The sequence below is a fragment of the Echinococcus granulosus genome, assembly GCF_000524195.1.
Source record: "Echinococcus granulosus chromosome Unknown EG_S00014, whole genome shotgun sequence".
NCBI lineage: Eukaryota > Metazoa > Platyhelminthes > Cestoda > Cyclophyllidea > Taeniidae > Echinococcus > Echinococcus granulosus.
The window spans coordinates 1132481-1203653 of NW_020170394.1; the positions used below are offsets into that span (position 1 = coordinate 1132481).

A 71173-nucleotide genomic window follows, 5' to 3' on the forward strand; every position below is an offset into this window, starting at 1 on the left:
ATCTAGATGAACTACTGAATAGGTCACAATTTCGATGTCAAGATGAGGCGACCCGTATGAACTACGTACCCACCAATTTGTCCTAGCAATAAAGATGGGTCAAAAGTGGAAGGGGATGGCCGGAGTTTAGGCGCTTGGTTAACTGAAAAGCATTCCATCGGCTCAAAGTCGGCAATTTTCTTCCCAGTGACATCATCGTCGTCAGGGGCGTTGCTGATGGGAGGATTGGAGGCGGGAATGAGAGGCAGGGAGGGACGAGGAACATACGGCACCAGAGCAAGGCAGGCTTTGGGAGTAAATCTAAAAACAAACAGAACATTCAACCTAAGCTAATGATAAGGTTATAAGTTATTACCGTTGATTTTAGGTGAATGCAAATAAGTTAAAAAATGCATATTACAAATTTCACAAAACTAGTCAGAGTTGAGCACTGAAAGGTGTTGATGCATCTAATGGGAAAGGCAGGTGATACTGACGGCGTTTTTTGCTAAGCCGTACATTAAAAGCGTTGGAAATTTAAACCAGCGTGAGGATGACTTTAAGAAAAGGCATCAAAATCATACAGTTTGGCCATCGAATTATCAATATTCTTAAAAAATTCGCAAGCGCTTGGAGGTCATGAAAATAATTCGCACCATAACTAAGCAAAAAACCTAGTTTTATAAGCAGGAACTTAAGCATAGTAGGAATATGCGGAGAGACATTAAAGTGTGTATCGAATGTACAACTAAGAGCAGAATTTAATCCTGGGACATGCCAGAACAAGAACTCAATTGAGCTGTGAACATCAGATTACCATATACAAGGTAATATCCTATCCAAATGAAAAAAATGGCTTTGATTTTCAAATAAAAAATGTATCCATATTAAAGAATTTTTAGCTACCTAATACACTCACCTCAACGTAGCTATTAAACTATATCGTCTGCATGGTACTCTGCATATAAACAAATAATTACTCTTGAGACGGACAATTTTCTGGATTTTTAGTCATGATTGAACGAAAATAGCATTTTGCAAAAAACACATCCAATTATTGTTGAAGATACACTGAAAGTTACCACCAGTCAATTGAATAAACAACAAGCATAGAAGTACACTTTTTGAAGATGGGAATCGAGAAAGCCTCCACCGGTGCTGAGTTGTTGATATCCTCGCCGCAATTCCTCCGGAAGTAGGAGGCTATATTAGATAAGGAGTACTTATTTAAAGTGAAATTACGAATAAAGAAGACAGCTTGCGATTGTTGGAGTTAGTCCAGTCGTTACATAATATTCATCCAAAGAAAGGCGGAGAGGCCAATTTACCAACTATAGTGATGTAAGCATTAAATGGAATTAAGACTATCAAATGACAGCATCGAATGAAAAGCTAGGAAACTACATGACACGAAATCGACACAGAGAACCAAAAAAGATTTTGTGCCACATACGCCTATGCTAAAATAACGTACCCTTTCTCATCATCACATTCATCACCAGATTCATCAGCTGGTTCCTCAATGGACACCATTTCCACTTCATTATACTTGACGTCAGAAGGTGGTGAAATATTTAGATTGGAAAGCCCCCTGGAAATTGCCTCTTCCGACGCGGGTCTCTTGCGGGGAATGTATATTCCTTCGAAAAAACTGGACTGGTCTCTATAAGCAATGATTCAAGGTACTGTCAATAGGTCAATAACGCTCGAGACAAGTAAAATATTGTAACGAAGCATTTTCATTTTATTGATAAGCGTACTCTGTCTCAGCTTGCCTCTGATTAATTCAACCAATTTGTCGTGGAAAAAGTGTGAAATTCAAGTAAAGAAGCTAGAAGAAATGAGTAAACGCTCATTTGGAAATACACAACTTAGGTGTTTAATATAATGACAAACGTAAAGCAGATCAAAAAGGCCCAAAAACGACCTGTTGCCATGTAAAACTATAATATCTTTAAAACTCACAAATGGCGCTTCCTAGAGCATAGGTTTTCATGAGGAACATTCATCGACGAGTTACAAAGTGACGTATTTCCCGAGTCCTTGTTCCCAAAACAACCAGACGTGGATGGCTGCCGAGGGCAATAGAAGCTGAGCCCGGAACTACCCAGAGTACAGTCAAAATCACCAAAATCCCCCATCAACACAGCGCGAGCGGGCAGCAACCAACATCAATACAGTTCGGCAAATCTAACATGCGCTCACAAAACTCTGAACCAATGAACTTTTAGCAAAGAATGAAGAAACACATGAACAAGTGCTAATTTCAAGTTTGACGTAAGTTTTGTAACTATTTAACCAGGAAAACTGTCATTTTGTGTGTACATTTTATCCAAAATACTGCCAAAGGGTATATGGCTTGCTTGGAAGTGAATTTGCATTTTAAAATTGTCAGCTGCAAAATGTTTAATGTAAATGGTTAGGGTTTTCCATATTTTTCTTTGATTTTGCATTTACAGTATGGCGCAACCGACCTTATGATCTCATAGTTGCATAAGCTACCTAATGATAATCAAAATGTGAAACTGGCACTTGACTACCTTATTACATTAGCGAGGTTTAGTGCACCCTAAAACCGCCTTAAAGGTGTTAGCAATCACATCCGCGCAATCAGAAATAAATTTTTAGCCCACAAGAGGCTCAAATATTAAGGTCCGTGTAAATGGGTGATGATTTTTAAGCATAATGGTTGTAAAACTCCATCATGGCGGCCTAAAATTAGGTACTGACCTTGAGCTCCCATGTGCAAGTTTGATAAGGGCTTGCAGATCGTTTTAGCGTGGCAACACCGCCTATGGTGAGGGCTGTGCGTTGGATTACTGGCGTAGTGCTTTCTATCGCGGTATGGCTAGGTGTCTTATACGCCCCATTTAGCCGGTCTAATGCCTTGGATCTTATAATTTTGTATTCACCTGTTGCCATCATTGTCTCCTTCGGACTTTTTTCGTTGTTCTTCATAATATATGGTGTGGTGACGTTCAATGACTGTCCTGGTGAGGCTGAGAAACTGAAGCAACAGATTGACGAAGCTAGAAGGAACCTAAAGAAGGCCGGTTTCGAATTTTAGTCCAAAACTTGGTCCTTTCACCTGTTCTTTGTATTTTGTAACATCTTTCTAACATACAATCCTTCAATGCGCCAAATCCGTTCCGGCTTCTCACTTGGTCAATTTAAAGACGTACTACACCCCTCTCCTAATTTTAATGAAAATGTGCCGCCGACTGAATAAGTCTTCCTCCTGTTTACCGCTCTCCTCCCTTCTCAAGAGTAGATTTCGGTCAGTTCACTTCCCACTTAATGATTGCTCATAAGCTCCCGTGAAGAAAATAAGTAAGTTTCCAGCAAGCCCTCATCGTTTTTATCACGTACAAATTCTCAGTAAGAATAGTGGTTCTAAGTAATAATTTGGGCCTTTAAGAAATTGGACATTTTAGTCAGAATCCAAGGGTCCTAATCCTTTTCTGGATTTCGCGATTTGATCCTCATCATCCGTCGATCCTCTGGAACCTTCTTGCCTCGATAGAAGGTTATCTCCTTCCACCACTGTAGCCCAACTTCCCACCTCAATACGAATAGCTTTTGCATACATTTTAGCTGAAATGATGGAGCATGTCGATCTCTAACGGGTAGTACCTGGTCAATAAATAAATGTACCTATGTTACGTGCTCTTAGGCTAATGCTGTTTGGATTAAGATGTATTACACATCCTCTGGTTAGCTACTTTTATAAAGGGTGCCGGTAACAATATTATGGTTTGGTGCATTTGACGCATAAGACGCACGTGAAGCAGTAATGAGGACGCATTTTCCGTTTGTTCTGATGTTATTTCCGACCAGTTTTGCACTTCAAGCATACGCTAGAAGGTTTGAAATCTAGGTAAGGCCACTCGCTCCATAATTTCCAATATCAACAATAGATGTCTTATTGTTCCTTAAGGCAGGCTTTTTACCTTACGTCCTTCTATTTTTAAAAGGCTCTCCGTAAAATTCATGGTAGAATGCGTTCTATTCATGTGATCGAAGCTCGGGCGGTTGCACTTCGTCATTGGTTTTTTGAGGCACTTTGCGCTACACTCCTGGAATTCACAAATGATCAGCAAACTTCTCTGATTTTAGTCAAGTTTAGGTTTGCTTTCATTTTTATTGGGCGCCCAAATTGGCAGGATCCGACTTCCTCTTGACAGATTTACTGGTTGAGCAACATACTGCAACATGAAACTGACTGCAGCATTCTTTCCGCAACTTTGCCTATTAATATCGTTTTCGTCCACAAGAGCAACGTCCTTTCATTTGCAATCGGAACAGTATGTACAAAAAAGTGGGAATTAGCACTGCGGATACCTCATATGAGTAAGTGATCACCACATTAATTCAGAACATCAATTGTCCCACAAATATAGTAGTTGCTGGATGGGCCTATCTTTTGGGTAATCTGGCAATACGCTCCGTCACTTCGTTCGAGGGGGTGTGAAGAGATGCGTGACGGCACTTCGTGAAGTGGAGCACCAGTTCGTAGGTTCACGACTACGTCCCTCAAATTCTCCTTGCGTGCTTTTAGTCTGGCGCGCCATGTAAACTCTTGGGAAGTTTTCTGCTCGGATAGTTCAGAACCGCTAACAGACCCCAGCTTTAACGACTTTTAATGGTTACGGCGCCAGCATCTTAAGCATGGTGACAAATTGAGTAAAAGGCTGAAACTTTGGCCGAATACCGAATTGCCTTGATTGAGATAGCATCGGCAAGGGTGGAAGACGACGTGAAGCAATGTTATCAATGGAATGCAAGACGTCTTCTTCACCCATGTCACATTGTTTTGCTACAGACCAGATCGGGATTTTTCGTTTTGGGTGCAAAAAGTATCAGCATCTAATTGTTGAAGATTATTTGCATTGAGGGGATATTCTTTATATTTTCAACTGTGTGATTCTAAATACCTTCACACGTGTAGTGCCCTCGGTCTTCATCGAATACGAAATGCAACCACGTATTGTCTTGTCAAAAAAGGAGGACTGTTGGTACAGTGTAAGGCCTTAAGATAAGAAAACTCTCTTCAAATTTCCACAAATTTTGCTGGCAACCTTAAAAACATCTATTGTGTACCCTTTTAAATTGTGCTATTTTAGTACTTTTTTAAGTTTGTTAATAAAATAGAAAACTCATTTAACCATTTCTGCTTTATTGTTTGTATGGCAATGTAGAAATCTTTTGCCCTATTTGTTGTGGTCCAAATAAGGTCAGGCCTGTGGCACTACTCAGCCTGGTATTTTTAGCTTCTACCCACATTGACATTGTCATGGTGTGGTCGCCTGTTTCCGATGCGATTAAGTGGAGAAGAGGTTAGTTTTAGTATTTTTTACTACTTTTAAGTTATATCCAAATTTACTGATCCAACGCTTTCGGAGAATTTTTCTATTTCTTTGGGTGATTGGGTTTATGTTGATCAAATCAGTGACGGTTTAAACCAAACACCGTCTTCCCAATGGTACTATGGTTTCAAATGTGGGTCCTCCACAATGCGTGGAGTGTTTCCCGTCTCCTGCACAGAAGAACCTTTGGGCCTAGACCTTCCGGAAATATATGCTGAGATCATGTCCTTTCTACCCATGGCCCAACAAATGTTCTCGGTGGGATTTTTGCCTTATTTAACCGTCTAGGTTGGTGATAGGCGAGTTTTTCATAAGGCGACTATTTACTTGCAAGAAATGGCTGGGTGTAGCGATAAAATGAGGCACTCTTTTAGTCAAGCTGAGTCGAAAAGGCATAAATGTGACGCTCTCGATTTCCTTTCACTCTGCGAGAGGTATTCTCTGTTTTACCTATTATCCCTAGGTACATTGGTTTTCCACTTCAAATACGCTTGCCAAATCCGTTGAGCTACATAAGTGTTCAATTATACGAGGAGTATATACGGAATGAGAAGGAGTCTAAGGAGAGAGAGGTTTATCATTGTATAGTTTTAAACCCCTTTAGAGACCGCGGGGTGATCTTTTTCACATTTGTGTTGAACTCGGTAGATATCCCTCAAACACGTTGACTCTATTTCTGGCATCTCAGTCTATGCGTTTGCCCGATTCCTCATCAACTGGTAGTGGATCTGACCAAGACTCTCACCTTATAAACGTGCACAATCATCTCATTGAATTTTTGAAAGGAAACAACGATGGCACCAGTTTAAGTTCTTTCTCATCTTCGGGGCTTCAGTTTGGTGATTTTTGTCGGATCTCAGAAAATGCTATAATTGAAGGTAGCCGCCGTGAGCCAAAGACATCGGTCATCTTCTCGGTTAGTTTTTTTATTCTACTCAGAAAACTGTATTTTGCAGGAATTAAAACCTTTTAGTCCTTCGGACACACGAATACTCCTGGTTATCATGGCGGATAGAGTAGGCTCTGTCATTTCTAGAAGAGGAAGAAATGCACAAATGGACATTTGTTTGTCGGTCGGCGAAAACGAAAGGTTTCGGCGACCGATGGCAATCGCCTGCTTGGACATAACGAAGGATCTCTTATCTACACTGCTCCCTTTTCACACTCCGCGCTTCCTTGAGCGGCATCCGAGGAACCCACTGGTCTGCCCATCTAGGGTCGTGACACTTCGAAAGCAAGTTTTTAGTGCTCATTCGACTTTGGTCTGAAACAAATATTTGGTCTGCAACTTTTAATGCATTAACACACTTTTCTTCCCCAACACTGACAACTTATTTGCGTGTCACTTTAGTTCCTCCGAAACCTGTCATTCTGATGTCTTGAATAAGCTTGCAAATGAGACTCGGAGTTCCGTTTTGGACATGTTACCTTCTGCTAGTATCTTCAAATCAACTGAGAGTGCTCCTGTTGGCTCCGTTTTACCCCCTTCTTACCCGGTTTCTCAAACAAACATCAGTAGTGATGCATCAGAAGATTTAGACGTTGAAATAAAAAGTGTGAAAACCTTAGATCTTCAGTCGTACCATGTAAGCGAATATGCTATTACTCTCATCAAGCTTACTCATTTTTTCGGTTTTTTGACTGTGTATTATAAATTTAAGGAAACAAACTGTTTTTTTGCTTTCACTCAATGAGCTCCGTGCATTTTATTGCGACGCCTTTTCGTAGCTTGTACGGCGAGAGTACCCGGGCGCCATCATCGCGCGTCCCTATGGAATTTTAGAAGGTAACCTTAGCAGTACAGAAACGATCCGTAACGACTTTTTTGTCACAATCAAGTCAGCTTCCTTTGACAAGACAGCGACGCGCAAGGAATATAATGTTGAGGTTGAGATCAGCCTGCGAGATCCTCATGGCAGGCCTGTAAGTATTTTTGTCATCCAATTATTTTGTTTTATTCCTTGAACAACGCGTCAGATTCACTGTTTTCCAATCGTAGTTTCGTAGACATGGTTTTTGTTATCGGTATGATCAGTTGTAAAAATATATTTGTTGTGAATCTTGAAGTGGTTTTAAACGGATAACGCAAATGGGCGGTGATCACGATCCAGATTTTGAGTCTTTTTCCTACCACTCATGACCTATCAGACAGTACAAGATGGCAATTTTGCTTTATTTTTAGCTCCCATGGATAGAAAGTACCGGAGATACTCAATACGTATCAAGTATATCTGCTTCCCGGAGCCAACCACGTTGGAACGAACTCATCCGCATCGCCATGCCTTGGTCGACGAACTCCTCCAACATGCAATACGCCGGTGATCACTTTTCACAGTTGGAAAATCTACTTGCTGGCTCCACGGTGGCTGAGGACCACATTGAGCCCGTCATATCGTCCTCCTTATCCTTAAGATCTTCTGGACGCTCTGTGACCTTTTCACAGAGAACTCCGACATCAGCTCACTTGCGCTTTATCGTTAGGCATCGCTCAACAGTTTCAGGTTTGCCATTTGTATTGTACATTTTTGCACCACCTACCCTTGCCATTAAAGTTGCTCTCGCTGTGTGCTTTAACTGATCTTACCGAACTCCAATTTCATTGTCGCTTTTGCCACCGGCGTAGCACTAATACCTGAAGATATAATACCGTTCAGGATTTGTGGTCGTTGCTCCGCAGTCTTTTGCGTCAACACTTCTGTTAGTTACCCTTACCCCTACTTCATCCATTTCATTACTGCGTTAACATATCTATTAACATCATACAAGTAACAATGCCATAGTTTGTTCCACCAATCTGATTTCAATCTCCTAACTGGCAAAGATTCTCTAGCTCCATTTGGGGCTATCAGATCGGGATTGTTCGAATAGGTCTCGTTTCCAGTAGGAACCAAGCTGTTTTTGGAGTTGCCGCTGTTCCATTTTTATCACAGTAAACTTTTTAATAGATCGGCTGTAAATTCGACCATTACACCACGGTGTTAAAGCATTTCAACGTCCGAATCGGTCCAAATAGCTTCATTTGGCAAATATTTTTGCCGGATACATTTTCTGTATGATTTTTCAACCAAGTCTCTTTTACGGAGTGACTGCTTGTTTTATTCATTCAAAAAGTTATGCATCCTCGATTTTGTCTTTATTATTTGATAAGTGCATTCTCCTCGAGATTGGGTTTTGATTACAAGGTTATTTTGGCAGTCACAATGGATCGGGTTTATTTATTTGCACATAAGTATGTACCATATGTGAATTTGGGTCGTCGTCGGTTTGTTGTGTGGTTTTTATTACCCGTAATGGTTTCTTTGCCGAATGTGCCAATTTCGCTCTCGTACACTGCTCTTGTGCGATTAAATCATATACCGAAAAACTATTACACTTAAGTGATGGAATGCTTGTGCTCATACTTCGCTTACTACCTCATTAAATCTGATTCTTGCGATTCAAGCTGAGTGCATCCATGCTATTCACTGTGTTTACCACTTGTCTGTTCACGCTTTGAATTACTGTCCTGCTATTGATAATCAGACCAGTACTTCAACTTATCCACCACTACCAAAATCTTTTAATGGCAAACTTCTTTAATTGATTATTTCCTTCGGATGACTGGACTTTTTCAGCCTTCGCGATGCGAACGGTTGTCGCGATTCCTTATTTTAATCGCTATGACTATGGCATTTCATAAATGGTAACATGCATTTACGCTAATTACTTTTGAGAAATTACTGTTTCCTTATCCATTGTTAGTTAAGCTTTATAATCTAGTGCATACTAATTCCGACCACTTTGTCCTTCATTACCTAATATTTCTATTCCTATCTTCAGTTTTCACTTTCGTTAAGAGCCCGACATTTTACGGCTTTTAGCATCAGCAAACCCAAATGCGTCACGTTAGCAAATTCACGACCTCATTAAGGAAATGAACTTGCTCACTTTTTTGAAAGTGCCTTGGCAATAAGGGTGTAAATGTTGCAGTCTCATGGTGTTCATGTGCCCCTATTATTACCACTGACTTTCTTATTATTACGTAGAAATTCCGGTAGGTTGATTATCTCTTACTCTTCTTATTCCCTCACATCTACAACGATTTTCTGTCTCTGCTAACCTTGTAATATTTAAATCATCCACGTTTTGTCTCACGATCCTCCATTTCGGGATTGGTCTCCTTTTTCCCATTGTTCTTTGCAGATAAATTCTAGAAGAATGTCGTTTTGAGATAGTGTCTGTACCCCTTCATTTCAAAATTATAAAAATACTTTTGATCTGATCAAGCGCTCGATTAACATCCTTAATACTGTAGCACTTTCCTTTGAACGCACTTTCTGGCCAATTTTTTGATCCATTCCTTGCAAGGCGCTCGAGGAGCATGAAAATCCTAAATGAAAGCACTTGCTGTTCCATCCCAGGGACAATATTTGTAGTAAAAAAGATTCTGCAAATTGCCGCCTTCCGTCTACCAACCAATTGTACTTTTTGACGGTCCAAAAGCGAAATAACTCAGGATTTTCACTCAATTTAAAAGTTAGTCGTGTAAGAAACGTCAAATTGGTAACGCTTTTAACTCTATTCATTTAACGAATTTGCTTGTCGCGAACAATTTGTGAAAGCGTTTATTTGTATGCGTGACCACATTACTGATCTATGCTCGTTATAATTTTAATTTCAGTAACCACGCTTGTGATGTTCCGTTTGTTACTCCTCTCATAACGGTTTTCAGGTTGAAAAAAGGGTCCTCAATTAAAACTGCCATTAGGTTTACCGAACTCACCAAGTACTTGCTTGACTCTATTTCTTAGTCCTGGGTTGAAGCATCCAGTGGCTCAAGAACCGAAGGTATTTTGTGGAATATAAGTCATGGTAAAGCACTATACGATTGTGGTAAGTCATGCCATTTGTAAGTTATTTGCCCGTCTACATTGTCGATTCACACCGTAGGTGATAATGAGTGACATGTCTAATTTATCTTGTGCATCCATCGTTAGTGGAACATTCTATTCCAGGTCGGTTACATCACTATTCCCCTCACAACACATGTGCCGCATCTAGGGTTCCATTTTTAATGCTTCATTTGTTATTCATATCAAACGTGAACACATGCTTCGAAAAAATGGAGGTGACCTTGGCTCACACTCGATAATAATAATTATGAGGTCCCATATGCATCCAATTATCTTGTGAGGTAAAGGCTTTGCTTACATTTGCAATGTTCTTCAATAACATATTCTGTTTATTCTCTGCTAAAGTGGTTATTGTTTTACACATTTCAGCTATCAGATTAATTTTGTATACACGGCTATAAATCAAGAGTTGGTCTGACATTTTGCACCCTCTAATCTTTGGTATCGTATTCCGAATTTTTCATGTCGGCTATAGTTTCGTTTTTTATGTTGTTTTATTTCATTTTTAGCCTAATTCGATATTTAATGTGGGTAGTTTTTTAAGAAAAATGGAAATTGTACAAATTGCACAAAAATCTAGAACTGAGAAGTTAATTTATTTCGTACATCAGCTTTTGGCTATAGTCACACGCGTCGGCATATTTTTTTCCATAGGAGGTCATTTGAGTCTGATAATCCTTCGTGTTCCCCTCTATCAGGAGGCCCAACGAAAAGCGGTCGTTTTCGCTGGCTTAGATCTCCTAGTCCATCCTTCGGACGAGATCTTAAACCCCTTTATGATTCTGGTACGAGGCATGCACTGTTACCTGCTCACTCGGCTGTTGCAATATTGCATGGCTTGAACTGCTAATCTGGGTAAAAACCCATGAATGGTACAACGTAGAATCGTAACCACTAGCAATGGCCATTCAATCTGACCTTTTGAATTCCGATGTGCACTATAGTATGTTTATTATCAATTACTGACAGTGCGTCATTAGCCAGGTTGACCGTCCCATGGAAGCCAGATAAACGTTTCAGCGACCTAGTCGCTGCTTGCAGCGACAAACGATCGAAATAATCCATCCAGAATGAATACGAAATGAATTTCGTCTCCGGCGGACCAAGTATCCAATGCAATTCTCTGATATATCAGTTTCTTCTGATTCCTTTTTTTCCAGAATGGCATATACCATATGATACAGGGTTTCACCCTACGAAAATTCCTTATAACGATAGTTTTTAAATAATTGCTGCTCGAAAAGGACTTTCGGCGGTGTTAAATATTTGCATTGTGCATAGTATACTTTCGCATGTCAAAATCACCTAAATTAGTGAGTGGGTTACCTTGACGAGCATGCCCATATCACATCTTCGCTAAAGTTCCAAGGATGGAAAATTGGTTTACTCTTCAAGAAAACATTTCCCTACAGCCGTGATAGGCGGAAGCCTCAACAGGTCTGGTCAGCTTCGATGGCTCCGTTCACCGAGCCCCCACCTCTTTCATCGTCAAGAAGACAAAAAAAACCTGGACTTCGGTAGGCGTCTTCTGTTCCTGCTCGTTTCACTCCTTGTCTTGCTAACTAATGGGCACAATAAGCTGCTTTGCCTGTCCTAACCGATTCGGAAAGTTCTTTATGTTATCTGCCTGAATCGCGCACACTTCCATAGAGGCTCACTGTTTGCTTCGTCATAAGTCCCTCGTTAGTATGTCGTTGCTACCGCCTAACCATGTTTTTTGTCCCTCTTGCGGCGTCTGAAAGCCTCAGGTCCTCATATTCTTCTCATTTAAACCTTTTAGCAAAATTCATGATAAGCTTTGACTAATACTAAAAACATAGCTTTTTTATAATTTTTGTATGGTAAAAATAAAGTAGGAACAAACCAAACCAAATGTAGTTATCATGCCGTTTTTCCCTACATAAAAATTATGTGGCTATCCTGTTACCCAAGTTGTGGAAATCGCCTCTATTGTTTTCGCGCGATTCTTATTGCATGTTTAACTGGTAATGAAGAATCGCTAGCACTGGAGACTTTAAATGCTCTTATCATAATTCACAATTGTGTCGTTTCTAGAGCCGCGGGATAAGGTGCTTGGTGTGGCTTTTCTACCCTTGGGGTCACCAGATGAGCACGCCTTTACCAAAGATGGAGACTACTCGCTTTTTATACACAAGGTGAGTTTGTATGAACTCTCGTTTCGTTATTTGTGAACGGATTTGCTGTATTTTATGCTTTCTTTAACTTCTGTTGCCAGTTCTGTCGGAGTTGGTAGAAATCCGGAGTCATTATGCGTCCGGAACTCAGTCAATACCTGCCTTTTATGTGGATGTGTACTTAGTTTGACCAAGACTGCACATATGTGGCTAAACAACGCCTCTGCTTTTTTATGTGGCTGTGACTTCGGAATATGCTGACGATGTTTACACCACAGCTTGACTATGAACTGGACTGAGACAATGTATTACAATAACGTCGTGAATAAATGAGCTCAAGGTCTGCTCACTGTGAGATTCGAGTTTTCAAATTAGTGGGCTGTCTGCCATTTATCCAGCATCAATTAGATGTTGAAGCAGAACTCAATTTCATCCCATGCTTTATGTTAAAAAATATTCGACTAACTGATGATAAAACTGATTTGATGCTAACGCAATTTTGGGATAAAGAATGGGAATGGGTTTCGATTATGCTAATCCATCTAATTGGTTGAGGGTAAGGGACAGGTAGCTGCTGAGGCAATCTGTGTTTTGGCAGAAACGTTTATTGCCGAACAATCTCATTTTTATGAAATTCTGAATTTACTGACTTTCTGTAGCCCAGTTTGCTCTGTTTGCATTCATCAATATCATGGTAAGGTCAACAATTTATCTGCCATATACTCTACTCCCTTCTTTCCGAAAGTGGCAGGGCTCGTATTTCGAAATAATCTAGGTTCTATTTTACCTTTTAGATTTAATTTTGTAATATTTTTTAATCAATGTATGCCTTGCCTATCCTAAATTAGATGGATGAACACGACATTGCTGAATGCAAGTACCTGAGCAAGGAGGCCATAGCCTTCGTGGGACCTGGCAGTATCAACAGTTCGGGGAGTAGTGGTGGAAACAAGAGTTCTGGCTTGGGAAAAAGTGAAAATGGTCTTGCTCACGGCTCAATGGCTGCCTCTCTCTTAAATTCCATGGCAAACAGTTTTTCTGGTCGGACAAGCAGACAGCCGGATACTCTGAATGTTACCACTTTGCTGGCCAGTAACCAATACACCACTGATGGTGGGTCTTTGTTCACTGCTACAGTACTTGTCTCATTCAAGTGCCAAACTGCTGTGTTATTAACTTCACGTAAAAGTACTTTTCCTGTTCAACTGCAAGCGCGTACCAAATGGGAATTGTAGCAGGCCTCAAGTCTACGGTCGCTATTGATTAGCCTGGTTTGCAGCATCCTCCTGTTATCCAGACTCTCGCAGACTTGTCCATCGCTCGATTCTTCATTAAATTTTCGATGGCTTCTAAACGTGGTTATTGAACTCGTTACTTTAGTTTGATTAATTAATTTATTTCGCCCCTGTAGGTGCAGATCCTTTTACTTAAGGTGAGCTGGCAGCAACGCATATTGCAGAATAATGTATTTTTTTTAACCTGTCCCATCATTCGTTAATGCCCTCTCCAGCACTATCGTTGATCTTACAATCTGGAAATAGTTTTAGGATCCCGTATAGCTCAAGTCTACGCTAAATGCAACACGCGTATTGGGCATTTCTGAAATTATTTCTATCTATAGAATCGGAATCTTTAGTAAACACAATGAAGCAAGCAAGGTAAGACGGGTTACAATGTGATATACCTTGGCATCTCACTTAAGTAATATTTGCATACATTTTAAACGATCTGGCCCCAAATTTTACGGGATTTCGATGTTAATATTGTCATCCATATGAGTGCTTTAATTCCCCATAAATATTTCATCCCTAGACTCGGTTGGAGAATTTTGTTTTTTCTTTGTAGCTGGTGGCGACAGTTGTTGCATGATTCACTTTTTATAAACAGCGTTTGTAGTAGGTCGATATGTCGTGGGCTCTAAGGTACGCAGTCACGTTCACGTCAGCCTCCGTTCGCCACATGAATTACGTTTTGCTCTATCACGCGGCTGCCTGACCGCCGGTCGGGTTTTCTTTGCCTAGTTCTTAACCCAGGCTCCAGCAACGTTGCCCTATTGTCACATGTCAACTAGTTTCATTTTTCGTTTCGGATCCGGACTCTTATGGTGAAAAATAGCGCTTTAGAGTCAGGTTTATTTTGTAACCTATGACAGCCTCTGTTCTTTTATAGTACCAGAAAGTTCTTATCGTGTGCATTGAGGACAGTAAATGTATTGGTGCTTTTCTCTGGCACTCTTCCGATGCATGCGAGTTGTTATTATTTTTGAATTCAACTCTAGATAACGAGTTTTAGCATCGGCCAATCGTCTGGTTTGCAATTTTCTGCGTTGACTGCCCCAAGGAAGAAATTTTATCTGCTTAAGTAATCAGTTGTCGGATTAAGTTCGAGGGCGATGCTACTAATCCCATGACTGTAGAATCGTTGGCCACCCCTGTTTGCAGATCTTTCAGTAATTTTTGTTCATCAGTGTTTTTTAAAGACCTGATTGTTTGCCTCGGTCTTCATTTTTGATAATTGCTTCATTATCGCGGGAATTTAAACATTTAACCTCAGTACATCGTCCTAAGTTACCTTGCTTCACGAGGGGTTCGCGGTCAGCCTTCTTTAATGGATTCTGTCTGTTGAGGCTCGTCTATGCTTCATTTCATACTCCGTGTAGTCGTATTAGTTCCGTCAATGTGTCTTTCGTGTGAATAATGTTACTTTTTTTTTCCCAACTTTAAATAACTCAAGGATCTTGCTTTGTTGCCGGCGCATTCCCTACGTGGATGTGGCAATTTTCGACGTTCATTCATCATGAGGCGATTAATCGTATCCTTTGGTGCGTCTGTCGGCATCCTCTCAGAACTTGTCGTCTTGCAGTGCCACAGTTCCCACATTTCAACACGTCGTGTGAAATTGAATTTCTCGGCATATTCTTTTGAGACTCAAGTCTGCGATGGCGAAGTAACCTATGGTATTGGCTTAGCCACACCATTATCAATCGGTGGATAATCCCAAATATCCTTCGAAGTTATCTCGTTCAATTTTTAAATTCCTTGACGGTTCAGTTTATCTAGCAGTGGCAAAGGCTGCGACTTGCCGGAAGATTGTGTTTAATTGTGGATTTAATATTGGTACCTCAGTTTAAGCCTTAAATTGCATTATCAAAAATGACACTCCTTAAGCAAATAAAAGTCGTTCCTGTCTTTCACCATCTTAAAACCTTTTTCAGCATGAGGATGGTACTGTCAGGAGAATTTTTTCATTGCCTCTTGAAAAGCAGACCGATCGTCTTCTGCAGTTTGATTTGAATTTTATGTGAACTATGGGTACGAGGTTGTAATGGTCATTACTTTTATACAACCGATAATATGACTGCTTAGACACTCCGTGCTGTCAGCTATAATTAATGGATGAGTTAGCTGAACTAATGTATTTGCTTTCTAGGCAAAAATGGAAATTTATAACCTGGAATGTTAAGTAAATTCCCTTGACTGGTTTAGCTTGATAAGTCCAATTATTTCCTGAATATGTTTACTGTTGAAGGTATCGTTGCACTAGCTTACTTCCGATCCCAGAAGTTTACTGCATTGCCACTACATTTTATTTAGCTGGCCATAACTATTCCTTGTTCAGATATACGTTATCAGTTTCCTTACCTTCATTAAGCAGTTATAAAGTATTCCCTCCCATGTACCCGAGGGAACAGTTCTCTTTAAATTGGCGTGTAGCATTATATGTATAAGAACAGGGACTGTGTTAAATCTCTTATAGAGCATCTAGCAAAAATTCTTTCGTGGCGGGAGAATATGGACGATGTTGTATTCTGCCTGAAACTTCTAATATCACATGCCGAAAAGGAAAGTGAATTGAAAAAGGCAAGTGAACTTACATTAGTGCTCCTTTTGTTGTTTTTGTTTTTCAAGTAAACCGAGTCAGTAGCGTTTGCAACACATTTCTGCACGTTTTGTATGCCGCACTAAGAAATATGTCGACTTTTTCCCAGCCGCAGTTCACTCGATTTACGTGTCCCAACGTATTTTTAGGTGCGCGCTGTTCTGTTCATGTACCATCTATGCATTGAATCAATTTAAGATTCCTAATCAGGATTTATTCATCATTGAAATTTTCTTTTCAAAACACTTCCATCTTGCTAGCAAATCTGAGGGACTTGGTAAATACGTGAATTCATTGTATGGCCAGTATTCTTCTTCTGATCAAACACTTTTTCTGTGTGCTCGTTATTCCGTTTTTTAGTAGTTTTATTTCACTTGCTCCACTTTTTCTATATTTATTTCCTAATCGATTGATCTTGTTCAATGCAAAGCAGCAGTCCCAATTCGTTTTGAACTTTATTATTTATTTCCTTATATTTGAATAGTATTTGTATCTGTTAAACTTTAACACGGATGTAATAAGTGATTTACTAAGATTAAATTCGTTTATGTCCTGATAATGTGCCTTTGACTTGCTGTAATCATGTGAGTTAATTTACCGCGATCTAAACGGAGGCTCTGGTTTCTGTTTTGCTCATTTTAGTTCCGCATTCAACTGATTGACTGTCTTCTACAAATCCTCTCCACAAGTGATGCGGTGGAGCCCAGTATTCATGTGCAAGAGCTGCATCATTTCACCGTCGCTTTGTTGGCGCGCCTCTACAGGGAATTAAATACCAACACAGTCGCATCAGAATTGTTGGAGAAGTACTTACAGAGCTCTGTATTCGTCTACTCAGGGTTGCATCTCAACTATCTTCAAGTCTTTATTGATCTTCTCTCGCGGAGTGTGCCCTCACGGGCCAACTCAACGACGCCTGCTACGGAGGGCGGCCTCATCGACGTCAGCAAAATTTGCACAGTCTTTTCTTGGGCCTTCAAATTTATAGCCAAATCCCGAGTATGTTTTGCTTCGGTGCCACGACCTTAAAACTGTGAAAGTCAATGCGTGTAGGGTATTCTGAATGTTGTTTCCCTTAAATGGACTTCCAGATCTTAGTAATTTTTTCGGTGGGTTCCTCTTGTGATTTCACGGTACTTTGATGTCATCAAGTGTCTATGGTCTTCCTAATGCGTCAACGCGAAGAACTCCCTTCTTATTTAGGATGAAACCGTCTCTAAAAGCGATGATAAGACGTAAAAGTAAAACAAAGCAAATCCTGTGAGAGTTTGTGCATGTTTTTAAGCCATACTTTAAAGTGTTTTATGAACGTTAGAACCCTGTAAATAGGAATTCTAGTGTTTTTGTAAGACCTTTAATCTACCCTCAAGTAAGACCATCTGTTGATGTCAACTCTGTTTTCTCAAGGAACTAGAAATTCAAAGAATGAGAACTGAAAATCCTGGAATGCTCGAAAAAGCGGAAAAGCGATTTACCAATGCTGTTGACAATTTCTTTGACGTCATCCTCGATGTGGCAGTAGTGGACAGTGACCAGCTTTTAAAGGTACGTTGATTGTTTACCTAAATCGTACCGTTGGGTTTGTTATCACCGCTACTTTGGCTTATTGTATTCTTCTAAAAATTCTTAATTACATCCATAAATACCAACGGTTACTTGAAATGCAATATTTCTAAATATAACAAGATGGGAAGTTTTCATAAATCCTTCAATGCAATGTCTATATTCTGTGCATCCTTCTCTTCATCGTGTCGATTCTTATGCTATTGTCATCCTTTCTTTATTGAAACATTACTCTGTCGTGAAGACTGAAAGCTTTTCTTTTTGTATTTCAATGCCATCTGATGATCATGTGTTGATGTTCGTTTTGGTAAACCATCAGTCAGGTATCAGTTTTGAAGTAAGCCACTTAGGCATTCACTAGTGCCTCTTTAAGTCGTGGTCAATACAAATAACGTTTACTGAACTCTTCTTGTAGAAGGCGACTCGTTCTGCCAATGTATACATTTAATGCTTTTAATGTTACCTGCGATACACAATAACAATAATTGCGCAAGGCCCTTTATGAGTGGGGAGTACTGTGAATGTATGCGCCAGTTTGAATCATGGTTGACTTTAGAGATGCTATTTTAACATGAGGCATTAACGATTCGTCTTCTTTTATCGACTTCTGCATAGAGTCACATTTTCAAGCACATTTCGGAGACGATAGATCCTCTGGCTCTTGTCTACTCCCAACGGAGTCTGACAAATTACCTGGAGCGTCTGGTGCAGCGCACCATTCAGTGTCCTAATTTGCCCAACCACAACATACTCAGTGGCTGTCTTCGCTCTGTCCTCATGGAGGATACGGAGTGTCGGAAAATTCTCGTGCCACCTATCATTACTAATCTCAAAAAATTATTCAGCGCAAATCTTGATATAGTAAGAACCCCTTTATTCCCATCCCATTTTCAATAATTCCGGTAATTTTCATTCTGCTTCGATTTGTTTAATCTTCGAATGCAGTTGTCACATATCGTTGTTAGTCATCTTTTATGAGTAAATTCCCATTTTACGTGTGAAAAATGGGATTGCCGATTTGAAATCAAGAAGTCGGATACGTTGTTGGGCATAGCATACCAGTTATGAGCTAGCTGCTGACCATGAAAATAACACCGAGCGGCCTCCTTTGCGTGTGTTTACTTTAACAATTATTAATAACTTGTTATCACAGCATTAGTCTTATGAGTTCCAAAGTATTTTGGATTACGGTCGCGCGAGCTCACTACGCGCTTTGCATGTCTGCTTAAAAGTTCTTGGGTTATAATGGTTTCTTAATGTCCTCACTTTAAATCGACTTTTTTCACAAAGACTCACGCAGTACAACTTATCATTACACAAGAAGCTGCTATTTTTGTCATCTTTCGAAGTATCGAACTGGTTTGTTAATATTTATGCTTTTTCATCAAATTCCAATCATTCAACGTTTTTATCCAGACTTTGGAGCCATGTCGGTCAGAGACGAACTCCATGATGACATATTTCTGCAACATTCTCACACTCTTCATGGAGCGTTTTGTGAAGACGGTGATTGCCTCCTCTGATACTGAGTCGACGGATTCGGTCTCCGGAAACCGCGAGTTTCACCACCAATTCGTACAGCAGGGCCTTTTGAGATGGGTGATGCACGAGTATGGTCGTATTCTACTATCCCTTCAAAGGACGGCCTCTTCTGCGCCGAATTCGAGGCCGGCATCGTCGGAGCTAACATCCACCACTGGACAGACGCTGCTCGCCACTCAGTCACCTGTCAAATCGCGCTTCCTATACCTCCAACCAGTTTTGGTGGGTTGATTGATAGTTTTGCTTGGTGATTGTCCTCTTTAACACCATTAACCTTTAGCTTACCTCATCGAGGTTCAAAAACAATTTTTCGGATCTATTCTACTAGTGTGTGTGGATAAATGGCAAAGGATTTAAGCCTTGTTTTTTCATTTACTGTTCAAATCTAGGGCTGTCTTGCAAGTGTTTTTACAAGCATTTTGCAACAAATACGATCCTCTGACTGGGAAGCGCTTCTTACACCGAAACATCAACCACGTCTCAACTGCACCTGCGCCACATGCGTAGGACTCGAACTTACTGAAACAAGTGATTTTCTGCACGAGCTCTTCTTCATATTCCTCCTCTCTCACTCATGGCCGGCTTACCCTGGGCTTCATGGAACCAACAGGTATACGGCTTACGATTACTCAGGTGCATCAAACACTCATTCAAATAAATATTTGATGCTTTTACGACATTCACATCCGAAGAACAGTTCATTCACTTATCTACAAACGATGCTTGGAAAGAAACTCATTTTTATCGTTCCCATTCCTTAAACTACTTCAAAGTAATTATTTGCAATCAAAATCTCGACGTCTGTTTTTGTGTAGGACTTTCAAATACCATAATTTGCCAGCGCATTTGGTCAGCCCACTGGCATCAGAGTCCATGAGCGAACAGCCCTGGGTTGAAATGCTAGCTCTCCAATCAACAGTGGAGTTGGAGACTATGAGGGTCATTTTCAAGGTCTGCATGCAACCCTATTTCATGTGCAGTAACTCTTCCCCTGGGAAGCTGGATGCCGGCCAACAGAAGTCTCGCCTTCTCATCAATTCGTTGCAGCGGTGCCTTGGTAATTTCATCACTACGCAACCACATTTGTGGCTGGAAGAGCTACCCACAATTACTGTAGTTGCGACCGCACCTCGTCTCCCCAATGGTTGCTTGGGTGATCTTAGGGTCTTCGCAGTCCGTTTGTTGGAACGACTCTGGCAAGCGATTGGTAAATTCCTTTCTAATTCATATTATTGTAGGATTTGTTTATTCTTATACACCGGTGGGTCTACCTTACAGTTCTCTAAATCGGAATGCTTGATTAGGTATGCAAAGTAAACTAGTTGTTGTATCTGTTAGCGGGTTTCCTTAATTGTAGGTCAGCCTCATCAGACACGCTACATGGAATACTTCATTCCTACTGTTATAAGCGCATCGACTGAACCAGTTTCAGGTAATGCATTATATCAACTATATGAGACCCGGATTACTGACATCGTTGGCACATAGTTACTTCAGACATTTGGTTAATGCTCTTTGGTCATACTGGTGAGTAAAATCAGGTGCTCAGGTAGTGCGATAGTGATGCGTTATCCTAAATGAATGCAATCTTAGAATTTAAAATGGGATTTAATTTCAAATTTAATAATATCTAAGTGACCTTTTTTGTGATCACTTGTCAGCAATGGAGACCGTTAATTAGTCAATAAGCTGTTCATTATGGATTTCAGAGTAGTAAATAATGAGGCGTGCAAGTAAGCCTTTGAATTTGTTTTAATTTCAGAACTGCGCAAAATATGCGTCAAAATGCTTGTTGATATGCTGCGTGTAAATCCTCTGGCCGCTGAGCCCTTTCTCATTAGAGATATAGATAGAGTAATGAATTGGGCACTACCCGAGTTCTCCACCGAAATACTGAACCTTCTTGAAGCAGAGGTTCCTGACGGCGCGATCGAGAGTCTAGGTCGTCGGATTTCAATCGGCTTACGCAGAGGAGCGCCTGTCAAATTCTCTCCCTCGAATCTCTCAGTTACTACGGAGAAATCAAGGACCCGGATCTTGGGTGACATGATCCGACAGATCAATTACCTTCGGGAATACAGTGAGGTCATCACTAGACGATCAAAGCTTAGTGGAATGCTCGCAATTAACAATTTGAGGGTAACCAATTCGAAACACTATAACGAATAATTTCTATCACGTTTTTTTTCATGCCTTCATTCAAGGTTTGCCTGAGCAATCTACTATTTCGGCTTCGTGCTTATACACGTTTTTAAATTGGTTGATATTTGATAACAAATTCTAATAGAGAGATTATTTTAACGTATGGTGACATATACTTGGCTGTATTCATTACTTTTATACACTACTTCCATAATCTACCTTTATATCTTGTAACCGTTAGCACGTTTAGTTTAGTTCTAGTTTATCTACGCACAATTACCGAATCCTCATGATTTTGAAGTTCGTTCCAAGTCTTATTTTTACCTCTAGACCTATTATGACTCTATCAAGAGAAAGGACATGACGATTCGATATCTTTTTAAATTGGAAGAACTGCACGAGCAATCCGAAAATGATATAGAAAGAGGCTATACACTCGAACGAATCAGCGGACAGTATTGTGTGAGTCGTCGTTGTTTTTAGCTTCACTGCTAAAAACAAATTATTTTGTGCTGCGGCCTCTCCATTGCTTTTTCTCGATTTTTCTGGATTTTTTTCGTAAAATTGCCAGAGATGTCCTGCCCAGCCTTGCTAGAAATTTCCCTTTTTGCTACTGACTTCTGAACATTCCAGAGGGGCCTGCAGACCCGCGCTCGTTCGTTTTCCTTGATTGGTCAGTATTACGTACGGGTAGACTTTAAATGCACCAGTAATCTCTGTAAGACCGAAGCAAACTAAACTACCATAAGTAGGCGTGAATAGTACCACCACGCTACCCCTGACAGTCTACGCCTACAGCTTACTCAGACGTGTAGGCAATATAAACCTCGGTGGTGCCCGTGTTCGCGCACCCTAAATGGCAGTTTATAACAGAAATATTACTTATTGATCCTTTGAATAGTTAATGCTGTGGTTATTCATTTCGTTCTTTTATCACTGACATTTTGAGCTCAAAAATTGATCGGTAAATCGTGCGTGTTTGCACTTTATAAAATGTTTCATCCTCCCTCTCCTTATTATAATACCTGTTTCTTAATCAAGCGGTTTACCTAGTCATGTGACAGTTATTTGCTCTGGTTACACATCATTTAATTATGGATCGAATGTAAACATGCATTAGCTGATGTTGCTTTGAGGCTAGGGCACCCATATTACGGTGAAGTGGGTTATGACATGTGTAAAGGTGCTTTTCTGTCTTAGTGGTCGTCCAACTCGGTGGACATTAGTGAGGTGTCTGATCGGTACGCTGACCTGGGCATTATCTCCTCCTCCGCTCTCAAGGAGGCCCTCCTCTTGGATGCGCTCAAGTACTTGAAGGCCGGTGGGGACTGGAAGCGCGCTATCGACGTTTGCGATCAGTTAACTGTCTTCTACCGAGACGTAACTGCGGACCTCGTCAGTTTAGGTGCTATCCTCGTAAGTTCCTGCGTTTTAATCTTCCTGCTTCGTCACTCCTCTCTTTTTCGTTAGCTGATATTTGACTGTTCATCTAACTCTTTATCAAAGGTGGATGCACTTTGTCAAAATTATCCCTACTTCACCATCTTTTTGTTACTTTAGAATGAGCAGAGTCAGCTTTACACAAACTTTGTCAGTGGAGGGGCTAGAAATCAGTGCTGCTACAAATACTATGCTCTACACTTCTCCACTCGCCAAGATTCACCGGGTTTCATCGGAACAACCGTCGTTTATCGCACACTCAGCCAGTTGAACGAAGTGAAAATGACCCTATGTGAACAGTTCCCCGAGTACCACGTCGAAACTCACAATCCGCAGCCGCTGACTGCAGTAGTGACCCAGGTTACGGACGAAGTTCCTACTATACGATTGGTGGGGAATTTGCAACCTGTTCCCGAGCTGCCTCCTAATTGGGCCTCGGGTGAAGCGGCTGCGAACCTTTCTCCTCACATTAAAGCGTAAGTCGCCCCTTCCAACTATCTCATCTTCGTAGCCATTTGGCTTTCCCAGCTAACTGAATCTTTGACGTTCTTTAAACGACTCTTAATGTTCCGATGTCATAGTTTTGCCTTATTGAGCGTTATTACTAGGTTTATCAAACCGCTCATTTTATGTCACTAAATTATCTCTTTTTTCAGTTACTATGACTGGAATCAGGTTCGGCAGTTTACTCGAACATATCATTTCAAGCCCTCGAAAAGTGTATGTTCTTTGATGTGCTTGTCAAGACTGTTTTCTATTTAATTAGGAAATTTGACACTTTGCAACGATTACTTGTTTTGTAATTATAAAAACAGCATGTTGGGAACACCTCGACAAGCACTGGCATGAGTAAATTTATCCAGTTACGAATTGTTACTAACGTGGAATATGCCGTAATGGCAAAACTTATTTTTAGGCGAATGGAAAGGAAATGCCAGTCGCAGAAGAGGTCCGCTATATTCTCAGCGAAAAGTTGCCAAACATCGTGTCTTTTATGCCAGTTGAAGACATCACCACCGTGAGTTTTCTCGTGTTCTTCCACTTTTGTGGCGCACCACTGCTTTTTTATTCTATTCCCTCTTAAGCGGCCTATGCGACAAATTAAAGTACTGGCATTTTTGGTTGATTTTAGGTTAATATATTATTTATTATACTATTTATAATAATGAGAGCCATTATTTAATGAATTCATTTTTTCAGATGCGTATTATTAGCCATTCATTTGCATTCTTTTTTCAGCGAACTCTGAGCAAAGCGGAGTTGGTGGTAAATTTAGTGCAGGACATGTCCCGATCACTTAGTTCTATGATTGCAGAAATTACTTCCAGCACGAATCCACAGGCCCTTCTGTCAAATTTCGTTGGCAAATTGAGCACTTCAATTCATTCCCCAGTTAGTGGAGGTCTAACTGCGCTCTTAGTGAGTTGCTTCGAATGTTCACTTATGATTTTTAAAGAGGATTTTTCTCGTGCCTTTAACTGAACAACTAGTCTATCCCCTGAGAACAGGTCCCTTTAAATACAATTAAACAAATAGTCATTGTTTTTGCAAGTTCACCTCAATTTGAATGTTAGTTTATAAGTCGCAATCTTTAAGTTTCATCTTTTTCAAAGCCTTTACATATGATTACTTGTTTTAAGCTAATCTCTTCCGAAATAAATTAACCTATATGGTGAACGATCAACTAATTTTATCCACTCTTTCGCTATTACACTGATACACAGTGAATATGTAATGATCCCATTCGTTTTCAATTCCTCTATGCAGACCAGCGTAAACCTTGTGGATGATTCAGCAGATGAGCGACAGTCAGAGCAGCTTTCAGATGCCATTTTTCAACTTCTCCAAGTTCAAGCTGAAGGTCTCACCCTTTGTCGTAATTTCGAAGCCTCCTCTGAAGCGGGTGGGCCGATATCAAATCTACTTCCTACTATGTTGGAGCAGTTTCGCTCTCTCATACACGAAATGAGCATGAAGTTTGGAATCAGCGTCTTCCAATTGCAGGAACAAATGCAGTTTGGAAGTTCGGAACGCACTCTCCTGACGAGTGGCGCTGCGCATACTAAGTTTGTTGTGCCGCTCTTCGACCACAGTTTCGATATTTATAAGCTTTAACTACTCAATATACTCTTACTGGTTTGCACTGAAAGGTAAATACTTAAATGTTTGGTAAAAAAATGCACTCCTAGTGCATTGTGTTCCGAGATCTTGCTTCCATAAACGCCTGCAATGTCTGGCCTTCGATAATGATATCACTTTAATAGGTCAAACCATGCTTCGATGTGATTGCGAATTTTGAAGTGTGCTTGGCGCTTCGGCTTAACTATAACTTTATCCTCAAGTTCATATTTGAATTAGATACCAATTTTCATTTTCACGCCATTTCATGACATTATTTTTTGCTCTGAATTTGCTCATTCGCAAATTGTCTTTACTTCTGCTTCTAGTCCCTATCGAGCTGGCAGAGTCTATCGAAGGGCGCCGGACATTCCCAATTCGTCTCAATCGATTCGAGCGCGTACAAGTTTTCAGCGGGTCAAGGAGAGGCTTATTTTGCTCGTGCTTTTTGTTGCATGTCATTACGTAACATTGGCCTGTGGACTCGATTCGTGTTCAGTGTTTTTGAGGTCTAGGGACAAGTCAGTCTCAAAGAGAAACCGGAAAGCTATTCATTTTAGGCTACAGTGTTTGTGCGATTAATAGTGTAACTCAAGTGTTCTTTTGATCTCTATAGCACTAAATACATTTAATGAGTTCGTGAATTTGCTTTTTTATTTCTTTACTTAGGAAACTCCCTTGATATGATTTTGAAAATTGTCATGGTTTGTTTTTCACTTTCATACAATTGGATAGCCGTTTGCAGATGCTAATTTATCTGCATATCAAAATTGAAGAAATGGGTTCGCCCATTCAATACGTATGCGAGAGTGTGCTGGTAGTTATTTTTGAACTCCATATAAACTGTCTGCTTTTAGGACCTGAACTTCCTGGATGACAACTGTTTGGGTGAGTTTCCTCCAACGCAGCCTTGTTCGATCCTATTTCTGACTTAGATTTGTAATCAAAAGATATTATTGAGGATTAAAAAAAACAGTCAACCAATCAAAAGGCATCAATAGTGTTCCACTTTTTGCATCAATGGGCAGACTCCCCTTTGAGTCCTCCATCGGAGGAGCCGAGGAAGACCTATGCCACCTCCTTGCTGCCACAGACACCGCCACCTCTACCGGAGCGGCCTTCCGACCTTTCCTCACTCCACGACATCGCGGGTGAAGAGGCCTCGCGCTTCCCCCACATCGACTCCCGACGCCCGCCTTGCTCTTTGCTCCCCGAACCTGATCGTGCTGCTGGCGCCGTCTCCTCTCCCTCCGATGCTGCTCCGCCTCCCTTGCCCAAAAAACCTCCCAAGCCGCCACCACGGAGTAAGTGAACGCTAGTCCCTCTAATGTATACTTGTGGTTTTCGCTTCTTATCTCCTCCACGTAGCAAGGTTTCACACAAGATACCCTTCAACTCTTTTTTCCAATTGGGTCCTGGAAAGCACACCCAGAGAACAATATTTACGATCTGTTTAATCAACTTAATATGCGAGGTGCATGAATGCTTAATCACATATTTTATTGCCTTTGAAATTCCGATTTTAATTAAGAAAAAATTTCCGTTTTTACGTTTGGCTTTTGTGCGCCGGATTCGGTTAAACCCATCGGAGTCGGTTCGCCTCGCTAAGTGTCTACCTTCTCTCTCCAGTGTTCTGCATGGGTTTGATTCGATTTGTCATCATGTTTTGTAGGGTTTATCGGGGGTTTTGGATACGCTCCTCTCGGTGTCAGATGAGTTGCAAAATGGGTAGGAACTCTTTGGGGGGACCTGTGACTAAACCAATTCAGCGGACCCTCCGGTCTTGCAAACTAAACTAGTACAGTTGAATCATCAATTTTTCATTTATTTCAGCGTCCGTATATCCGGTCACCTAGATTCCAAGCGCCGGTTTTTGTCGCATACCTATCCAACGGCATCCGTCGGCATTGCAATCCATCCTTATTTTGCTGCAATATACCAACAACCAGTGCCTTTTTACCTATTTCACCGCCCCTAATTTCTACCTTAGATCCCTCTCACCAAACTATTTCTAATCTATTTCTTCAGTTCAAGGTCTTTTATTGTGTAAAATTTACCAAAAATTTCCCCTGGGAATCCTCCTGCAATTTTGATTTTGCAGCTATTATTCCCCTTTTTGTGAATGGATTGATGTATGATCTACAATTGTGCATTCTTTTATCTGTGGCAACGACCTTAATACGAAGTCTAAAGCGCCTAGTGCCACCTTCTGTGTCCACTAGCACTGAATCCGGCAAACGCCTGTTGTGATTGCTTGAGTTCTGTTCATCACATTTGAAGACTCAGCTGTCATACTCTTATTACTGAGTAGGGTCTGCAAGGTCAAAGTACGACCATACAAATGGGGGCTTTCATGCTTCTTTATTCGCGTACTAATACGAAGACAGACGTTCTTGATTTCCCCATGGCGCAGATTAGCTGGTGTTAAACACCCGATCGTCAATAAATTTCTGTTAAAGGTTAGATGTAGGCCGTGTGAATTACACACCAACGCTTAATGACGCTCTCATCTGCGTAGATATCAAGAATAGGAGCTCATTTATTCTTGATCTTAGTTCCGCTTTAGCAAAATTTCCAGACGCAGGTGACCTACGTTGACGTCACCCAACCAACCTTAGGTTACTCAGTGTTGCGATATGAAGGTCAGCAGTCTGGATAAAACACCAGGGCACACCACCCACACTAGACATATAGTGGTCCTATGGGTTCCGTTCGGTACTAGGGCCTGTTTTGAGCGTTCAGCACATCTTTACAACCACCTTAGGCTACTGTTTAACTTATGCCTATTCAATTACTTTTCCCGGCTACCGAAAGAATAACCTCTTTTCAAATGTAGGTGCGAGTTCTCTCATCTAATACCTTGAGTTTATCAAAGGAGCTGTAAACCAAGAACCTCACCACTCGTTAGGCGATTTCGGAGACATGCAGTACGCATTCACCCCATCATATAAGGTTTTAACTATTCTTACTATGCGATCACTTGACATCGTATATTTGGAACCAACAATACTCATCAGATGTAGACTGAAGCTGCAACACGTCCTCCCACATCAGAGGCCTATGGCCATCGCTATACTTTGACAAAATATGAAATCCAAAATATAGCTAACGTTGTGATTCACGAATTATGTAGTTTACCATGGCGTCTAATAGGATCGGGCGGCATACCTTCACATAATAAATAAAACTGGGTAGTGGACGGGGGTTTCGATTCAGGCAGCTAATTTTGATATTACTCAAAACAACAGTAATCCCCATGTAATGGTATGACGATAGGATGCTATGCAAAGTCACTCAGTGCAATATTTCGGCAAAATAGGAGCAAACCAAAATAGTAGATTTAGAAAGGACGTCAATGTGGCACTAGTTGGCTAGATTATTAACAGAGTGAACCATTCAGGTCCAAGGAAGAAAGTTTGAGTGCATGAGGCAGCCAATGACAATATAAGAGTAAAAGTAATACAGTAGCGTCCGCTGGGATGACCAAGGGGGATAACTCAGCGGATTGACAAGGCGGAACAAGCCTATCAGCTGGCGAGGCATCGAGCTCTCCATGGTTTTTGCCTTGCGTAGATGCGACCTCCCGAAGATATTATCTTGTTCATTCAATAACACAGAGGCGCAATACCAGTACAACACTGGGCATGACGAAAAGAGCATTCGCGTGAGAACCTAAATAAAAGTACTTTTACCCACCAATAGGAATTCTGAAAATATCGCAAATGACAGAAACATCGCCATAATTCTATTTACTATGGGGGCAGGAGACATCACTCATCAAAATAAGATCCACTTCAAACTAATCAAATAGGCAAATGGTACGAAATCTCGCAGTACCATCAACAAGCACACGATCTCTAAACCGTGTGATTTGGCTTTGAATGAAGGTGCAATAAAAGTGCGTTTCAAAGAGGAAGACAACTAACCTGAATGTGGACATTAATAATGCCGTACATGGAAAGAAAGAGAGCATGATAAATATGCGGAACCAGAAGCTGATGCTTTCTGCTATCCTCAAGTAGTCCAAAGGAGAAGATTGTCTTTGGGGTCTTTCGACCAAATAAGCTAACTATCTTGAAAATTAGGAAGAGCACTGGCAGAGCTAGAAGAAAATTTGGCAACTGTCTCCACCGGTAATAACTGAAGGCACCAACGTCCCAAAATTTTTTTTGGAGTAGCATGTACGAAGACCAAGGTACACCAGCGCACCAAACAGGTTGAAATGATGAATTGATTGAATATGGAGTAAGAACTCCAAGCTCATTAGCAAACTCCTCCAATTCCGGACCCGGTTTCTTCGGCAGCATAAAAGATAATGAGGCGGGTTTGGGCAAGGTGGAACAATAGAGGAACCCAGCGTAGTATTGGTATATCAAGTACGGGGAGCTCATGCAAAGAAATATCGCTAAAAGCGCCAGAAAACGATGGAACACAGCCATTGTTGCTGCGGAAACTGGTAGAGGTGAATGTTTGGCAGAACCACGACGACCTTTCCCGTACAGAGACCTCAACTTGTTTACAAGTAGGATAAATTGGAAGAAACAAGGGAATCCACAGTTCACTAATCCATTGCTACGACAGAAAACGGTCATGGAAAGGATTAGGCATCCAGTCACATATTTACATTCATAGGTCCAGATGAGAGCTGATAAGAATAGAAAACTGTACAGGGCTTCGGAGTAAAGTGTGGTGAAGAAAACCGAGGCGGGATTAATCGCAAAGAGAAGGGCAGAAACAACAGACAAGGAGTCACTCATCAACAAGAGCTTGGAAAGACGATACATTTGGACGGTACACAGCAAATTGCAAAAAAAACTCAAAACGACTCCAACAAGAATGGAGTGCGTCCAGAAACTCCATAAGGGCAAGAGGGTGTACGTTAATGAGGAAATAAGTCTCAGGAATATGGGAAAAAGAGGAAAAAATGCGAGAGTGTTTTCAAGGAGGTAACCATTTACAGCTATAAAGTGGAAATAGATCGCATCCCATTTGTGAAACCCATCCAAAGTATACCGAAGCAAACAATCAATCTTGGACGTACAAGAAACTTCCGGTGGTTCAAATGCGTCAGCTCTGTAATTTGGGAGAAGGCTTGAAAGAATCTACAAGTTACAACTCATTAGAATAGCCGGATTCTTACTAAGAGAATTATAACCAACAACTTAACGATGGCCGCAAAAGCAATAAGGTTCTTGCATTCACTCTTCATCACATAACACCAAGCTCAGAAAAAGCTGAAACAAGATTGCGGATGAACCCTTGAATTCACTGAATTTTTATAAAAGAAAGATGATAACCGTTTTTGAATTCAGCCTGCAAAAGCTAAAAGGGCACGCCGCACCAAAACAGTGAAATTAATGAGCTTTAAGCAAAACCACAGAGGCTAAGGCAGTACACTAGGCCTGAGCAGTCTTGAAAAAGCACAATTAACATACCACATTTTCTCAATTTAGTTAGAAAAGGTGACGAAGTCCATTAAAACCAGTGTTAGTGGTAACCCATTGTGAGAATTTCAATAAGGTTATGAGAACTTCTTTGCAGATCCCTCTAGACAAATATGCTAATTTACACTACTTTTTTGCACGGACTAAGAAAAACTTAAAATCACCTCAACGTAGCTTGACATCTGCTTACTTTTGGGACTGTTTTACAAATCAGAATCTTTTCTCGTTACAAAATAATCCAGCAGTCCTTCTTTTGACGTGATTTTTTCAAACTCTACCTAAAGCTAAGAAGCTTGTTTTAATCAACAAGCAATTAACAAAAATGTCTAAAATTATCTTCTGATATTCAAAGCAAGTAATTTTTGGCACCGCAAAATAGCAATAAATAACAAGGTTTTGCCATCTTGTTTTTTTGCTATTGCACACCTTTGCAATTTCAACGCGCTTTGCTTATAATGATCGATAGTCGAGAGGGGCATTCAAGTTTTCTTGCTTTTCTGCGCTTTTTACTAGTGCTTGCTACCCTAGGTATTTCATCCCGCTTAATTGATTTGCCAAATTACACAGTGTCCATCAGTTTTTATTTATGTACTTTGGTCTTGCTATTGGTACACTTATTTTTCACTTAGAAGTTGGTCTAGTCCCTTTTTATTCTGTTGACCTTCTGTGACGTCAGTAAGTTCCCGTTGGATGTAGACCAATGACATTTGGTGCTTTACTCGGCTCCGGCAATCTACTGCTTTTGTTGTTTCGGGTTTGCTATTGCTCAGTTACATTTTACTGTATTACTACGTTGGACCCCATTTTTCGTACTTTGTTGGGGGTATATCTTACTCAGGCCTTGCATGGCTCTTCCTACTTATTTTTTTTTGCACTTGAGTGTTTTTTTTCGAGGGATTTCTTGTCTTTCCTTATCTTCATTGTTTTCCATTTGCGAATTCTTTGTTAGAATTTCAGCGTTACGTCCTAAGTGTTCATAATTTTGACTGGTGAAGAAAAGCAATGTTTCAACCTGTTGCATTTTAATTATTATTTGGTCATGTAGATTGAACTGAAGAAAATGCCAGTGAGTGTTTTATGATTGTTGCTTATTCCTAGGCTCAGGCGTTGTCATAGTAATGGTTTTTACCAAAACGAATTGTGCTTATTTCTTGTAGCACTTGCACACTTTCCAGGACCTGTCTCTGTAATATCTCCCATTGCGATGTCAGAGTCTACGGGTGATTTCGATGAAGTAGGTGTCTGCTCGCTTATTCCTTATTTTCTCGGTGGGATTTATTCTATCTATAATGACCTGCTTTTTTGGCCAGGCTTCTTTTCTCATCTCTCAAATTTCTAATTGCATTCGTGCTTGAATAGTTGCTTATTATTAATCTGTTCTACCCTTGCATTTTGTGCTTGCAATCTTGGTTGTTTGGCTATCTCTGTGAGGAATTGATGCTTTTTAATGCCTTAATAGCAAGTTAAAATTTTATTCTAGTTAGCATCCAAACAATCGTTATCCTGAATTCCATATTTTCATTAATCAGTCGTCTGGTAGAATTGATTCTTAGAGTACTTTGCTCTTGTGCTCATGTGTTTCACACGCGCCTAACAGTAGCAATAATATCACGCTATTTGTCGTTCCAGGTGATTTTTCAGCCCGTATGCTTAAGTTGTTGTGATAATCTTTGAAAACGATAAAACTATTAGCCCAACTTACAGAAGGCACTCGTGGCCTGAGCATATCCACACTTTAATTACGTCTGAGCACTGTCTCTCTTGGGTCATTCTAGGTGTCTTGTTTTGAGCTGCGTCGGCGGAGAAAGCATATCCGCACTCGTTCTGTCGGTGTGGGTCTGGAAAACGCCAAAAACTTACCTCACCCCATTATCTCATCCAAAGTAACTCCTCCGCCTCCCGCTGCCGCGGAGACTCTGTTCAACCACCGCCGTTCAGCTAGTTATAGTGGAACCGGGGAAAATCTCTTTGAGAACGCAACGCGAGCGGTGGAGCAGGCGGAGGAGTTCATGATGCAGCTGTGGGAGCGCGTCGGATGGCGTGTCGTACACTATTCGCACCTGCCTGAATGGCTGCGCGACAACGACTACCTTCACTGGGGGCATCGACCGCAGCTCACCTCTTTTGAGCAGTGCTTTCGCTCCATTTTTCGAATACACACCGAGACGGGTAACATTTGGACCCACCTTATTGGTTCGTCCTCGTTTATTTTTGCGGACGTCGATGACACTGATTGAATTCTAAATTTTTTCACTCTTTGTATGCGTGAGATATCATCGGGCTTATTTATTTTGTGTGTTTTCACAATGACTGGAAAGACGTGTTAAATATGCATGCAGTTAAATTTATCATGTAAGCAGTTTGCCGGAGTTTCCTCCTTTGGGTTATGTTGGTCTTTTGGTTTTCTGGTTTTCTTTGTAAATTTATCTGATAGTTTTCCTGGAGATATCTTCGTAGATGCTAGTCAATCACATTTATGATGAGTGCTTGTCTCCAAAATCTTATGCGCAGTAGTTTAAGCAGCGGCCACTTCGCAGTCTACTGCGATAGTGTGATCTGACATTATAAATTATTCGGCTTTTAGCAAGTTCCATGAGTGATTTTCAGATATTGTATCAATATTTATCGCTCAAATTACTTGTCAGAGCCTAAATGCTGACCTATTTGTTATTCTAGGTTGTTTGTGCTTCCTCGTCCTGTGTATTTCTTTTCTTGTGCACCCTGGTCTGGATTTGCCTTGGGATGAGACCCTCGTAATTACATTTTTCTTCGTCAGCGCCATTCTCGCACTAGGCTTCTCCTGGACCTTCCACACTGTCTACTGTTATTCCGAACCTGTGGGTCGTCTCTTCAGCAAGTAAGTATTCACAACGTCCTTAGTTGATATCATCACCCTCTTTTGACTCCACCTACCCATGCTTATATACATAACTCATAAGATCACTGCACTTTGTATTTTGTTGTCTTCAGCCTCGTAAAACCTTAAGGCGTGCGGAAATCCAAGTTGAGTCCAGCTCAAAACCTTGAAATTTTCTTCGTACATGATTGCCCTAGTCTTAATTATCCCATTATTCGACCCAGAGTCTGTTATTCTACTCACGTCGATTTACTAAGCGTTGAAACTACGCTAAATCCTAGTAGTGGTGACCAATTGTATGAAGTGCCATTTTAGGTTGCATCTATGCATACCCTCATGGTCCACTATAAGCAAGCCCTTTATTGATATGTTTACGTCTTAGGCTGTTGACCCCATTCGTACTTTAGACTTACGACTTGCTTCATAAATTGCTTTATCTACATTAGACCGTAGGCTTCCTTAAGGATACTTTCCTCATATCGATCTAATTCTGACCGAATCTGGTGCGTCATTTCTACGTTTGTATTTCATTGCTCAAATTTCGAGTTGGTAGTGATTAGATTTCAGGATAGTTGATAAATCAAGTGGGGCAGATAACAACGTCTTCAAATTTCCCTATCCAGATGTTAGTGGATATACTTTAGTAACGAGAATTGATACGGTTGTGTCTAGTCCTACTAAGTTATCCCTTATTGTCCACTTTTTAGATTGGATTATATGGGCATCGCTTTATTGATAATCGGATCGTTTGTGCCATGGATACATTACTCATTCTATTGTCATGTCCCCTCCAAAATCGTTTACCTAAGTGGGATCATCATTTTGGGCGTAATTTGCATGGTAATTAGTAGCCAAGATCGCTTTTGTACGCCGAAATACCGCAGCGTCCGTGCAGGTTGGTACCAAGATTCATTTAATTGAGCCTAGATTTGATACAGTCGTTGCAAGAGTTTCTAGATAGAACAATCACTAAAATACTGTACTTGTCGGCTCTGGGAGCCTTTACCTTTATCGTAGTTTTATTTATGTTCTCCATTTCTAGGGTTGTTCCTTAGCCTCGGTCTTTCGGCGGTCGTGCCATTTGTACACTATGTATTCCTGGAGGGATTCTGGAACACCATGAACTCCTCTGGTGTGGGCTGGCTGGTTCTCATGGCCTTCCTCTATATTACCGGTGCTCTGATCTACGCCTTTCGCATTCCTGAGTGTCTCTATCCTGGAAAGTTTGACATTTGGGTAAGTAGGACCTCAGTAAATCAATATGTCCAGCTATTGTTCTTTGGCGGATCTTTTGTCGACTTAAAATGTGCTTGGCATCAGATTGTGTGTTTCTTTTTTACGATTTCTCACACTCTATTAGGTCTTTTTTACAACCAATATCGCTTTTCAATTACGTGTCCTTTCAAGCCACTTTTGTGGATGCTTTGGTTTTCGACCTTTTAGTTCCAAAGTCACCAGATCTTCCACGTCTTCGTAGTTTTGGCTGCACTGGTCCACCTGAATAGCATTCTGGAGATTGCAGAGTATCGTCATTCGAGGCGTGAATGCTATACTCGTCCGTAGATTCGCAAGCATTCCATTCTTCACTTCACATAATTTACGTTATTAAAATAACTTTTTTGTACTCAAGGTGAACGGTATTTAATAATATTTGCTTATATAAACAAGGTTCTCTATTATCATGCTTCGTTCATTGAGTGGGTTGGATGTCGTTCTCAGCTGTGGTGGACAAGACTATGAATAGTGGAAAATATTAACTTCATTTCATCGAGGTTATTTACTGGTGAGAAATCACCCTGCTCGAGGGCAAATTATGAATGGTACTCTGGCCTGACTGAAGATGACCCATTTATCGTTTCTGGGACTAAAAGTCCACCTTAAAGACCCAAAGTATTTTCTCTGAGTTTTATCTCTCTACAGTGCTAGGTGGGGCTTCATCGGCGCGGACCTTGTGGCTATTAGTACGCGGTATACCTGTTTTTGACCCTAAGGTAGTTGATCTCCAAAGATGAATCCTGTTATGTTTGTAGAGCGGAAATACACAATCAGCTATGCATAGCAAGTAGACTACAATAGTGAGTTCGTACGTTATCAATCACATGTCATGATTTCCACAATATTGAACTCCAACAGACCTCCGAGGAGGATTTTGAAGGTGCGGAAAGGTCTGCTGAGATGCAGGCAGAATACTGACCATTGCAACAGCCACATTGAGGAAGCACAGCGGTGAGGCCTCAGAGAGGACCGGTACCTGCACCATGGCAATCCAATAAAGGCTTTACATTTTGCAGTCCCGGTTGTTCCCGAGGATACAAATTGAAAGTAGTCGCTGACACCCTATCCATGGGTAAAATGACTTCTCAGTTGTTTAGGGTATTTTTCAATACGTCTTCGATCACCCGGATGCCTAATTCTCCACATATCGCACTCTTTCAACGGCATGACCTCTGGACCACACCAGTAGTCTCCTAACCCCTCTTCAGATTAGTAATATAGTTTCTTCCATAATACTGTGACTTCGTAGGACCTCAGAGAAGACTCGGGGAGCTACAATACTTCTGCTCCACCCTATGGGCTTTGAGGTATCCCAACAGTCTACCAACTATTCTGTACTTTAGTAATATTTTTCTTTCCTAATGCGTTGGCTTATTTCAGCTTCAGCAAAGACTCAAGATGCCAAAAGCGTGCTCAGGAAACTCTTCCGGATTAATAACCCAAAACACGATTTCTATCGCCGTAGAACCCCTAGGATTCCCCAGCCTACTGGCATGACCCGGTTGCCAGCTTATCTGGAGGAGGTACAATGGTAGAGCACCTAAGTGACTCCCTTACCAAAACCGATAGTTAAACACATAACCAACGTTTCACATGACTCTTAAAAGCAACGACTAAAATCAAGTGAGAAAATGTAGAATTTTGGAGTACACCCGGTTAAGGCGAAGAAAACACACGTACTTGCGATAGTTAGCAATGCTATGACAAAATAATGGTAGATATTTACGTAACTAGTTTTATTGTGGGAGAAAATAGCCATCTCGGTGCACTGGAGATGTCAAGAGAATGCTTGTATTGACTCACACTGACAATAGAAGTGGCGAATATTTGGTGACTAAAGGAGGCGAGTTGGTTACGGTCGCTGCCCCCGATAATTATTTGTTAATCTTCATGTTGATTACTTTAGTTAAAAAGCAGTGGATCTGTCCTCTGACAAATATGAATATGATATTTCCAAAGTTATCATTAAAAGTGCGTAAGACTTGTTAGTCAAATGCGTGATGGGTATCACCATGATGGATTTTTAATTTATTCCGAACTGAAGTTATGCATTCACGCCTGCTTTGTCACCTAACCAAAACTTTTTAAGGAATTATATGTTGATAATAATAAAACCATTTAGTCACGTTATGTAAACCAATCAGTTCGGAGGTCATTCTGTTGGATCTCAGGTTGGTTCCATTAATTATCGCGATATGGGCGTGGAGGGTGTTTTGCATTTGTATGGGTGTTCTTTCAACGTGTATAACGTCATTTTCGTCTTCATTTGGGGCCTTTTCTTATGGGAAACTTACTTAAATCTCCGGCAACTCAAAGTTGCCAAAGAAGTTACAAAATCTCCTGAGGAGATAAAGTGTTTGATGAACGATGCCGATTTTGACAAATCTCGGCGCTACGCCATCGATAAACTGAATTTCGATATTGTTAGTGGCTTCTACAACATACTTTCTATGTCTGTAATTTTGCATTTCCAACTAATTGCTTGGGCTTGGTACAAATCCAAGGAACACATGCTCTTTATCTGCTCGCATACTCCCTGGTCGTTTGGTGTTACGGAGAGAAGTGAGATCTCATTTTCCCTGCTCTTTACTGTTTATGTTGCTCTTTTTCAATTTTTTGAATCACTTCCTTGGAGTTATTACCGTCTCTTCGTTGTCGAGGAGCGCTATGGATTCAATAAACAAACGGTCGGCTTTTTCATAAAAGACAGACTGAAGGCCCTTGTCGTTGGTTTGGTCATTGGTTTACCGATTATTTCTGTGCTCATCTGGATCATCAAGGCTGGTGGACGCCACTTTTATATTTATGCATACGGATTTACATTTATCGTCTCCATTATCATAATGTTTGTCTACCCCGAGTTCATTGCTCCAATTTTCGATCGCTACGAACGCTTTCCTGATTGTGAATTGAGGACAAAAATAGAGGAGTTGGCTGCCAGTATTGATTTCCCACTAAAGAAGCTTTTTGTTGTGGAAGGTTCAAAGCGTAGCTCTCACAGCAATGCCTATTTCTATGGTTTTGGGAAGAATAAGAGGATTGTCCTTTTCGATACCTTAATAAGAGGGTTTAAGATGTCAGGTGCCGAGTCGGATTCAAGTGAAAGTGCTGATAAAACCTCTGATGAGGCTCAAAATCGCGGTTGTGGTGACGATGAAGAAATTCTGGCCGTGCTTGCTCATGAACTCGGACATTGGAAACTGAAGCACGTGACATTCAACCTAGTCATTGCACAAATTAACATATTTTTCATGTTTTTTGCATTTGGCCAGTTGGTAAGCGTCGATCAACTATTCGTCGATTTCGGACTTCCTCCTTCGGCTGCGCCCATGCTGATTCGCTTAATTGTTGTTTTCCAATTTATTTTTATGCCCTACAGCTCCGTTTTGGAATTTTTATTGACGATGCTTTCTCGGAAATTCGAGTTTCAGGCAGATGCTTTCGCGGTAAGCCTCAAGTCAGGAGAAAAACTTAAAAGCGCTTTATTGATGTTGACGAAGGACAATCTTTCATTCCCTGTTTACGATTGGTTATATTCAATGTGTAATCACTCCCATCCGCCTATTACTGAAAGAATGGTGGCTATCGATGCTGAAATGGGGAAGAAGAAGTAGTATTTTCCTGTATATCATTGCTAGGGCTGTTCTGTTCAATAAAAGTTTTGCATCATAGAAGCAAGTCTTTTGCTGAAATGGATTTCGCCTTTTAACCCCGCAATACCGTTTAAAGACTAATGGCTTAAAAATGAAGTTCTTGTTTTGTGTAGAGTGTCATTTCACCGCTGTAAGGTTTAACTGTTGTTAAGCCAGTATGGACATAACACAAAATAAAGACTGCTTGATGTTAGGGGGTACACTTTTGTGCTGTTGGTTGTTTCATGAATTTATATTGATACCATTGTGCGTAGGCTCGTTCTTGTGACGTTATGGAGCGTATTAAGAGTGGAATAGGTAATGGCATGAATGGTAAAGCAATCTGTTTAGACTATTAGCATGTACTGCCTCCGTGACTAGTCTGTGTATTTGCCACGTGAATCGACAGCACAATTAGCAGTGTGATGCGTAGCATGGCGCCTGTTTCACTTAGCTAAGTATGTAGTCTTAGACCACCAAGGGTTTCGCATAGTGAGAATATTCTTAAGAAAGTGCTAGAGGGTTACAGACGTTCCATGCCTGAAATTCATTCCAAAACTTATTTTATCTTGCCAAAATTTTTTGGTGCCCCAATGACACCAACGGTGAAAGCGCATTATCAAGGGTATGCCACTTATACAATCACATATGCCTTTCTCTGCTAGAACTTACTTGAAGTTAGTTAAGCTTTACCAATGCTGAGGTGTTTGGTAGGGATCATAGTGAAAAAAGGGACTGTAGGATGTCACTAACTCCACTGCGTATTGATTCGCATCGTGTGGAACGCTCGTTTCAATCTCACTTTGCATCGTTTTTTTTCACTTTTAAACGATAACTCTTTTCATGGTGCTTTTTTTAGATTTCAGAATATCAATAAGTGAACGTTAAATGCTGCCTGAACAGAATAACTCGTCTTTGGACACGGCGGGGGATAACGCAGGTAAACTGGAGAAGAACTCGTCGTCGTTACGCCTAATCGTGGCGTGCGCTGTTGGTTGCATTGCTACCTCCGTGATGTACACACTAGTGCCGTTTGTGTCGCCTGCATTTCGCCGAATTTGTTTACCCTACGTGCCTGCAACTTCAAAACAACTGACACTCGTGGCTCAGCTGCTTTGGCTTGCTGAGACCCGCGCACACAGACGCATTGGAAGTATTCTTGATATTGGGAGCGGGGATGGTCGTGTCGTAAGTATCCCTCATACTATTTTCATCCCACATAAACTGTTCTATTTCCATCATTTCTATACATTCAATCAGCGACTAATTACCTTTGTATGTTTTTAGTGGAATTTCAAAACTACCTTTGTTTCAGGTGAATTTTTAATGCTTCAACTGGAGGAGTTTCACTCGTAGCAGCAATCTGCTACTCATACAGATAATCTGTAGACGGACAAATTCAATTTACCTTCATCTACCTCCCGAAATTTGAAAAACGCATTAATTTTAATGGATAAAATGAATGAATTATTTAGTTACGTGTAACTTTATGTCACACTGATTGAGTAAATGGCAAGTTGGGGAAGAACATCAACAACTTCCCTAACTTTTTTGTTGCATGTTTTATTGTTTGATTAATTTGGTTCAAGCTTTTCTTAAACGCTTAAATGGAAGTATTTGCAGCATAAATAACGATCGTTTTGCTTAAATAGTCCATACTTTTGGTAAGCAGTCAGGTCGGTGCTGTCAGTGTCAGACTGAATTCGTGACTTTGTTATCGCTTCCTGCCACAGGTTCTGAGCCTGCTGGTTGACAAACGCCTAACGAGCCTGACCACAGCGGCCGGAGTGGAGCTGAACAGGCCGCTTGTGTGGTGGTCGCGTCTCGCGGCCTGGCGACAGAATCATAGCGACAAAGCGAGCTTCCATTGTCATGACCTCTGGACCTTTGACGTCTCTCCCTTTCAAAGTGTCGTCGTCTTTGGTGTCGATACTATGGTACCTCATTCCTCTTCTCCGTGCTCCACACCCTATCCGCAAAACGCCATAGTGTCTGCATTGCAAGTATTCTGTGTCCTCGTTCTTGGTGTTTTCACAGTAACTAATATTTGTACACTTAATTATGTGTTCACCGCAACAATCTTTGATACCGACAAAATCGTTTTTAGGTTATTTGGTTCTAATTTTGTGGGGAGTAGCCATCCTTCCTAAAGTTGGTGGAAACTTGTCATTTCTATCTTCAGTGTACCATTGAAATGCACAAAACTGAATTCAGTCTCGGAATGCAAGTAAAAAGGTGTTGTGTTTGATCAAAGAGCGGTCTTTTCGGTTGCACATAACACTGCATATGTGCTAGGTGTAATCGGCAGGACCTTTGTAGTACTAGCCAAATAACGGCAATTGTAATGAATACTGTGCTAAAATTTCCTAAAAATAACGAATTCCAGAAGACTTTATGAACTAGATCGAACTGCAAAAAGCTTTTTATTGCCTTGTGCATGATGAGCGGTTGGTGGGTACGCTCAATACCTTCTGAAAAGTTCATTCCTTATACCTTCTTTTTAATAGCGCTTGTTTTGAGGTCGAACGTTCTTTTCCACGTACTGAATAGTGGCTCATCTAACGTTTCAATACAACACGCTACCCCCACTAGGCATTCAGCTCTCGTGTCATGCATTGAGCGCAATGCTCTTCAATTTTTGGGTTGATAATGCATGTTTTGTTTCTTGTTGTAATTGACATTATGCATGTTTGGGCAATCGGCAGTTAGATTTTTTACAAATAGAGACGCTTTCACTACCCAAATCAACAGAGTCCCCAGCATTACTTTTCAGTTTACCAACTTATGTTCATGCCTTACTTTTGTACGAACACAATATAGTCGTTCCCGATCATAGATAGCTATTCTTATCTACTTTGCTAGTTTAATAGCAAACTTCCATTTCCTTGTCATTTAACGATGTTTACAGTAATGCTAACCGAGACGCTTGTTTGTGGCAGACATCATCAATCAAACGTGAAGAACTGTAGCAATATTTCATTTACTACTAACTAACAGTTCAATGGTTTTGTACGTACCATATGCCACATAACTACTTAGCGCATCCTTATGTAAACCCTAGATGAAGCCGCTGGAGGAAAAGTTGCTGAATGAATTGAGTGGGAATCCAGTGATAGTGGCGTGCCGATTTCCCCTCCCAACCCTTCCGCTCTATAGCAAACTTGGCTCAGGGCCCGACGCTGCTTATCTTTATCTTCCAAAGCTAAATGGCAAGTCTTAAATTGCAACTTTATCGTTTGCTCATTTTTTGTACAATTGGGACCTCCGTCGTTATGTGTTACTTAAAGGCAACCCTTTTGGATCACTTTGTAGTTTTCATTCGTAAATCGTTAATTGAATTCCCACATTATAAACCCCTGCAAATATGCTCGTGGGATTGAAAGCCAAGTGGCTGATAGTGGTGACAAACATGTCATAATCCATGTGTGATTGTTGCATTCATTGTCATAGCCTGATTATAGCACTGATCCATATTGATAAGCTAATCGTCAGCATAATAGGGTCAAACGTTTGCATCGTAGCATTTTTACGTAACCAGAGTGTAAATTGTTTCCCTACTAAATTATTGACTATTAACTCCACCGTTCTTAAGAAAAATACCAAGAACAAGAGCTTTCATACTGCAATACCACTATTCATCCAAACACAAAGGCGCGATTCGAATGGAGCGAGTCTTCCATTTTGAGTGGTAACCTGTGCGTCATGTATTTAACAAGTACAACATAAAGTTGCGGTGTTATTTAGTAAGCACTTCGATTTTAATGCTTCATACGTTAGAAGAACACTATTAACTCTGGTTCATGACACGAACGTCTCGGCGAAGCGAATATTTTGTGTAATTTATGTAATTCCAAGGGAGTCGGAGTCGTCCGGTCTATTTGTCTTTGGCCTGCCTACGTGTACTCATTGAAAAGTATGATGAACAGGAGCATTTCTTTAGCAAACGGTATTGCATCCCCTTGAGTCTCTCGGGGCTGTAATATGGAATGCCAATAGAAAAAGTAGGTGACTGTTATGGCACAAAAGGGACGGGGGCTATAGGCACGGCGGAAGGGACATTCCACCAAAACAGAAGTACGGCTAAAAGTACTTTTAAACTGATGGTGGTGCACTGCGTAACTCCCCATTTGAACGTCGTCCCTACCATCCCCTTGAACCCCATTCTTATTCGGTCATAACGAATCCTTCCATTAATAGTGAGTGATTGCGAAGTAGGATCAAAAGTGAGATAAATTTGTTAAAAATTGTCTTCGCTCTATTGCTGACCGTTGTGCCCGAATTAAGGAGTGCGTCAGACGTCGTCGCCGCTTCATCACTTCTAAAATCTGCCTCCGCGGATTCAGTCACTCATAGCCGACATACCTTCGGTGCCGATTGCATTTACTTAACATTCAGAGACATCAAATGTGTTGGTTAAGAACATTTGCAACTAAATTATAGAAAGGCCGAGAGGATAAATGCATAAATGGGTGATGGTGCCGCAGAGATTGAGGAGCCCGTTCGGTCAAGCATGCATTTCGGAAAAATGCTAGCAAACCACAACTATATTTTCTAAAACGGCAAACCATTCTCACACCACGCGAATAAAAAGTATTCTCTATTCTACCTTTTTATTTTAAGGTTCTGAATTCAGAGATACGGGGAGGAACACCGACTTCAGCACGATACAAACACACGGATGAAAACTCCAGTTCTGCTAGTTGTGTTGGTTAAGTTAATGTAAGGTTTCTCAGAGTTAGGAGTCAGTGTGTAATTAATCCACTGTGAGAAATTAATAAATTTGGAAATATGGCGTCCCGAGCCTAATTTGAGTCTTACTGAGCCGAAGTAGTATAGGTGTCCATATACTACTAAGTATGGAAGAGTCGGGAGACTAAGGCCATGGTCGGAAGATAGCGTGCGGAGTGGAAGTGCAATCTGCGTAGGCTGGGGTGTTTGGGTTTGCTGCACACATTTCTGCAGTTCCAGTTCACTGTAGAGAACCGGCAATTTAGAGCATGCGGAAAACAATATGCGTGTAGGAGAGTCCCATTCGCGGCATTCGTGGCTGACATTCCAAAACTTCTTCACTGACTAACTTCAAGAAGAATGACATTTTCACGGTTCCCGTACGAGTTTTACAGTCTAGATTGGCACTCCTCTTTCCAATTTCCCCGAGTTAAATAGATTAATTAATTTGTAATTTTTACTTTTGCGTTTCAGAATGGTCATGCAGTAAATGGCTTAGGCAGTGGTTCAAGTATCTGATTGTTCGAATGTACCAAGATTATAATTGAAATCCAGGGTTCTTCCTTTGAGTTTCGGGTCTTGGGCGTCATTTCCCGCGTAAGCGGGTCTTCGTTTTCGAGAAGTGAATATTTTTATGACCGAACCCACATTTCCTATTTCTTTCTCTTTTTCTAGTCTTGTGCTTCCAGACTATCAAGGTATAATGGGTTGTGTGTGGGCAAGTTAACTGAATATTTCATGATTTGTGTTCCCAATTTAACATTTTTTTTGTTTCTTAGCTCTACCGCGTGCTTTACGTAATGTCTAGTTAATGTTTTAGTTCTCTTTTGTCATACTTCATTGGTGATATGCGTCAGGCTTATTTTCCGCTTTCGGATCCATCTTCTACTTCATTTAAGCTCGTTTTCTCTTTTTAACAATATGCGCATCCGTGAGGGAAAAAGGTTTTGCCTAGCTGGCGCGATTTATGGGCTTTTCTAGTGGGTCTTTGATCTGTCATTTGGATTATTGTATTTTGCTCCCAACTTTTCAACATTATTTTGCCAAACCGCCATATTGTTCAATCTAACCTTATGCTACGAAGGAATTACGCATTTGTTTTTTTGAAACTCACGTTTTATTTGCTACATATTTCCGATGGTATAGCTGCTAGACTTCCATCAGTTTCCATCCGTTTAGTTCCCGTGAGTATGGTTATTAGTAAGCAATAACTTCATTGTCCCCCATAGCACATGACATGCTTTTGTTTCCAATATTAAATTGTCTCCTCTACACGTTGTTGTAGATTCTGCATGGATTCTGAAATATCTATCAATTAAGACTGTTGGTTTATTTAGTCAATTTTGCTTGCATGAATGCGTGCGAAATTGAGATTTAGGCTTGTAGCAGTATCTTGTGTGTCTGGAGAATTTTTTGTGTTCATGTAATCGTCGTTTACGTAAAACAAGTGGAAATTATGGTTTATTCTACGTTCTTCTGTGCGTGAGAAGGCGCAAGACATGTGCTAATGAACTTTACTTGGGGGTAGTACTAAGTTAAAGATTGGTCAGGAACAGTGTCCAAGGGCTCGTGGAAGCCCACTTTTTCACCATCAGGGCTTGCAATATTTTGGATGAAGTTGCGGTTTTTAATTCTTACTCTGACACTATTTGTGGTCGCAAATTGATTTTAGCCTTAACTTTTAAACGAGTTTATATGCACAACATTTCCGATTCCATTAGGTGTAAACACTCCATTCGTTTGTAGTCCTTTGATTCGATCATTTTAACTTCAAGACTGTCACCTAATAGGTCGAATGATCCCACGAAAATACCGACATCTAAGCGGCACTCTTAGTTCGTGAAATATCGTTAGCTCCATCGCAGAAGCACACACTGGAAGCTCCATAATTTGGTCCCTTATGCTTGCTTATTCATTTGCTTTTTAGTTGGTACGAGAATTTGCTGTACATGCCAATGTTATCCACAATATATCCCCAATTTCGTGGTCTTTCAATTGTTCTCGCTAGTACTTCAAGTATACGACAGATAATTCTATCGCAGTGTGTTAGTTTATATTGGCAGATGCACCTATAAGTCTCTGTAACTTTTAGAAACTTCAGTTTACTGTCTTAAATCCGAATGTGCCTGAAGATCTTGATTATAATTTATTTCCATCAGTCGGCTCTTTCGTCGAGGCTCTAGCTAAGATTAAGTCAGAAGGAGCGTTGAAGCGGCTAAGAAAGGTAACTCAAAGTAATGCAATTGTTAATTTTCTAGCCAACCGATTTGGTGATAACAGCTGACACGGTCATTGCCCTTGAGGGTAAGGTAATGGGCAAACCGAAGCACATGGCGGATGCCTTAGAGACGCTTTTTAAGTAATTTACTCATTTTCATTTATGGTTTTCAGACTGAATGGCAAAAGGCATGAAGTATTTACGGGGGTTGGTCTTGCATGGCTTGATCGAATGGACAACAACTTACTCGTCTACGACAGCTTCACGGAACAAACCACCGTGCAGATGGGCAAGCTCGATGAGCGTGCTCTTGAGGCATACGTTGGAACGCAGGAGCCCCTGTAAGTGGTATTTCTCTTTTCGACAAGAATGCACCCTTAGTGAAATTCCACGACATTACATTGATGTAATGTTATTTTTCATTTACTCCAATGGTGTCAGATTCATGTTTTACTTCTTTTAGTACATTGATGAGATGTTAAGCTTAAGTAGAGGCTTTAATCCAAAAAAAGCGAAACCAAGACAAAGCTGTACATTGGAAGGCCTTTTTTGGCAAATTCGTTCTCCGATATTTTACAACTGGTAATGCCACCTATTGCCTTCATTCGATCTCAGTTTTGACTTGGCTACAAATTCCAGGGATGAATTCGACTTCCCAGCCTTCGGTTATTCTAAGTGGCTCCTTCAAATATAAGAAACTAGAACTGCTTTCTTTTCATTTGACGTTTTTGAGGTTGAAACATTCACAAGAGTTGTTAATGTTGTGGTGCTGTGTACGTATCTTCAAAGTACTCGACCAATTTACTGCAATAGGGTAGACTTTTACCAGAATTTCCCGGGTAAGCGCCTGCCTTAGGATTTTCTTGTTACTTCTATATCCAGGCAATGTTTTAGTGCAGTTCCTTTCGAACTGTGATTTGCAACTATCATTCCAAATTTTCTCGTTGTAAATTTGCGGTACTGTTGAGGATGCCATTTCTCAACTTAGAACAATTTTTATGTGAACAGCTTCATCCTTATTTGATCCGTAAGTACATCAATTCAAGTAATATGTTACATTTATGGTAACCTCACTTGCAAGGTGGCTTTATTAGCGTCAGTTTTTGCTTTCTTTAGGCTTCTTTTCGTCCTAGTCATTTTCAACAAGTGTTGAATAAAAACTGCGCTAGCTGGATAAATGCTTCTCAAGCTCTTGTGATAGAGTCAAGGAATAATGACGATTAAAGTGTTTATTTGTTTTTTATTTCGAAATTGACTCGTATTAGCCCATTGAACTTGTTACCATGACCCGCAATTCGTGATGATATTTGATAGTAAAATGTGTGGATGGCAAGTTCTCTTTGTGCGCTTTGCGTGAGGGAAAATTTTATCTGCAAAGTTATATCTGATGTATTATTGCCAACATAAGCAGTTTTAATGTATTTGTACAATCGAGTGGAAAATATCGTGAAAGGTTTTGATTTAGTACTTAAGGAGGCTTGCGTGCAGTAAATCCCCCAAATGATGTGGCAACGCCTTTGCCGAAGTTGGCATTGGCCTGAGTGTGTGTTGATTCTTTGGCTAACTCCTTACACTTCCTTCCTTGCTTAGGGGAAAAGCAGGCAGCTACGGTTACCAAGGTGTTGGTGTGAGTCTGATCGAGCGTATAGAAGGGGACTACTTCAATGCTCTGGGCTTGCCGGTCTTCCGGCTTTGCCAGTACGTCAACCGTCGAAGGGGCTTTTTACTGGACGATGACAATCCCCCAATTAAAACACGGCTCACCTGATATCTATCCATTGGGATGCATTTCCGTTTTTATTTCAACCTATTTTGTCCAGCACACCGATTCTATTGTACGAATAGGAAAAAATAATTTGTTCACCTACTTTTTTTCATTCAGTGGATCATGATTTCTGTCTTGGGAACCTCGAAAATCAAGTTGACATTCGTTCCCACCTTGTGCTTGTGATCACATATGGGACGATTTTTCGAATCGCAGTAAATAGCATCGACATTAGCATCTTGTCTCACCGGCTACAATTGGGTCGCTATTGTTACCTGAGAGAGGGTTGGTGTAATTTCGGAATCCCGGTTTTGTAGTGAAATCTTGTTTGGCATGCTTTGGAGTGTTTAGATGGAAGTGGGTGGGCGTGTGCTGTCTCACACCTGATATAACAGCGCTACAAGGGTGGGCAGTCTTCTTAGCGGCAAGGTATTTTTTTTGCAGTAGTTGTGGTGTTTAATGTTTTACTGATGCAGCTGGGTACGGTGAGTGGTGATGATGGTGATAAAGGTTGAGAGTGCAATGAAGGGTGGTAAATTGCATCATGTTTGTTCTTCATTCTTTACGATACTCCTGTAAGAGAGAGCTCTCCTATATCACTGACGTCATTTGGCATTTTTTAGATACCCATGAATATTTCTCATGTGTGCAAAGTGCCCCCAATGCTATCCCAGATGCCAAAAGCTGTAGTATCAAAGTTACGAAAGATCAATGCGTAAGAAGGTGATTCGACTTCATGTCTATTTTAGGTGTTTTGTAAACATATTGCCACTAATTAAAGGAATGTTGGTTGTACTTGCGCTCGAACATTCATATCTGCTGTAAACTTCGCTATAAAATAAACGCTTTTTCAGAGGAGGAAACTTACGTTCTGGGCACGGAGGCTCACCCCTGATGCGTGATTGGAGGCTACCACTTTACTGCAGTTGGCCTTAGGGTGCGCACTGATTCTTCTCCTGTATTGTATCGGTCATCATAAAGGGGTGCGTGGGAGACAAATGATTTAATCGAGGAAACGAAAACGGGTTTTATAAATTCTAATTAAATGTAAAAATGACATCTGAACTACTTTTGACTCTGAGAGATCGACTAGTTAGAATAAATACAGGGATCAAGAATCGAAGCGAATAGCTGGAAGTATGAGAAAGAAAATACTTCACGGACTAGATGGCCATCTTTTGCCAACTAAAAATACAGTGACGAATCTCCGTCAAACTTATGGTATATACAACATTTGGCCTGTATCTAACTTTTAATCATAATGGTGCGGTTTGCTACTTTGTTTAACTACCCGGGCCCCTTAGCCTGTGCAGGTTGTGCTGCGGTGTGGTTTTCGGGCCGTGTCAGTAGCCTACGGTCCTTCTGTACGTTTGTAGCACATATTCGTCACAGTACTTTGGCTTGTTATGATCTCAGGGATGGGTTCAAAAGATTTTAGTTAGTCTTGACTTAGCTGCATTGAAGCGAAAAGACTACCCTTTTGTTAGATTTTAGGCGCTTTTGCGATTTGTTAGTTGTTTATTCAACTCTCGGTTTTGGTAAAGGCACCAATTAGGTACTCCTTCATTATGCTTTTGCTGGATGAAATGGCCTCTTGGCCATACCATTTTCCCCAAGGCCTTCTCTAGGTCAATAGCGCATATTTCACAGAACATTATGCCTTCTTTTGTCTTCAGGGAAGTCCTAAGGTGCTACATTGGTGGGAGAGGAAAGCAAACCTGCTCTTGAAGGGCACCTATATTAATTTCTACCACTGAGTAATAAACCTTAATGGGGTAGACGAAGGGCATGTGCTGTGGACGGGGAGGAGTTGGGAACCCGCAACAAAAGGGATGACAATGACGTATACTTTCGACAACTACCCCGATCCCGTGTTTTGCAAGAAACCTATCAACAACGAAAGCGACACTAGACGTAAACCATTTAGAAAAACTTCGTTACAGAGATGCTTACCGTTCTTGCATGAAGATAATAAACGTGTGAAAAACGCGACACCTCATCCACCTCTTCTATAGCTGGATAGAACCCTGAGAGATGTGGCCGGGTAGCCCTAGAGTGAGAACGACGTGGCAGGGTGGAACAGACGCGAAACCCTACCCCACGGAACCATGTTCACTCCCGGCCCTTTGGTACATGACTCTGCTTTTGAACCAGTGTTCCTGCCACTAGCTACGGACACGCATGATGGCCAGCTCATTTCTCTTTTCCAGGATTTGGTCCCCATACTGGACGAAACTCCAGATCCAGCAGAATCGCCAGGGGGCATCAGCGACGCTGTGGTCGAGTATCGCCTCAGTTGTGTGGATATTCGATGACTGGCATGGTAGGCTCATAGGTACCTCTTTACAACGCTGATTACGCTGTGATGGCTGGTCCGAGGGGGTCGATCAAGGAGAGCGCGGGGGGTGATACTCACTATGAGTCTCCACCATTGTATCTTCGTCGGACTGGCAGGCCACAAATTTTATTTGTGTGCCAAATATGCGTATATTCTGTTCAAACATTCTCTTAATTCGTCTTAGGGGAAAACTCTCGGTGTTACATGAATTCCTGTTTTATAATGTTAGAAGAAAATATTCACTCTTAGTAAGCTGGGCATGGCATGCCCAATAACTAGCCTATGGAAGCAGGATAATTTTCCCATTAACCAAAAGTCAGTGGATTCACAAATCGCACATCTTAGCCGTCTTCATCCACTGAAACCCCTATTTAATGTTCTCCCCAAGTTGTCAAACAACCCGAAGAAATAAATGTTGTTCATCTACTTAATTCTATTTTTCGCTTGAAAGAATCTTTTAGATTATATGTGCTTGTATGAATGAAATAATTACTTTGTATTCATTCGCCCTGTCCCACTTATTTGAACCTGATTCCTCCGGAGATCTTCGCCTTAGTTGCGAAGTCGGGTTACTGGTCAGGTAGTTTTTTTTTGTATTTGAATGGAATACTACGCTTCTTCTAGTACGTACGTGGTTGATTCAGTGGTGGGGGTGAATGACGATAATGGTTCTCAACATTGGCACTGTTTAGCACCCTTTTTTAGCTGTTCATTCATTCCTAAATTTCTAGTCCCTTCAGTGTTTCCGATCTGTGCTCCGGCCCTAAGTTCAGTACACTCGGGCATTGTGTGATTTATATTAGTTAACCAAACTTTCCATCACCTAAACCCACCCACTCGTGTTGTTTGTTCTTGTTCAAAAGATGTTGTATTCCATCGTACAAGATATCCCAACGCTTAGCTGGTCTTGAGCCATAACGTAATTGGCATTTTGGACTAAGAAGTCGTTTTCTGACTATTATATCCTCATTGAGAGTTCCGGTGTAGTGTAAGGAATGACAGTTCGTCTCTGTTTTTTCACCTTTTGTTCATAAGACAAACCTGACCCTAATGACTAACTGCTTCGATGAACTCTAATTGAAGACTTTGCTTGGCAGCTCCTTTGACTTTTGCATGTTCCGTCTCAAGTATGGAATTTTGCCACTTTTTTGTGTGGTATGGGTCATTGTTGTATGTTCTGTGCCTTACCGTTGTTTCTTTGACTTGAAATTAAATCGTTTTTTTCTGAGCATAAAAACCTGTTGACAACATTATATACCATGCAGTTGAATATACTAGTACAGTGTATATTAACATACTTAACAGTGTAGTGTATCATGTTAGCTTCGTTTAACCGTTTGGTCCATGTATGGTCTCTATGTTTCCTTTTGATTCATTGGGAAATTATGTTTATTTGTCTGGTCTCTATTGCATATCAGTCAAATTTGTGAATGTGTAAGCATAGTTGGCCACACCTTCGTCGAAGAAGACTTGCATGTTTTTATAAACTTGGATTGCTGAGGTGTTTACTTATGTCTGCTAGACGCGTTTTCCTCATGCACGACGGTAAGTGACGGGAATTTTGGTGGGGTGGAACAATCGTGGAAAAGTGGTTCAGATGAATTTTTGTTCTTGCCGGTCAGGTTGAAACCTCAAATCCTAAGGGTACACAGATACAAGCTCGCTTTTGCGCTTTCAGTATGTTGACGGCCGTCCGCGATAAGCTTGCAAGATGTTCAATTGTGTTGGCGAGCACTTCTCCCCGCCGCAAAGAACTCCTCTCCACTTGTGTTTGTATCAATGATATTCTCTCTAATACCGTTTAGAATATCAACTTCACTGCACTTAATCCAAATGTTCCTGAGGATCTGAATCCGGATGACTTTCCCAGCATCCCAGCTTTTGTCGAGGCCCTTGCCACAGTCAAGGTCAAGGGCGCCCTAAAGGCTCTTAAGGAGGTAACGTCTCTTCCTCACTCCCTCACTATTTAGCATGCTGATATAATTATAGCCGCAGATACCGTGGTTGTTTTTAAAAACAAGATAATGGGCAAGCCTCTAAATGCAGATGACGCCTCTAAAACTCTTAAAATGTATGTGTTTTGTTGCTTTTGAAGAAGTTTTTAGGTTATCGGACCAGGTTCATGAAGTGCACACCGGAGTGTGTATTGCATGGATGCATAAAGAGCCACAGTTTTGCTGCTTCAATGAGCGCACGAAAGTCTACATGGCAAAATTGGACCAGGACACGATTGATAGCTACGTCAAGACGGGGGAACCCCTGTAAGCCATTTTAGAAAGCTGGCGGCACAGATTGTGGACTCCGGGTTTTGATAATGGTGGTAACGGGCGGTGTTGACCATAAGCCTCTCTATCATGACTCCTTAATTCCATTGTATGCCTAGTTGTGTAGCCATCAAGGTCTGTTGGAAGCCTTTGAACGTGTTTTTTTAACAACCTATTTATATTTGTATGCCGGAACGGGGCTATTATTTTAACATCTGCGAAGCCCTCAATGGAGTAAACTCCAACTTGCTCATCTGGAACTGCTACCTTGGTTACTCCTTTCATGATGCCTCACAGTTGGGACATGGTTTTCTTTTAACGAATTAAATTTGCAGATGTTCTTTACTTGAAGTGATTTGCTTTCAGAAGTAAATGCAGAATATGTTTGTTTGTTTTTTGTATTCTAGTGACAAAGCCGGCAGTTACGGTATCCAAGGTATTGGTTGCAGTCTGATCCGTGGGATCGAAGGTGACTATTTTAACGTCGTCGGCCTACCGATTCACAAAATTTGCAAACATATATACGAAAAACTAATGAATGACGCTTAAAATGATGACATTTTTGTAGTGCATTTTTATTATTGAATCTTTAGCTTCTTCCAGAAATCAAAGACTTGTGATCGTGAATTTCGTTCTGTTTTCGAGTGATTACCTGGCTGGCATCACAGTATGGCTTTATTGGGAGGTTTAATCAATTTTTATTGGATACTTTCACTTTGAAAAAGCCTCTTCAATACTTGTTTGGAGTGAGTTGAATTGCTGGTTCTCAAGTCGAGTTATTCTTCTCTTTATTTTCGCCTGGCTTGATCCGTACTCTCCCAGGAGCCGAGCTAGTTTTGTGCCTATCTGTTCCAGTGTTGCGTCAATTCTATTGACCCTCTCCTCAATAGTTTCTCTGTTCTCTTCGGCTTTGCGAAGAAGTTCTTCGTCCAACAAGTTGTCCTTTCTTAGCATCTGCTGACCGGCCTCCATGAGTTTTTCCTTCGCTTCAGGGTACTCCGTCAGCGCCTCCCATAAATCGTCTTTGCTGAGACAAAAGAGATCGGAATATCCCACGGAGCGGACGTTTGCTGTCCGGCGGTTCCCTGTTTTGTTGCCTATAAGGGGGAGAATATTGGGTTTCCACATAGTGAAAAGGCACCTGCGACCTAGAGTTCAAAATTATTGCACTTTGCTTTGAGCGCAGCCGTGCGAGCAAAAGGTGGTTAATCACCCGCAATTCTCTGGAAGGGGAAGAAGAGGTTGAAAAATTTACCATTATGTTAATTCCTCCCATTGATTATGACAGTTTTATAAAACAGGGGCGATTTTTAGGCATTGTGTAGCTTACCAGCGATATTAAGGATGGAGATTTCCCCAAATACCGTGCCCTCGCCCAACGTCACAAACGTTGTTTTTCCGTCATCTGCAACTACGCTTATTTTTCCGCGTTTAACAATGTACATCTCCTTCCCGATATCGCCCTTGCGGCAGATGTAATCTCCTGGGGAGAAAATCTGGAGCTTCAGCTTCAGAACAAGTTCCACCAGTAATCCGGGATCACAGTCCTTTAAAGAGTTGGGAAAAATGGAAGGTATTGCGGTGTCGTTAATAATAAAATCTCACCAGATAGTCTACAGGATTCTGTAGGATCTGGTTTCTAAAATTTCATCACTCTAGTAAACATACTGGCAAAAGGGGCGGTAAAAATACCAACTGCATGCATGTGCACTGTGCGGGGCTCTACAAAACAGGGTCTATGGTGAGACCGCTTAAAGACCAGAAATATGCTTTGCTTCCATGCTTCCCTTCGTGTCTGGATCATGAATATACGTCCGTAAGGCATTGAGACAGGCTTAGTCATTGGTCTTAAGACGGATAATTAATCTTAAAGTATCGGGAAATGAAACGTTAGGACATGCTTAGCCTTTATTCAGAAATCCAGGCTGGTGGCACTAAATGAGTGGAATTACAGGAAGGGAAGTGGGCAATCTGCAAATGAAATAACTTTTGACGTTGTGGATGGGTTATGGTGGCCTAACAGTAATGCTACGCGTGGGGAGTTTTTTATACCTGAAATATCTTGACGCGCTGGAGCGTGTCGTAGTGTACGTGGATGGCGATTTCAGCCTTTAGTTTATCTGGTAGAATTGCGAGAACATTCTCCTCCTCCAGGGATTGCTTATTCGACCAGAGGTAGTCAAACCACTGTATGACTCGACGCTCCAGGCCCTTGCTCACTTTTCGGTATTCCATGTAGCTGGGTTCAATGGAAATTTACGTGATAAGATACAATTATATTCTAATGGCATCTATGATTTAACTACACCAGCTGTAGCAAGGTCTGTTTTGAAATAATTAAGTACAAGGGGAGTCTTAAAAGTCAGAATAAGGCGTCAACAATGGTACTGATATTGTGTATAAATGAAGGGGGGAAGGAAGCAGATTTATGGCATTAGAACAAATTATACCAAACATTGGGTGGTAAAAGTATGGGTGATTTTCTAGACATCTCGCTGCAATTATTTGGGATAAGTAAATGGTAACTACGACTTATAATTTTTTTGTGCTTTCATTAAACCACAGATCTGCACTTGGCTACCGATGCCCTGCAATACCTCTCTCTTGTGTTGAATTTCTTACATTAGCATGTCGGTTGAACCTGGTGGGTGTGATTAGAGAGTCGTGGGCGGAATCTGACCCGATCACAAAGCTTATGGGGCCTCTCGTCAAAGCTGGTGCATAGGATTTGGGGAAAGCGTGGAATCAGGGTTATTAAACTTCATTCCCATGATGGGTCGCTCAAAGGCAACTCCATCCCATTTAAGAAGACCTTCTACTCTTCACGGTCGGGATTAACATTTCAAAAATTCCGCTAATGTGATTGAAAATGAAGCTACTCTTTCACACATCAACTGATCAACTAAGCAGATGGATTCCGCATGCCTCAAGGACTAAAAATTTCTTCTTCACTTCTTCCACCATATGGATACGCACAGATTCTACATTGATGACTGACGGGTGGTGAAGATTTGCTTTTGTATTCCAACATCAAGCGAATATGCATAATTGGTTATCCCTAAACGATCCACTCACTGTTCGTGGCACACCATTCTTTCTGTGCATACGATGGATTGTGGATAGGGCGGTTTATTTGCAGAAAAGTCAAGCAATTGCGATAGAGGTTCACATAATGTGATTAAACTGGAAGCTAAGCAAGAAGAACTTCTTTGAAAACAGAGCACACTGGTCAAGTAGTCGCAAAATTGTCGTATTCTCATAAGACAGCATAGGACCTCATGCCATGAAACTTAACCCCGTGGGAATTTTCGTTTTGAGTAAAATATGAGAAAGATGCTGTTTTATTTAACACGTTCTTCGGGTGATTACTACTTCCTCCTGGTATTGGACGATTAAATGGCAAATGGACAACTGAGAATTATGACCGATGCAAAACGGGGGTGGCTAGTTCTAAGGTTTTGGCATCTAAAAGAAACAATTGCCTAAAAGTGGTAATCACAAATTTTTGTCTTGTGGAGAAACTTCTAAGGATTTTGAATTGCAGTAGTGACTAATCTAAAGAGTAAATTTATTTGAAAGCTTCCCATAGTTGTCCACCTTTACTTCAGAGCACCATAGGAGGTTTTTCTATTACTTTAATAAAATCATGAGCATTAGTGCATTTGGTTTATACTTAAACTATGCGGCTACTGCAGTGATTGTACCGTTTGACACTGTCCATTTGCGCTTGGAACTCTGTCTTTTGGGCATTCATGTTTGCGATCATGGCTCCAACGTTACCGACGACTGTGGCGAAGATGAGGACACCAGCAAGGAAGTCGATGGTGATGAAAATGTACTCCCCATCTCGAACTGGTTTTGGAGTCTCGCCGATTGTAGTGAGGATCAGCGTTGACCAATAGAAGCTGTAGGTGTACTGGGAGAAAATCGACTGCCATCGCTCTGTGAGATTGCAGGGCTCATCTGTGATATCGTCAGTGGAACGAGGCGGGTACACGAACGAGTTTTCACAGAGTCCTATTAAGAGGTAAAGTGACTTCAAATGCTTATAAATGTCGATAATTCCTTAATTTTAAAAGCATTATAATTAAATGAAGGATAACGATCGTTTATCGTTTATTTCCTGACATATTCACTCCCAATCAGGCGTTGAGTGTAGATAACTACATTTGTAATTTAAAGTAATTTTACATGCAGAAAAAAGGCAATGCAAGAGAAGCCAATTTGTAGGAATAAATACTACTTTTAGAGGAAATCAAAGCTGCAAAAGGTTCGTCTAAATGCGCCTCAGTTTATATCTATGTTTTCAATATTTCATAATTTAGGATTAACGGATGCTGAGCGGGAATTTAAGAAACGTTTTTACTTCAAACATTTGATTTATCATTTTGATCTGCACCATATTAAGTGAGCTTTGTCACGAAAGACACATTTAGCAGTTTAAAATTGACAAGCCGATAGGTTGCGCAACTATTTCGATGAGAAGGGTGATATTTCATACATCTTACGGAGTACAAGGCTCTCTTATAACCACACACGCAAATCTACCTTTCCGTGTTTGATGGATAATTCTACTGATTCCCTCAAGCTTAACATTAATCTTTGTGTCGCTGTGTGCCTGGTGACAGCGAGGATGGAAATACCACCCTCTAGTGGTAATGTAGAACCGAAGGGAAGAGAAAAGGCAATGAAGCCTGGGAAATCAACCTCACCTGTTTGTGTGCTAACCTCGAAGAAGATGCAGGCGTTAATGTGGATGAGAATGAGAATGCCGGCAGTGAGAGTGATCACACGGAACACGTTGGGAAAGGAGGCGCGTGTTTCAGTGCGGGCGATGAACTCAAAGACCTTGTAGGCCTTCAGGAGGCGGTTCAGGCGTAGCCAGGCGGCGTAGTGCGTGAAGGCCTGAGAGATGTAGAGTAAGTCCGTCGGAAGGACGGCGAACACGTCCATGAGGCAATCAGATTTTTTGATGTAGGCGTTGCGCAGTTTGACCACATCAGTCACTACCAGACCCTCCTCGAGATAACCTAGGAGGGGTTCGGCTTTAAGTCACCTTCTCCTAACTAGACCTAATGGATTATTTATAAGTTCTTATATTTTATTAGGAGTAATTTGTGCTGTTTGCTTTATTTGCTACTTGTTCCGATTTTTAGCAATAACTTTGTGCTTTTATCTTGCAGTTTGCATGCGGTTAAAGAAGGGTCTCCATCAATTACCCGCCTTTCCTCAATGTAAATAGAGATTTTTCTTAATCTTCTTGTATGCTCGGAGTTTTGTAACAGTGCAATAAATTACTACAGTCCCGTAAAGATGTGTTTAAAATCCCGTAGAATGATTTACTCTTTCCATTGATTTCCTTCGTTTGATAAAGCACTACTTCATGTAGGTGTACTGCGTACCAATTTTCGTAATCAAATGCATTTGATAACTTGTAATATTTTAAGACCAACCTAGGAGCTAAAACTTATCTGTACTTTCTGCTCCACAAATACCATTTAAAAGCTTTCAAGATCCGAACATTTTACATGGTTTTAAAAATAGAATGACTTACAGTAATAGGATTGCATCTATTATAGTGGCAGAGTTTTGGTGGATTTAATAATAATATTTTAGGCATTTTAAATCTTATAATGTAATTCAATACGAGTAGTGGTAATAATGTAACGTTCCACGAACTGGATAACCACTTAATTTGTTCAATTTCTCGATAAATGCGGAACAATTTTAATTTACGGAGCATAAATTTTTCGGGATGTGCAGGTGGCTTTGGTTTGCACATGTCCAAAAAACAAGCTAGTCATTTCAAGTGAATAAAAGGTGCAATTGAGGTGCTTGAAGGGTTCCAAATACCAAAATGTCGTGGGCGTAAAGTAGACAGAAACGCTTAGCGCAGAGCTGAAAAAGAAGGTGTACCTGTTCTGCAGCCAACCCATATATCGAGGAGGTAGATGAAGTCAATGCAGTAGTCTATGCACATCCAAACAGGGGGAGAAAGTTCGTGGAATTGCGTGAAGGCGGTGCGCATGGGGAGGATAATGCAGTTGTAGAGAACTGTCAATGACACTAAACCCAGCCATCGATAATATAATTGCGATGACGTATCCATGGTGGAAGTTTGAGCCCATCTAAAAAGTATTTTCGTGAAATGAAAATTAATTAAGTGTATGGGTCTTAACGTTGCCCATTTCTCATTTTTGGTTCCTGCCTTCACGTCTAGCGGCCCCCACTGAAGAATGAAATCCACTAGTGGGTTTGCAAAAATAAGTATCGTAAATGCTGCGTGGCTTTGTGAAATGCTCGATAAGACTTGTATGCAATCTTTCATTGAACTCACCAAGGCCGTCAGTGGATTTAAGCCAGCTAAGAACACCATTTCAACGTAGATTTGCAGGTACGAAAAATCATGGTGGTGTGAGAGTGGGACTTCTGGCTGGAATTTGACTTTATGCTAATTACTCGTTCAATCGTTAAAACCTTACACGGCAAAATTTGTATTTTCCTTTGAACCCAAATTACTTGCCAAAAAACATATAATTACCTTTTCATTTATTTGGAGTGGAAAGAACGTTTTGGCTCAACTTATGCCTTCCATTGATCCACCTGCGAGATCAACTCATATAATATTAATACTAATGCAAATTTTTCTTAGTTAATTTGAGAAGGATGTTTTGGTTATCAGCGCGCGGTTCTTATGGCCTAGGTAGAAGAAACTACTTACAATTTCATTTTTTTGTACAAAGGCGTTTGTGGTTCCTGATCTTCGTCCACGTCAGCATGGTCATCAGTAGGATCGTGCGCCTCTTCCAAGCTCACAATTAATGAGTTGCTCTCCTTGTAGCGTTTTGCTAGTTTTTGGTCACCGCACAAGCAGCAGCACTGCAGTGCATTAAAAGATAAACTACACGCCGATCCTGCTAGTGAATTAAGACATGTGAATAATGATACATCCCTGCATTGCGCTGTCACGAAACTGTGTGGTCAGTTCTGTACTAAGACGCGAACAGTCAACATTATCTCATGTCTTTTTCTCTTGATACTCTGTATTACTGACTAGTGCACACTGCTTATTTATCAAACAGGCCTATGCATAAATACTATTTTTAATTATTGGAATTAGTGCTACTTTGAAATGAGATTCCACCAGTGACTGTTCGAGGAAAACGTATTAAAAATCTAATCAGATTTATCCCCCACTTCACTTTTTGATCTAGTATCACTTTAAAACAATAAGGTGAAAACTACCTACCTTTTTCGCAATTTTCCTCTCTGCACTTCCGGAAGTTTCAACGGAATTACTCATTTCCGAACGATACTAAGTACGAAATGGGAAAATCAAACACACCGGAGCAGTTTCAACCCAGATGGGGTAAAAGGTAACCACACCCAGAATACAAAAATGAGATGGTAGCCAATCACGAAGGAGAGGAAAAACGAAGCTTTTTCCTCCTTAAGTATTTGAAAGTGGTAAAAGGCGTTGCCTCATCTCCCGCCTCCTCCCCCTCCCAAGCAGAAGGGCGTTAGTGGTAAGTAGGTGGATGTTCAGCCTTTGGACACACAATGGACATTTCGCAAATCCCTTCATTTCTTTAAATAATCACAGCAACAAGACGATGAGGCTAGATAGTGGCCTAGAACTCATTTTAATTTACTAATTTCAATACGTACACAAGTATTGCATCTTCCATTTAACCATGAAAATAATGGTAGCGCAAGAAATACGTGAACTTTGGCTGTTTTGCGAGGTTTTGGCAATGCTACAAACCATAAATCCAAAATGTAAAAGGAATGCACCTGTTGGGAACATGAAATTGCGAAAACTCAACGCATTACTACTAACAAATGGAATTCTCCTTTGGTATACAATAGGCACTGTAACACCTGTATTTTGTCAGTCAATTTTAGGCCTCCAATATTTCCGCACAAACCTTTTTGTGGATCCGAAAAACACATAAAAAGGTGTTTCACATCAGCCATGTATACTGGTGCATGGCCGATGATGCAAGCTGTTCGAAGTCCCTCCCACATTATGCCCCGGAGAAAGAACTTATATACAAATATAGCTTACTGATATGTGGGTCCGTCAGGTCTGTTAGTTTAACCTTACAGTCATCCGTAGTCTGTGATGTCCTGGCTGTCTGCTAGGATCGAAGGCACGGATAAACTGCTTGTGTAGCCGCATTTTCCTGTTCGCACGATGGATCCGCATGTGTCCGTTCAAACAGCAGGAGTGGTAGTGAGATGAACACCAGGAGAGCTTCCGTAGTTGCTAGACATTGTGCTCTACAAATCGAAGGCTTATTCCAATATGCACTTCTCTGGTCAACACATTATTATGGTGTCCACTTTGTGTTAAACCAAGTATTGTGCAAGAAATTGGAATATCTTCAAAGTGGTTCATTAACCGGATTTCGACAAAGGTGATCTCCACCTGTTGGGTTCCCTTCGACCGACATATAGAATTAGTGTTGGTTTTTGGATCTCAAAACAAGCATTTTCTGGTCTTATTAAATATTTTGCAGTCTTCGAGCTCTTGTCATTAGCTTCAAGTACACATTGAAGTACACATTGTTGATGGTGCGAGGACTTTAAAGAAGAACAAGAAATAGAAAATGTTTTGCTTAATATTGTTGAAAATGCAGGCACTCAAATGCATTCCGAGTTTCACCATAATTTCATGGCAAGTGGTAAAAACTGGCAGCATTAGTGTAGTCAAAGCTCAATCATATTGTAAAATATATTTAATTGGAGCAAAATTTACAAACCGGTTAAGTTTATAGCAAGGAGCTGCTTATTCTCCTCTTGAAAAACAATATTGGCCAGGTTTTCCCCAGCAGCATCTGCTAAACAACAGGTTAGGAAGATCGAAAGTACGAGCGCAGCTTTGCAGATAGTCACCGGAATTCCACGACCTAAATGCGGGTTCAGTTCATTCACTGAACTGTAGAAAGTACTGCTCTAGCAACCAACACCAGCTACTTTCCAGAGACTTTGGGTGCTAAGGCTGAGGGGAAACAGCTCCATAATGTGGATGAAAAATGTACTTAATGAGGCCACGAACAAACTTAAGGCAACACTAAAGCAAACAATCATATAAATACTTTTATTAGGGCTGCATAATGAGGGTTCAAGCGCCATCAATTAAGAGTCTTGAAGCAGAAATGCAGTAGCTTGATGTGATAGGGCGTTCCAGGCTTTTCAGCTCGTCGTAGATCAGTGCTGACAAAAAGGTGGTTGGAAGTGGTGTGGCAGCATTCATCAGTGCTCCAAATAGTGCTGCTTTGAGATAATTTGAAGTAGTTCCTTCCCCTCTTTTACTCAACTTCTTTACTTAAGTTTAGCCAGTAATTGTTTTGGTTAGGCTCTATTTTCAAGACAATTTTTAGTGGGCTTTTTCTGGAGACATTTGCAAACGTTACTTGAGTCCACCCTAAAACTGGCTTTGGGTCAATGGTTGTGCGTAATTGTTGCCCGCAATTGGTGAGCCGTCCGTCACAATTCGACGTTACGTCAATGCCGAATTGGTGCGGCTCGATCGCCAAGACCTCGTCTGTTGGCATTCGTTGGGAACACTGTGGTTGTACGGAGTGTTTAATGTGAGTTATACATAATTGATTTAAACATGCCACTATTATGCATGCGATACAGTTTATGCCAGACCTTACTTAATAACAGACTTTATAGACATCGAAGGATTATGAACTCCATGATTTTTGTTAGACAAAATTTACTCTAATGGGATTTGACAGGAGTCCCCCTTTTGAAACACCGAATTGGTACTTCATTTAGCTGCTCAAGTTTTTTGTACAGAATTCTTATTCTTGCCAGCAGTTTAACATGCTGTTCGCGTTGCAAGGTCATGCAAATCTGTTAAAAAATATCCTCTTTGATCTCTCTTCCATTAGTTTTTGTGGTGAAATGGATCTTGTTGATATTTTATATGTACTTTTTGGAAACAAAGTAAATTATAAAGATCTTGATTGTGTGCCCAACACTGAAGCTTGGGTGCTTTCTTTATACCAGTCTTCCTTACCTCCAATTAATGTTCCATTTTTGCTTACTATTTATTCGACTATTAAACCGCCATAATGTACAAGGGCTTTTGCTATCACAACAGTTGACATCCGTTAAACTTATAAGTGACTAGATCAATCACAATTCAGGTCACCGGTGGCTAGCTTTCCTTTTAAATTCGCAGTACCAGCACGTGCCCACTAGTTAACAAAGCATTTCAGTCAATCATACTGTAGAGAATGATTTTAAAAAATCGAAACTTCCATATACCTTTCGTATTGCAGTAATTTTTTAGTAGTTAGTTCTCTTACCCAGTTTTCTGAACATACATCCCCTGAACTAGTTATTTCTGTGTGTGTTGGTGCTTTCACATGTGGGTATATTTGAGCCTGGCGCCAATTACACTGCTCGCAGAAAACGGAGTCGGAAAGTAGCAAACCCAAAATCAGCGATAATGTGTAAGACCAGGCTGCTGCACCACCTTAACCTGAAGGAGCATGGACAGCTTCTGAAGAAGGCGATGTTAAGCTTGCTAGCGGCGGCGCCTCCACCAAGCAAATTATGGGGGAGTACTTCCTTTTACAGAACCTCATCACCATTTAACTCACTTTTGAGCACGCTCACTCAATTATTTACCCACGCACGCTCAATGTCCATGGGTGTACCATCCCATCCACTTTGTCCTTTTTGTTCATAGAGGCTATTTTAGATCTTGGTGTATCACGTACTCATTGGAGCACTTCCTTGTTATGCTTGATACCTGTGACACATTAGGTGTCAGTCCGTAGTGCAGTTTTTTTTCGTTATGTTCAGCAAATAAACTTGATCTTAAATGCTGAAATCAGTGCAAACGGACGCTTACATGTGAACCAGTAAATGGATGAGAGCCAAAAGTGAGCGGCAATCGGCATGTCTCTGTTGTTTTTAACTAAGTGAATGGAACAAGCACTTAAGGCTGGAATTTACGATGAGAGGCTGAGAATATTTTCCCGGAGGAATGTCTCGAATTGGAGTGCCCTCCAAGGTGCGAGTGTGTAACTTTTGGCAGGGCAACAGTTGATGGATTGCCGGATATAAAAGCTACTCAGACAAATCACTTAACTCTCAACACCCCTATTTTAGGATAAGAGTTGGCTAATGTATAGCTGCCTTGACTCCCATGCCCAGGCCCGCAATGAAACACCCTTCCTAGAAAACAATGCACAAATTCTCGTCTATTAACGACCTCCTTGCAAAAAAAAAACACCTATGGCTCAGACAACTTAAATAACTTGAACTTGGCTTGCAAACCTTACGACGTTTTCGGAAAAGCATTGTATTGCATTGATGAACGTCAAATGTACTGTTATTGTATATTTGTGTCCGTAATGTTAACCTCCGCATTCCATCGGTTCGTTGAAAATTTAATCCAATCTTATCGTACAGGTGACTGGTTTAGTTGAAATTATTATCTTGACCTAAAACTACCCAGGTGAATTTTTATTAGAGATGTGCATAGTTTGGCCACTAACTGAATGAATGCTGCCACCCAGTATCCGTTTACTGCATCAAATGGCCTACAAACAAAGCAGAATGCCTCTATGGTTCGCAGTACTAACCTCTAAAGTTTTACCGCAGTGGCAAATGGAAATTCATTCTATTTTATTGGATTCTAAAAACCTGTAAATAAACGTCAGAAAGAGCTGGATGATAATCATTGCAACTGGTAGACTACACTCAAAAGTTGTGTATCATTCACTTGAACCCACAGTTAGGCAAAACCATAAAATTTATTGCAAGTTAATGTAAACACATAAATGTACATCCATTGTCGTTGGTCTAATTTCGAATGTATGACCACTTTATTCCATCAAGAACCATTAAAAAAAAATAAGCTTTCGCTATGCTTTGATTTCTGGCCGGTACGCCACATTTTCAGCGTTACCGTTTGGGAACACTTAATTAATCACCGAAAACGAGAAATTTTCAGTCTCATCGAACTATATTTGCAGGATATACACATGTATAAATGACATAATTGCAAACTGCTTTATTGCTGTCGAAAGATAATCGTTATCTTCTATGTTCGCTGACCAGTTGGGAACCCTTGAACCTCCACCTCCTCTCCATACGACCAGACGTAGACACCGGGATAGCGGGCTCGTGATCGTGGCATCCGAAGCATCACCGAAGATGATCCGACTCTCAATTGGTCACCCGTGTGAAAACTGGCACTTCTAGTGACTTCCGCCTCAGAGGTCCCACGAAGTAGTCTATCAGGTCCGTAATGATTACTGAGGAACATGCCACGCTGCTGTTGCTGTCGCTGTAAGTGCTGCGAAGCAAAACTGAAGCTGATGTCGGCCATGGAGTCACCCATTCCCGATACGGTATCTGTGGAAGGGAGCTGAACAGCAGTAGCCGTGTTTGTTGCAGTGGTGCTGTTAATGTTACTGCCAACAGGCTCAACTGGAACATTCCTCGTTGCGCGCGTTTTGTCTTTGACCAAGGTGTAGACAGTCTGTGAGTTGTCACTCATTGAATCGCCTGTCTGCAGGGCAACCGACTTTTGAGCTGGATTGGTAGTTGGTGGATAGACGGTAGCAGAAGGACTAACCAAGGGATAGCCAGGTGGATAAAAGGATTGGGGCTGAATGAAAAAGTGCAAAACTATGATATATTCAAAACGAATAATAGGATCGGTAGATCAAAAAAAGACCACAAAAAAAACTCTGCTGAATACTAGTTTTTACAAATCATAATTTTTCATTGGGTGCTTCAGGCATCGCAACCTCGCTATTCAAAAGTAACTAATTTCTTCTTTTTTTTAGCAGCATATTGCTAAAGTGTTCCAGTGGTTTGAAACCTAAATTTGTCATTTAAAAGAATTTCGCAACCCCTTTACGTGTAGAAGTACATGTGAAAGTGGAATGTGCCTAATCGCGAGCAATTGATCGACCAATTTACCGGTATCAAGGCAAAGAAATCACCATTGAACAGAAAAAAGTCGCATTAACAAATTACGACAAGCTTTACACAAAGATTCGCTAGTATTGTTTCATAAAAAGAATGCTGCATAATACTAAAAATCGGACTTGACGTCTCGAGTCGCTAAAAGTGCATTTAACACCGTGTTGACACAAAATCTTCGTTAGCAATTTTGACGTCCATCTGCTTAAATGGATAGCTATGAAATTACTGATGTCAAGATACTTGAGTGGGGTTCTTTCATCATGGAGACGTTAAATTTATCCTACGACACTTTCTTGGACATATCTGCATGTTTAAGTTATATTCTTGTCTGAACTTCGCCCAATGACAAAGCGTCTTCCTATAATTATCATCACTAAAAGTGCTTTTCTTCTTCTTTTTGGATGAATAGAGCACTACTTAGCTTGACACCGTTTACTTCAACTTAGCCCTAGTTGCAACGCGAATTTGGACGAGCTATTGGTTGATCTACGACCAGCGCATCCGAGAGAAACGCGATTGGGTAGCCGCAGGACTGCGCAGTTAGTATGGCTTTACGTGACAATAAAAAAAACTCCCACATAGTAATTCATGGCAATTCAATCTGAGCCTGTGTAACAGATGTGAGGAGCGAATTATTACAGAGTAGTGAGTGCAAGGGCTGCGAATCTTGCATCAGCGTTCCGAGACTTTTCGCTTCGCTATTTAGATCACGATCTGATGCCACAAACAGGAGACCATGGATTAATGGCAATTTCCAGCGGAGGAAAACGGCATTACTCACTACCGGTTTGCATTAAAGCTAGAGATGAAGCGTTTTGTTGACTACCAACAGTACTGTAGACTTAAAAGAGCATTTAAGAGCACTAAATTGAACTTGCATCTTGATTGCATTACTAGGCTCCAAGTTAGTGTGCTAGTTTGACAGTTAAAAGAACGCAGTCAAGTTTTTTTCTTGCAACTGCCTAAAGCTTCGTTGATTTAGAAATTTGATAACATCTCTATGAATTTAGAGCATGCAATAAAACTAAAAACGTTTCCATGTTAATGGGGCGCGCCGCACAAACTCCAGATGAAACGCAAGCGCACATGGCTGGAATCACAAACCGCGTAAGGCAGTTTATTGAGGCCAAGTGATAAAGATTTGCAAAAAGGCAAAACTTTTCAATCCAATTTAAGGACGAAAACTACTTCCACTCATGTATAACACACAAGATTACGATGAAATATGTACCAAATGTCTCACTACTTTTAAAGTGCTTAGGTTGTCATGATCCAAGTTCACAATTATTAAGAACTCGAGTTTCTTGTAATTATGCCTTCTCACGAATAATTTTGTCCAGAAATGTAGGTTCAAATTTGACTTCATTTACTAAAAAGTCGAATTCAAAATGGAAAAAGTAAGTAGAGTGATGACGGAGTTGCAAGTAAAGGGCAACCCCGAGAGCCATTGCTGTTATTTGAAAGAATGAGTGAAAGATCTTAGCCTAAGCTTCCTAATCTGCTGTCATTTCCGTATTTACAAAACTTACTATCCACGGCACCATCCACACAACATCCGGTGATGTGGTGGGGAATGCAAGCGGCACCGATATTTGTGAAGCATCTGATTTTTCTAAGGTGGGAGTTGTCATGGTACTTGTGTTTGGCGGGACCGGATAAGCAGGTACCCAGGGCGCTAGAATCGGTCGCACTGGAAGGGGAATGAAGGCGGAGGATTGGATGGGTGGGCCCGGGGTCGTGGAGGTGACTGACGAAGGGGACATGTAGGTCGGCAAACAGTAGAAGGGGAGAAACGGCGCTCTTGAGTTTGTTCCAATCTGGGGATGCTGCTGTTGCTGGTGCTGATGCTGTTGATGGGGTGGGAATAATGGATACGGAGGCCATAGCGGCGGTACTGGCGGTGGCGGCGGATGAATCGGATTCGAACATTGAGAGGACGAAGGCTCCTTCTTTCTTTCTTCATCCAGAGAAGTGGTTGGCCGGTCGACCGGAGAGGGAGGGATGCAATTGGGGGAGGTGGAGGAGGAGGACGTGCAGGAGAATGTGTTAGTTGAGCTATCACTTGTCATGTTGGCATTGTCATTGTACGAGAGATGTTTCTGGGATTTCCCTGTATTTCTGATGGAATAGCGTGGCGGGGAGTCCTCGGAGGTCATCCGCAGTCCGGCAATGGTAAAAATAGACATAGCTAAAAGAAATACCTCAATTTATTACTTCATTGAGTTGACTTGGTTTGAGAGCGTTCTTAGAAGCAAGTATCACTTTCGCAAACAATTTCCGCACGTTCGTATTTCAACAATACAAGCCTTGGTACTTGAAATGAGTTTTATCTACAAAGACAATTTATAGAGTCAGGAATCGCTTTAGACTGGACGACACTATCTTAGTTACTCCAAAACGGTTGTAGGAAAATTTAGTAGAGCTACTTGGCCAAGTAGTGAAATAATTTGTTGCCCTCGGATATTAGAAAAAAAAATTGTATAACAGTTGGTCTCTCCTCAAAATCACTAAAATTTCAGCAAGACCTGACATTGACACAATATGCTCCCGTCATGGCTATTCTGTGGTTAATTATTCTGGGAATGCTCCGGAGAAAATTTGATATACGTTTCTTCATCATATGCTTTCTGTAATTTGTTAAGCTATATGGACCTTCTCAGTTAAAGTTTTATTTTTTGATTGTATGTCAGGCATGCAAAGCGAAAAACGTGTATTGGTTTTTAAAAATAACTATAATGTGTACTTTTAAAAATGGTCTAATTAATTCAATCGTTCACATGACTAATCAACCATTTTTGTTGCCATCTTGAGACAGAGACCCTGTACTTAAAAGTGTGCTCCGTTATCTCATACAAAACAGCCATGGAAGTGGGTACTTATTTGAGAGAATATATTTAACCATTTTCAATCATACATTTGCCGAGTGAAAAAAACAGGCATTTATAAAAATGTGGCTAAATTGAGAAACTGTGTAGTTTCAGGTTTTGAAGCCACTTTTAGCAAAATTAATTGGCACTTTTATGGGAGAAAAGTCAAACAATAAACCAACAAACACCGGTGTATTACACTCTGTTGTCCACAATAAGTACTGACTGTGCCTCATCTTTCAAAACTATGTTTGTAATTTAGTGCCCCAATTTGTTAGGATACAAAACTGGGTTGTGTTTCGGAAGAATCCCATAAGAAAGGTGGTATAGTTAAGCAGTCTGGTTATCTGCATGTTGGGGTGTTCGGTCTCGCTGATTAGACGACAAGTGCATAACAAGCGTAAGAAGATGAGAATATGTGGGGCGTGCAAGCAGATGAGCTGTTGTGTAATGATATAAATGCACCCAATTCCAAATTTTGAGAAGGACTATTCAAGCAATATAAAGTACCCTCACCGAAACTGGTGAAAAGTTTTAGAGAGAAGTAACTACTTACGCATGAATCTTATCTCCAAATAAGTAGAGCATTTGAGCATAGCTGAACTGTCACTACGGTCTGATATAATTTAAGGCCTTACTGTCAGGTAGGCAGGCGAGTTGAGCCGTCGGAAGGGAGACGGTGAAGTAGGGATGGCGGAGAGCGGCGCGAGCAGTGATGCGTCGCTCGGGGGGCAATTGGAGGAGGGCAGAGGCGAGGGTGGTGGCATGTGCGATGTGACCGAGGCGCGGTACCACGTGGTTTAGCGGTTTCCCTGCGTGCCACAGCAGCCCACACCCTCCCTTTCCTGGCCATCCTCCGCGTGCTCCGGTGGACAAATGCTGATGCGGCTGCTGTGACCGCGACTGCTGATGATGATGGCCGTGGTGATGTTGATGGTGACGATGCTGGTAAGAATGGTGGTGACGATGATGTCGACGATGCGAGGAACTGCCTAGCAGATTCTTATACTTTGGAAGCTTCGAGACACCGGGCCAAGTCTCCTCCGTAGGTGTACCCATGTACTGCAAGGGGACGGGACATAAACATCAGCAGCTATCGTAGCTAAGTGCACCAAACAAACCAATGGCGGGATTTGTGAATTTGTGTTAAATTACATTAGACACCAATAACGACCCTATAGAAATCCTAATTATACAGTGATTACAAAGAAGCGATTTCATATTATTACAATAATTTGAGTAAGACTATTTTAAGACACTATGCATTACCTCTTCATGCATTTCCTAAATTTTCCAGAAGCTGTATTTCTCAATTTGGGAAGAAAATGCCCCAAGAAATACCGAGATCTGTTTGACTACTTTGTCTATTCAAGACTGCATTTAAAATATTTATAAAATTGGACGAATTATTTGGCCGACCTTCTATGTACTAATCTGTTATCAACACTGTCGTTGGATTTGCGGCAACTCCAATCTACAATTTTCAAAAATGTAACGTAGTGAAAGGACTCGTCCAAAGATTCTACTTTAAAAAAAGAAATAGGGATATTTAAATGAGAACCATATTTTAACAGTCAACAAAAGACTTGATACTTTGGTGCCAGACTTGGAAGTTCTGGTGGTAAATGTAAATGCTTCGTACATCTAGTGAATTGACGGTGGTGAGAGCGTGATAAGGCAGGTATTGGCCGTAAAACGGATGGAAGCGAATGGGAAGAAGCTGAAGGCTAATCAATGAGCACTTAGTGTTCCCCTGTGAAAACTTAAACAAGGCGTTTTACCCATAACCCGCCAACGCTACTGTGGTACCGCGCCTGCATGAGTCACTGGGTGGGGACGTCTGCAAGACCACACCCATGCAGAGCGTCTATTGGATGGGGTCGGACACGCGAAGCGCAGACACCAAATGCCCTTGTCCGCGTGCAGCTGAATTCCCGTACTGATGCACGCTCTCAACGTAGCGAGTTGATTGGGTAAGCGAAGCGGATTACCTTGGATGCCACTCATTAATCGGATTTTTGTGTTCCATCGACTCAGTCAGCAAATTCACTTATTGGAGTGGTACTAATGCTCGCGTTTAAAGCGAAAAAGTTTTCAAATGCTCTCGTGCAAACTTATTCTGGTATTCGATTGCCTCAGATAACAAGATGAACGCGAGTATGTACCTCCATTTGCAAGCTGACATCGAAGCACCTGACAGTTATCGTCATTCAGACGCCAAAAGTTATGGTGGAGGATAGGCGAAATAAATCTCGAAAATTAAGTACTAACGGAAAGTATACCATACTCTGGAAATCTCTGGGACCCACTCGTGGGATGGGCCTTGCAAAACAGATTGACATAAGAACACACGTCACTCGTGGCTTACTGTAGCAGACACATGGGCTAGACCTGACAGTTATTGTATAAATTTTGCAATAAAGAAACTGTTAATTGATGGATCTGTATGGATCCAAATTCCTACAATGAATCCTTCGTGAGGATTAGTTTTGACGAAACACAAGTGTGGAGTAACAGATGTTTATCAAAGTACCTCATGAGGAAACAAAACGATCGCATAAAGAGCAGCTTTACAAGGAGAAAAGTGTCAGGATCTGACATGATCCTTGTGCTTTCGATTCAGTTGAAACATTATAAAGGTTGTCAGCTAAAAAGACTGCTAAGGTAAACCCAAAATCCTTCTCAGTGTACAGTGGCATCATAAAAGCGAAACCAGAGTTAAAGAAAAAAATAATGGTTTAATAAGTATAGATTGGCAACAAATACTGTGATACAAACAAACTAGTCTTAATCGATCCCAAAATCCGTGGTGGAAATAAAATCATAAGTACATATTGTCTAAAAGGAAATAATAGGTATTAAATGAAGTTAAAATAGCGCAATTTCCTGTATCACAGGTAATAGAATTTTTCTTTGAAATTGTGTACACTGAAAATGGTAACAATTTTGTGGTATCTCAACGATACACACATAATGATGATAGGCTAATGCTATAACTCATTGTGAGGAAATAAGAAATGGAAGTGAACGTACTATCGTAACGTACCCTGAAAATCTTGTCCAGTTGATCTACAGCGTCTGCCACACCCGGAAAGGTGGCGTCACCGGAAAGCATCTCCAAAAATATGCACCCGACACCCCTGCAGTGAAAAAGTACGAAGTTGTTACAAACCAAGTCAAACTCCTGATAGTGTAAAATGCAAAGATTTTCTTAAAAACAATAGGCAAAATCTTTTTATGAGGATTTTCGTCTTCTGAAGAACCTATTTTTTTAATTTTGAGGCTAATTACTAGCTCGCGACTGAGCAGATTTAGCAGTAGTTGGATATAAAGTGACGTTTTATTGTAAGAAGACGTTCACAAGCAAATAGTTGGATAAACTTAATTGCAGTGTAAATTGTGACATTGTGAAATCGCGACTTTATTGCTGGAATTACCTGATTCTTGGTTCAAAATAAGATGTCTTTATTACTCCTAGAATACTTATTTACATAAGAGCATAGGTATCTAAACCATATCTCGGAAATTGCAAAGTTGACGTCAACAGTTTGCTTGCTCAAAAACATACTCTTCGTAATCATTTTCCCCTGATAGGTAATGTTTTGAAAGAAGTTTACCTATTTATTGGCAGTAACATTCACAGTGTACCTAGCGGTGAAATAAAATAGGTGTGGTGGCACTGTGACGTTAAACGAATGCTTCCATAATTTGAGCACCCTGCGCCCCTAAAACAATACATTTTATCGCAAAGGCATGAGACCTA

General features: G+C 40.9%; 9 protein-coding genes across 9 annotated transcripts in view; 6 read left to right on the top strand and 3 right to left on the bottom strand. All coding sequences in view use genetic code 11, as the record gives it.

Moving 5' to 3' along the window:
- Positions 1–2773: 2773 nt before the first annotated feature.
- On the top strand, positions 2774–27654 carry EGR_02998 (Dedicator of cytokinesis protein; the record flags this gene model as incomplete). Its single annotated transcript, XM_024492247.1, has 32 exons — positions 2774–3032; positions 5250–5315; positions 5347–5603; positions 5634–5779; positions 5809–5917; positions 5950–6232; positions 6285–6583; positions 7074–7268; positions 7528–7846; positions 10892–11022; positions 11659–11754; positions 12295–12393; positions 13221–13485; positions 16129–16250; positions 16894–17250; positions 17659–17796; positions 18430–18675; positions 19231–19578; positions 19746–19966; positions 20172–20563; positions 20714–20788; positions 21119–21495; positions 21829–21960; positions 22699–22914; positions 23059–23414; positions 23595–23658; positions 23855–23956; positions 24178–24357; positions 24706–25004; positions 25386–25462; positions 26085–26360; positions 27521–27654. 32 exons carry the CDS (start codon positions 2774–2776, stop codon positions 27652–27654), a joined length of 6636 nt encoding a protein of 2211 aa, XP_024353442.1.
- Positions 27655–28452: 798 nt separating this feature from the next.
- EGR_02999 (GPI mannosyltransferase 2) lies at positions 28453–30265 on the bottom strand (the record flags this gene model as incomplete). The annotated part of the gene is made up of 4 exons (XM_024492248.1): positions 28453–28728; positions 28983–29461; positions 29681–30158; positions 30197–30265. 4 exons carry the CDS (start codon positions 30263–30265, stop codon positions 28453–28455), a joined length of 1302 nt encoding a protein of 433 aa, XP_024353443.1.
- A 690-nt stretch (positions 30266–30955) lies between these two features.
- EGR_03000 (ADIPOR-like receptor) lies at positions 30956–34920 on the top strand (the record flags this gene model as incomplete). Its single annotated transcript, XM_024492249.1, has 7 exons — positions 30956–31028; positions 31658–31734; positions 32276–32693; positions 33177–33357; positions 34065–34252; positions 34400–34593; positions 34801–34920. 7 exons carry the CDS (start codon positions 30956–30958, stop codon positions 34918–34920), a joined length of 1251 nt encoding a protein of 416 aa, XP_024353444.1.
- A 1497-nt stretch (positions 34921–36417) lies between these two features.
- Positions 36418–38246, top strand: EGR_03001 (CAAX prenyl protease; the record flags this gene model as incomplete). Its single annotated transcript, XM_024492250.1, has 2 exons — positions 36418–36603; positions 36777–38246. The coding sequence occupies 2 exons, from the start codon at positions 36418–36420 to the stop codon at positions 38244–38246; spliced, it is 1656 nt and encodes a 551-aa protein (XP_024353445.1).
- Positions 38247–39152: 906 nt separating this feature from the next.
- On the top strand, positions 39153–46978 carry EGR_03002 (Maf-like protein; the record flags this gene model as incomplete). The annotated part of the gene is made up of 6 exons (XM_024492251.1): positions 39153–39452; positions 39998–40201; positions 45085–45216; positions 45251–45351; positions 45384–45551; positions 46801–46978. The coding sequence occupies 6 exons, from the start codon at positions 39153–39155 to the stop codon at positions 46976–46978; spliced, it is 1083 nt and encodes a 360-aa protein (XP_024353446.1).
- Positions 46979–49789: 2811 nt separating this feature from the next.
- EGR_03003 (Maf-like protein) lies at positions 49790–52126 on the top strand (the record flags this gene model as incomplete). Its single annotated transcript, XM_024492252.1, has 6 exons — positions 49790–49888; positions 50936–51082; positions 51119–51250; positions 51284–51384; positions 51419–51574; positions 51985–52126. The coding sequence occupies 6 exons, from the start codon at positions 49790–49792 to the stop codon at positions 52124–52126; spliced, it is 777 nt and encodes a 258-aa protein (XP_024353447.1).
- A 162-nt stretch (positions 52127–52288) lies between these two features.
- EGR_03004 (Cyclic nucleotide-gated channel cone photoreceptor subunit alpha) lies at positions 52289–58880 on the bottom strand (the record flags this gene model as incomplete). The annotated part of the gene is made up of 8 exons (XM_024492253.1): positions 52289–52674; positions 52908–53124; positions 53630–53816; positions 55282–55594; positions 56290–56607; positions 57494–57705; positions 58299–58456; positions 58827–58880. The coding sequence occupies 8 exons, from the start codon at positions 58878–58880 to the stop codon at positions 52289–52291; spliced, it is 1845 nt and encodes a 614-aa protein (XP_024353448.1).
- A 2534-nt stretch (positions 58881–61414) lies between these two features.
- On the top strand, positions 61415–61666 carry EGR_03005 (hypothetical protein; the record flags this gene model as incomplete). Its single annotated transcript, XM_024492254.1, has 1 exon — positions 61415–61666. The coding sequence occupies one exon, from the start codon at positions 61415–61417 to the stop codon at positions 61664–61666; it is 252 nt and encodes an 83-aa protein (XP_024353449.1).
- Positions 61667–63650: 1984 nt separating this feature from the next.
- Positions 63651–71173, bottom strand: part of EGR_03006 (Cell division protein kinase) — a gene marked incomplete at both ends in the record, with an annotated part of 11728 nt that continues 4205 nt past the window's right edge. Inside the window, 5 exons of the mRNA XM_024492255.1 lie at positions 63651–64220; positions 66073–66731; positions 68049–68222; positions 68400–68472; positions 70457–70550. Coding sequence (XP_024353450.1) covers positions 63651–64220; positions 66073–66731; positions 68049–68222; positions 68400–68472; positions 70457–70550 — 1570 coding nt within the window. The remainder of the gene's footprint in view (positions 64221–66072; positions 66732–68048; positions 68223–68399; positions 68473–70456; positions 70551–71173) is intronic.